The sequence below is a fragment of the Anser anser genome (genome assembly GCF_964211835.1).
Source record: "Anser anser genome assembly, chromosome: 16".
Lineage (NCBI taxonomy): Eukaryota > Metazoa > Chordata > Aves > Anseriformes > Anatidae > Anser > Anser anser.
The window spans coordinates 5,434,952-5,495,641 of record NC_139737.1 but is presented as its reverse complement, the minus strand read 5'-3'; the positions used below and the strand labels follow the sequence as shown (position 1 = coordinate 5,495,641).

Below are 60,690 nucleotides of genomic sequence, written 5' to 3'. Positions count from 1 at the left end.
AACACACACAAATTGGGATGCACACATCTGGATTTCCAGCAGCATTACCCACAACTATCCAGATTTTAGGACTGAATTCTTGTATTGCCAAAGCTGAAAACCTTAAAAATGGCTTTGGAGTAAAATTTCTGTAGGATTTACCACTAAAAACAGCTCTGTAAGCATCAAGAAAAATGCCTATGGTTTCAAATATTATTTTTTGATCTTCTTGACAAAAGAATTGGCATTATTCTGTGAAGCAAAAAAGATCACAATGTCTTCCACATCAAGTACAATCATAAGAAGGAAAAAAAAAAGAAAGAAAAAAGAAAAATGTCTTTATTATATAATCTACACATTAACAGGTGGAAAAACAGCAACATAGTTTAGCTTTCGACACAGAAATATCTTCTTTGGAGCCAAGCGAATTCACTCTGGTGTTTAGTCTGAACAGTTGCCAATATTCTGTCTGTAATGGGAATTCAGTGGAAACTTTGGGGGAGAAAGAATTAAAGATAAATGCCACTTTTAGTGCAGCAGATTTGTCTAAGTATATTCCATTGGGGTTAGCAAAGCTCAGTCATAGGGACAGGTTTCAGAGCAGCAGTAGCACTGTCTGAGGGACAAGTGTATTGGTTTGCATTTGGGAGAGTCCGCCTGAGTACGAGGGTGACCAGCGTAGTGTGTCCATCTACCAGATAGGAGAGAAATGACGGCTGGCGGTTACGTTTCTAGAGTTCAGGTTCTCATTTTTAGAGTTCATCCCATCACGCAGTCCTTGACTGATGCTGATGCTCATTTCTCTCTGTCTCTGGAAATGATTAGAGAATCCACCCACTATGGTTCTGAAAGGTTCTTACTTTGAGGAAACATTGGATTTCAATAAACGTTTCCTAGGACTAAAGAGAATTGCTCATAGGCAAGTTAAATGTGCGGGAAGAGTTTGTGAGAGAGGAGGATAGGTTTGCATTGGATCAATATACACATTTAAAAAACAGAAGGTGACAAAATTAATATTTTTTTCTAAAATTCCCAGATTTTTTTATTAATAAGAAAGCTCGAGATGTTCAAAGGAAGCAAGGAGCTAAGCTGCTGGTGTCACTGAATTTTAATGATATATGTACTCCTTGGGCTCTTTTAAAATCCCTGCTTTAATGTGTTCCTTCATGCTAGGCTAGAAAGCTTGATTCCAAGTAACAATTAAAAGCCTTCTAATCCCAAGAAAAATTAGATTCAACCAGAGTTCCCCTTTATAATGATTATACTACCTCTACTAAAATTGAAGCCTCCTTATAGAAATTACTTTCTATTTTTTATTGTTAAGGTTATGCACTCAACACACTGTCTCACTGAATCAAAAGCTGCTAATTGGGGTAAATATAATGTTAAACATGTTAACAATAAGGTTTTCTGTCTAATCAATCTCTCTGTTACTGCAGCAAATGTAATTATTTTAATGGAGTGCCAAGATAAGTAAGAAACTGAAAGTAATCTGAAAATTTCTCTAACTGCCTGTTAATGGTGGACTTTCCTTCATTTTCTCCTTTGAAAACATTCCAAGAGTGTTCAGAACTTGAGTGAAATATCTCCTTAAATATTACCTAAGAATGACTTTTGTGTTGGCTGGTTTGAATGAAAAGGATTTAAAAAATACTTCTAAAAATTGCTGTAGTCTTTCCTTTTGCAAAGATCTTGAAAAAATCTGGAACTTTCTTCTCCTTTGTTTGCATTGATAGATAAGTTATTGGGTTTCTGGAGACCGAACAGATCGATCTTTTTACCTTTGGTTTAAAACTTGAAAAAAAAAAAAAAAAAAGAAAAAAGAAAATAAGTAAAAATACATGAGGGGAAAAGTATAGAAGAAATCAGTTGGGGAGTAAAACAGTGATAAGACAAAATACTTCCGATACCAAAGTTATGTGGCCATTTCTTTTTTCTCTCCTCATGACCAATATTCCCCTCCGGTTGTGGTTTGCTGCTCACATACCCACAGAGAGGTGTTTGCAGGAGGAAAGTCAAGGGGGAGAGGTTTTCAACTCCAGATTTAAATTGCCTGGAAATGCTTTTTTAATAGCTCCATCTTGTTTGGAAAAGGGCCTCAGCGCGACTGCCATGTTGCCGTGACAAACAGCAAGAAATCCTCTCACACCGTTTGTGCTTCTAGATGTGGGCTGCGCTGCACTGCCCGCCGAGAGGCCTCGTGCCAACATCAGCTGGAAAACACATTAAGGATTTGCCGGCAGATCGCTGAAATCCATCAAAGACCAAAGTTACCAGGCAGTATCATCCCTGCCAGAGTCCTGTGCCACGGCAGCGCTCAGGAAGCTTGCAGTCACCACCTTCTTCTTCCTCGCCCGGGACACCAACGCACGGTAGGCCATTGCGAGACGTTGTTGCAGCCTGCAGCCTGGTTGGAGTGCTGCTCCTGCTGTTTGTCCCTCAGGAGACAGCTCCCTGCTGAGCCCCTGGTTGTAACGCTTTATATCGTAAAGCCTGCGTGCTTCCAGGGCTTAGCCCAGGCTTTGAGACGTATTGGCCATGACAAGAGCAGGCCTCAGCACAAAGCCTCCAGAACCTGCCCATTGAGGCAGGAGTGGGGGCCCTGCAAGGTAGTGACAGAGTGCCAGCAACTGGAAGAAAATAGGCCAGGACAGCTCTCCTGTATCCTCTTTGCTCTTATCTGTCACGCTGCTCAAATATGTTTTCAACATGCAGGCCTTAGAACAGCTGCGGCCTGCAGAGCCCAGCCATATGAATGGTTTCCAGAGCTTTGCCTCTCACAGCTTCTTCCCTGGAGTTTGTTTTTTTAAAGAGGAGGAATTTCTCTGTGGAGAGCAATTTCATTGCATTTCTTTGTTGAGAGTTTTTTCACCTGTGGTTTGCAGTAAATTGAGAGTCCAGGAAAAAAACACCATAAACTGGTGTTGAGGATATTCTCGATGTAGCATGAGCAGGGTAAGAACCAAGGCCGATAAGCCCCCAGTGAGGGAAGCTCTGCTGTATGTGCTTTTACATGGAACTAGTAAATAACAGAATGTTTAAATAAGTTGTTCAATATCACCTAAGGAAGAGAAAAATATAAGAAGTAGAAAAGAGGGAAGTGTAGGCACTCCAGCAGCTGGCTATAGGGCAAGAGGAACCCAGGCTTTGCCGTGATGTTGGGAAAATCCAGGCTTGAATCTCCTGCTGTTTCAGTGTAGCTCCGATATAGGCACCAAGCAGCCACCATCACACAGAAGCAGATACTCAGTAACGTGTCCTAAGTTACTGGCCGTCTCTGTTTCTTAGGGCTTTTCTTTCACAAAGCCAAGTGAAGCATAGTCTCAGCTGAGCCAGAACTCCTCTACTTCTCTGAATATATAGACAGAATATAGCATTTCATGCTATATGGAAAAATGAGTAGTGCCCACTGCATGTCTCAGTGGTGGGCTGGAGAATATCCCAGACACTAACGTGGGACTTTTAATCTTCATGCAATAAACATGTTTTTCCCTGAAGGTAGCTTAGTCTACCAAATGACCCTGGTTATTGAAATCATCCACTGGCTTCTTAATAAGCATTCTGTTCCAATTTATGTGTACAGAATAGAGAAGGATTGAGAAGGATTTCCAGTTGTTGTTGCTGTTGTTTTCCACACCAGAAGAATTTAAATAATCAATCAATATTTTAAAGTTAAAATTCAAAGAACTCTATTTGCGAATGTCCTTTAGCTGAAACAGCCTTTCAGCTGCTGCAAACAGTACAAATGGCTTGGATGAATAGCTCCCTGAGTCTTTGCAATGCCTCTCTTTTTATCTACCCCTTACAGAGATGCAATTTTAAAGAAGATTTTAAGCACTCCCCAAAGACCCAATACCTTTAAAGGGCACTGAAAATTGCTGCCTCTGTCAGGTTCAGGCCTATCTTGATAACAAAGCTCTGTTCCTGGTTTGCATCCGTAACTGCCTGTGCATCCATCCTCTCCTTTACCGTCTTGTCTATGTACATATAAGGATCCTTGGCACAGGAATGGCTTCTCGTTCTAAGTCCGTGAAATCCTTAGCATAGCAGAGACCCTTTTCTCCTATAATTCTTTATCATAAGAATACCAAAGAATAGCAAAGTAACTGCTGATGTCAGTGCTGAACTGGCTGAGCTTGGGCAGCTCCGTACCTGGTTACCCAGCCTGAGCACTCAGCTCTCCCTCTGGTTCCTCCATCCTGCCCTCACACACACCTACTCAAACACACACACACACACACGACATGATGAGAATATTTAACAGGAACTTTGAACTGTCCTTAATAGCGGTAATACTTGAAGGCTGAAGCAACAAAATGCTCTCTGTCTTCTGACATTACTGAAGAATAAGAAAACAGAAGGGATGCCAAAAAGAGTTAGTAATTCCAAAGGCATTGTTTCCAATTATCTCAAGCACTTACTTTTCCTCTTTGACATATTTAGCCAGGCCAGAATTTCAGGTAGGTGCCCTCCAGTGACAGCTACTATTATTTGCTGAATTTTATAATGTAAAAGTCATTCTTTTGCATTAGTGTGTAATGCATGTTTGTGTACACATTTATGGAAGCTGAAAATAAAAATGGATTCCAATGATGAAATCTTAACCCAAACTGCTGTAGTACTCTAATATTATCCAATTATAGAAAAAGCAATGTTAAATTTGAAAAGAGGAGGTACCAGTTATATGATGAATTATGGGGATCTAATTACAGGGCAAGATTCTTGTTAAAAATGGTATTACATAATGCATGAGTAAAAGTTCTTCGGATTTAACAAACTGGTCTTCCTGCATTTTTCAGTTCTTGTTATTGAGAAAGGTGATCTCTTTGCTTCTTGGACACAAGACCAGGGAGTTAGGAAATGGAAATAAAAAGGAGAGGACAAGCAAGTGGAATGGCAGGGGAGCCACTGTCTTATTATATAAACCACAGGAAAAAAAAAAAAAATTGCAACTGCACTAGCCCTGCTCTATTTGCAAGAACATGCTTTGTTCCTAGAAACTTTTCGTTCTTGTATCAGTTAATCCACTGAGCAAACCACCTACCAATAAACAGTACAGCTTTTGTGGCAAGAATATTCTGGCCAGAGTGTTATCTGTCCTGTAGAAACCTCTGAGCAGGCTGCTTTGCTTCTCCTCTGCTCCTGTCGATGGAGACAGGGGGTAACAGCATGTCGCTGCCAGTCCGCTTTGCTTAGGTGTGCCAACACCAACAGAATCAACATGAGCTAGAAATGTAACTTTTAACTATCTTACGCTGCACTTACTGCTTCTTCCAGAGCTTTCTTGGGCTAACAGCAAGCCTTAAAGGGATGTGCCAAAGTCAGTGCAAGCTGTAAGCTCCCCGTGCTGTGAAGAATCAAATCCTCTTTTTCAAATGCAGCCCTCACAGGTCTGCATGACAGAGATAGGAGAAGACAGTGCAGTGCAGTGTTTGTGTCCGCTATGACAGAAGTGTGATAAATGTGCTGTCAGAGTCCTACGGCTCTATCTGTTTGCTGTCTGGTGGTTGCATGATTCAAGATCAGTTTATGAGTTTCTTCTGGAACCAGATGGTTGCAAGGCAACAAAACAAATGCCAGCTACATATAAATGTCAAATGTTCAAACCATTACATGTCAACATACACAGGGTGTGTGTGCAGCCAGCAGTGCTGCAGAGCACAAAGCTAGAGAGAGGCAGTGGTCTCATTTAACCAAAGAAATGCAGAATTCGGGAAAACTCTGATTCCAGTGGAGATACTTGCAAAAATAAATCACCTCCCTATAACAAAAATATGACCAGGTCTCCATGTCATGAGATAGCCTGCAGTATATGGCATGAAAGTGAGTTCTGTCAGATTTAATTACTTTTTTCTTGCAGCTTTAAACAGAGCTGGCTTGAAAATGAAGACAGTTCCTTATTAAAACCTAAATATAAAAGATGAGATTACTAATCATGAGGAATTTACCAACAGAGACAGCATCTAATCCTGTGCAATATCCTGTGCAATAGTTTGGTATCTGTGATATCTGCAGCATTCCAGAGAATTATTTTTTGGCATTAATTAGTCTTCTTAATTAGCCTAGTCAGACAGAATCTAACTGCAAGGCCTTTGTGGCTTTGGAGAGCACACTTCATCACACTTCATGCTTTATTCCAGATCAAAACATTCTGCCTAGTAGTTGTGCCATTTAATGCTAAACCCTGATCCCACTGAAAAAAAAAATAAAAAAATCACATGGAGTTGAGCGAGGGCAGTTTCTGGACTTTGACTAGTTTCTGTATGTTCTGGTAGATATGAATGTGATTTTATAATGACTTATTCAAAATCTTTCTAAACAATTCAGTAATAAAAGGATTTCCTATCAGAAATGAGACACTTAAATGCCTTGTGATGAGTACAGCCTTTTATAACGAAGGCTGGATGTATTTTCTTTTGAGCTGCACTTCATTCATTTGCTAGAAATCCAGGAAACATTTGAATTGAGTTAGTACCAAACAGCGCAAAGGATGAAATGTGGTTATCATCATGTCATGCACAAGACAGAGACTCATGCAGAATCCACTCCCTCCAGAATGTTCCCATCAATATTATGGGTGTGAGAAGGAGCCTGCAGACATCTGGCCTTTATTAGCTGTGTTTTCAAGCCTGATGTACATGAGGAAGAAGTCTAAGAGACAGTCTGTTACAGTCAAGGATTTTCACCAAAAGTCCAGGCCTTGGATGAGTGATCCTAGGAAACTACCAGCTAATGAACAGAACTTGGCATTTTGCACCAATGATGCTGTTGAACTGATAAGTTATAAAATGTAGTTTAAAATCATCTTTCTTTTTAAAATTAAGATAGTTAAGATAAAATTAACATGTACCGTCCATTTCAAAGCTCTTATAATCATTTGTTTTTCTCTGCAAGACTTATCAAGAACAAATCTTTTGGTAAAATCTGTGTCATTCTAAAATTTTTTTCTCATGGGTGGTTGCAAAACTGCTGTCCTCCCAGCACACCAAGCTTTCTTGCCATCAGTTACAACTGCACAACAGTGTAATGGGATTATATAACATGAAAGTCCGCAGCATACCACTCTGGGCTCCTCTGTGAACCTCTTGAGGTGAAGTGCTGCCTCATATGTCTGTGTTCAATAGTCCACGTAGGGAGCTAGTGCCTTTACGTGGCTGCAGGACTCATCTGTTCCAAAAACTGCAACCAGGGTGGATTAAAATCCACGTTAGCCTTGACCTTACAAGACCCCTGCATGCTAAATTCCTCCTGACTTCAGCGTGCGGTTGGTGTAGGATGTTGGCAAGACAGAGGCTGGGGTTTCGCTGCAGGAAGCATTAAGGGACATCCCACTGTACGCCCCAAGAAGGCTTCCAGGGCCTTAATGAGAGCCTGGCACGGTCTGGGTCAGTGGTTAGAGAGGCTGTGGAGATTTATGTGGGGCCCTCAGAGAACAGGCAGTCACTCCATCACGGTTGTTCTCAGGGTTTCTTCTCTGCAGCAATTTGCACAGCATGCGGGGAAATGGCTACCAAATCCATCAGCCCCTTCTGCAAAACCCAGCTCCAGCCCCGGGCGGGGTGGCCGTGGCTCTGTAATTGCTGGCCTAAATGTGGTCCCGGCTCCACCCTGGACAACGCATGAGCTCGCAAAGTCCTGGGTCAGAAAATGACATTTTTTCTCAGAATTTTGGAAACTGCAGTTCTTACTAAAAAAAAAACAAACAAACCAAAAATCTTTTTTAACATTGCAAGTAACATAAATCAGAACAAATCCAACTGAGACTGTTAAAACAAAGCTGCTTTTTTCTTCCCAAGCTGAAACATTTTGATGTGACTGAAATGAAACAGTAAAAACAGAACAACCTTTATTGACTATTTTAAATGAAATTTCACTGTAATATCTGCAATTCTGCAAAAGGCTTCTGATTTGTTTTCCCTTGCTGTTCTCAGAGCCTCAATGCATTAATATTTATTACCTGTATTTTCACAACAGGTGGACTAGGTTGCTCCCTACTGTCACTGAGCTCATTATAACTTTGAGTTTCCTACCAGGGCTGTGCTCCCAGGCTGTTGGTGCCGGTTCCGTGGTTAGAACAGGGGAGGGAAGAGTCAGGCTTTGGTCTTCACTGTGGTTTGGGTTTGTCGTTTCCAGCTTCACATTCTTGGTTGCAGAATGGGTGACAGTGCAACTTCATCCATCCAGATGTGAAATTTTGAGACGCTCAGCACCACTCGTCCTGGTGCAATGGAAGGCTTTTCTTCAGAAGATGGAGCTCGCGGGCCCACGAAGAGCACCCAAGAGGTGTGTGCACTGACTTGCCCTTGCAGTGGTGCTGCAGCATCTCCCGAGGACCAGGGTGCAGACCATCATCTAAGCGTGGTGTCTTATGCCAGCCAGAGGCTCAGAGCCATTTCAGCACATTGAAAGCAAAAAGCTCCTGTGCTTACCAATAAGGGACCCGTCTTTCTGGAACTTTTCTTTCTGTTTCTTCTTCCTCCAAGGACAAGTGGCACTCAGAAATGACCAGTGGTTTCCATAGGTGAGAATTTTTACATTCAAAAAATGATGAGGAAACAAGGCTAATAATGTTTCAGTTCTCAGAAATCTGGGACTATGCTGAGAACAGATCTTCTCCCCTGAAAACAGTAATGCAAACGGAAGGATTCTCCACCGGAAACCGACATTAACAGGACTCCAGGGGGGACGGAGCTCTCCTCGTCCCCCTGCTTCTTCCACAAGGTCAGAGCAGGGGCACATGCAAGGAGGATGCCTGGAGGCAGTGGGAGGCTCTTTATCTCTCTCCTGTCTCCCACGACCACCGTGCTCCTGCTGATACATCCCCCTCGCTTTGTCCTTGTGCTCAGTGAAAGGCTTTCCATGTTGCCGGCGCAGTTAACTTTATCTCCGTTGCCGGTCCCCTTATTTCTCTTCCCACACAAAACAAGCAGCCTGACAGCAGACAGCTCATCGGGGGAACAGCCAGAAGCCGTGCGTGCCAGCGGCCTGTGGCGTGCAAGCAGCTGCCCCCAAACGGCACCAAAGCGCCTCCATTCACTGCAGGGAAGATTTCTGATGCCCCAGACTGATACCTGAGACAAGACAGCACTCATATGCTTCATTATCTGTCAGAGAGAGACGGAAAATGGGTGATAAGGAAAAGAGGTGGGGTTGGGAAGAGCTCTTTTGACATCAGTAGTGAAGAGGCGATGCAGAGGCTCCTGGGTGGCCTTGAGGAAGATGCCGGCCATGCCTCCTGGCTCTCCAGGGGGTGAGGCCTGTGTGCCTGAGACCAAGCTGCGCATTTGGGAAGGACCCAGGGCACCGCTGCATTCAGTACAGCTGGGACAAAAGGTCTGTTCACCAAAGTAGCTGAAGCTTCTTGTGGAGGCCCAGCCCGTTTCACTCTGCCAGGAAAAGACTGAAGAGAAACAACAGGGACTGGGATGGCGACTGTTGTCTTGGCCTGCAAGCTGAGGGTGCAGGCTCTGCTCCGTGTTGTAATACTGTAAAACCTTATCCATTAGTTTTGTCTCCTCAGGACTTAGCCACCATCTTTACTGAAGGAGGAGTAAAATCATCTTTCTGTCGTAACATGAGGTCGCCCTATGGACGAGCCTGGGAAGCTCTGCTTTATCCCATTCTCCTCAAGTCTGGCGGATTCACACCAGTGCCCCGTGGTCTGATGAAGTCAGCATTACAAGACAGCCACCGCTGTGAGTCACGGGCTTACCTACACGGTGCCAGGCCAGCGCCATGCCCAGGTGTCTCCACCACGGGTTCCCATGGGAGAGTCCCGTGGACGTGGTCGCTGAGCAGGGCCTGGCGCAGCAGACGCCTGCTGACAGTAATTGTGCTCCCCGGGGGGAACGGGGCTGACTCATGCTCAAAGTTTTTGTACAACGTTTGGGATGGGCAGAGTTTTGCTCTGAGTCACACTAAGCCTTACAACTGGGAAGATGCTACCACGGGCTTTGAGATGAACACTGCGGCGTGAAAGATTTCATGTGGTTTTCACAGAGCCTTTATGGAGATCATTTGCTCTCAGCACTACCAAAACTGCTCCTCTGCCACAGCCGTTCCCATGGCACACTCCGGGAGCTGAGTTTTGCACAGGAAATGCTGAAAACACTCACTTAGCAATTGCAAGTAAATATATAATTGGAGCTAAACGCTCAAAAGCCTGAGGAGCCAACATCACCGCCCTCCCAAGTTATACTTGCATGTAAAGGTCCCGAGGAGGCCCTTGCTGTCCTTGTTATGATCCCAGACGAAGACCAAACTGCTCTTTCTCTCTCCAAAGGCAGCAGCTGCTCTACTGATGCTAGCGGAGAAGCCGCTGTGGAGCTCGGCTGCTGAGGAGGACCCCAGCAGGCTGCCTCCGACTCCGGCCAAGAACAATATTACAGTACAATGTAGCGAGTTTGTTTTTCACAATGTTCTCCTAGCTTCCATGGGCTGGGCGCATGACTCAAAATTAATGGAATGCAATAACTAATTTCACTTGTCAAGCCAGCATTACCCTATCTCCTGCGCTGAAAGTGGTGTTGCATCACAGTGGGTCTCGGTTTAGGGCGGAATCCTGGAGGAAATCGTGCATGGGGAAGTCATGGACAGGCCAACGCTGGGAACAGATTCAGCATATCTAAGAGGGTTACTTTTACTGCTGATAGTCTCCTTTTAATTAAATGTCAGCCTGCCTAAGAAAATAGAAGTTGTTGGGGTCAAGCTTTCTGGATGGAAAACCAAATGACAGGGCCACATGTCATGTTTCACAGAGGGAAGAAGCAGTGCAAGGGAGTAGAGATTGGCTGGGTCTCCATGCCTTTTGGATCAATTCTTCAAGTGCAAATACCCAAAGGATTTGGTGCTGGGTGAGCACAGGGACAATGCAAACCAGGGGTCTGCTCCCCAGCACTAGGTTTCCTTGCACTCCCTCCTTGCAAATCCCAAGCTGACCCTCCACGTAGAGCACCTGGGCTCCATTGTGAGATGGAGATGGAGACCTGAGCTCTCAGAAAAGCAGAGACCTAAATTAATGCTTGGATCTCAGCAAAGATGCTGCAGATTTCCCATCCAGGGTGAAGCCAAGCAACTGTAGCACTGTGGAGAGTAGCACTAGGAAGTATATACAAGGAAGTATTGCTTCCCTCTGTGGGAGCACAGGTAGGGGCTGAAAGGGTCGGAGCTGCATGAGCCACCGTGGCAATTACTGGTGTTGCTGGATGAATGTATTCCTTAGTGCTGTGCTAAATTGTAATCTGTGGGGAAAGAAAAGGAAAGAGAGAGAGAAAGAAAGAGAGACAGAGAGAGAAAAAGAAAGAAAGAAAGAAAGAAAGAAAGAAAGAAAGAAAGAAAGAAAGAAAGAAAGAAAGAGAAAGAAAAAGAAAGAAAGAAAGAAAGAAAGAAAGAAAGAAAGAAAGAAAGAAAGAAAGAAAGAAAGAAAGAAAGAAAGAAAGGAAGAAAGGAAGAAAGGAAGAAAGGAAGAAAGGAAGAAAGAAAGAATGAACAGAAAACACTGAAGACATTAGATGCAGAGAAAGATTAATCATAGGAATGAATTTAGCGCAGTTTCTCAGACGGAGGACATGGCTTGGTTCAAGCTGTACCGAATCACAGGCTCAAGGGCTCTGGGAACCCACCTTCAGCACGGCGGTTCACAGCACATCTGTGATTTCTCTCTCCACAGCATGTGCACCACTGCCGGAGAGCAGGTGAGGCACTGGCTTGTGTCACTTGCACACTCGACTCCTACCTTCAGGACAGCTTCAGTCTTTTTCTTTTGGCCAAGTCAATCCTTCACTCCCAGGAAAGGAAATTATATTCCAGACAAACTTGGTTTTCCCTCCCTGTATTGCTGAAAATTATTTGCTTCAGGGGTGAAGAATCATGAAGCTCAGGCTTTGAAAATTTATTTTCTCTAAAGGAAACAGTCTTACACCAGTGAGTTTTCTGCATGAATAATTGCTTGTATCCCTCATTTGTTGCGCACCGAGTCAAACCTTTGGGCTCTGGCAACCCGGAGAGCCACCGAGAGCAGGAGACCAGGGTGATCTCTGGTGTCCTGGGAACCACAGGCAGCGCTGCCTCACTGCAAGAGCTCTAGCTCACATTTCATCATTTTTTAATGATTTCTGTTTTAATAAAAGATTTATACTTAGGAAGATCTGTTCCAAATCAACTTCAGCAAAGGGCAACTGCATTACTTGAAACTGATCCTTTTATTCTGAGTCACTCTGGGAAAAATAGAGTTGGTCATTGGTGTATTTGATCCAATGCAAATCTAACTCACTAATAAACTTGCGCAATCACTAGGTTTCTGCTCGGCTTCATGAGTTTCCTGTTGTTTAACCACCTATGCTTTACTGTGGCATATAATTCCTTCCAGGGAAATGCTGTGATCTCTTTTATTAAAATCTCTTAATATCTAGGGAATTTCACTCCTTTCAGATAATTTATCAAGCAAATGTGGATTTTTTAACGTCCTTTTAAAATTTTATGCTAATTTTGACCCTGATTTAAGATTATTGACATTGAGATTCACCCTCTGTGGACCTTAAAATTCCAGACTCATGAAAACCATTTGATCTCTAGGCACTGATTTCAGTCCTTGAAAAGCTAGCACACGCCATGGGGTCATATTTATTTTATGAGATGATTTTTTCCTAGTGAGATCAGTTAATGGAGCAGCCAGTGTTGCAAAACGTGGAATAAATTTCCAATAATATACTGCAACACCCAGAAAAGATCTCACCTGCCATTTAGTAGCCAGCAATAGGTGCATTTTAATAGCTTTGCATTTTACCTATCTCTGGTTTCATAACTCCCTTGCCCTCCTGTATCTCCTATATATATGTGTGTGTGTGTGTATGTATGGTTTCCTGCTTTCTTACTGAACGCAGGGGAATTAAAAATCAACTCTGCTTCCTTGAGTTGCTGAAAGATTGCTTTCAGGTGCTATAGGAGTTCTTCCCGGGGTTTACTATAAATCAAGACAGCATCCACGCAGGCCACTGCATACCCCAAATGTTTGCACAGCAGCAGCCTAGTTACTTGAAAGACACTAAGGAGCAACCACACAAACCTCAGCTTTATACTGAAAAAATCCAGTAAGCACTGAAAATTCTGCTGTGGTCTTGGAAGATCCTACTCTAGGTGTTGCCAATATCTGTCACAGAAATCCAGAAGGCTGCCTTTTTTTCCTTGGCTCTAACAGCTGCTGGTACCCAATGCATTTACACAGCTTGCTGGAATCATTTATTGGCCTTGGTGCTGCAACACTAAGCAATTTAGTGCCCATGCCCCACATGCGCATCAGATTGAGATCTCCTCCTGAAACTTTGCCCTCTGTCCCCAGAACTCCCTCGTTTCCAGCCTGGTTATCCAGTCTCTGAATACATCAGGGTTTCAGCAAAACAAGCATGGCAATTTAAGGGCTCCTTTAGATGCTGTCTGCAGAAAGATTGTTAAAAACTGTGCACTGGATCTATATGGCACTTAAATCACACCTTTCTCACTAATTTGACTTTCCAAAAAAATGGTAATTTCCCCCAAAAAAGTTTGGAAAAATGCTAGAATGCTCCCATGCAAATGTTGAAAGTGCGTGTTAAGGAGTGGGAAGGAGATGGAGGCAGTGTGGACATTCCCTCTCTCTAAATTTGGATGTCTAATTCAATTAAGATCTGGCCTGACTGTGTAACCTTCCGACGAGGTTACTCAGAGCTCTTAAATTAGGAGCCTGCTTCTTGCCACGAGCTGTGCAACAGCACAGGCTCATATGCCTGGAGTCAGACAGTGTTTTTACACCCTAGACACGTTAGTTCCTTTGACTTTCTTTTCGCTGTGGCATATTGAAATAAACCCTTCTTATTTTGTCTCAAAAAAGGCTTTATTGGCTTAGCCTTATGCCCCGCTTTAACCTCTCCTTCCCGTTTGTTATTTGTGAAGAGTCAGCCCTGATTAAAACCAGCCCCATCTTTTATAATTTGTGATTGCTGTTGCTTCCTCTCCACGGATTTCTTCCACAGGATTCAGAGTTTCCCCAGCCCAGCACATAGGAAGCCAGCATGCAAAGAGGGCCAGAGAATGAGATTTCCTCTGTAGCTTTTCTTTAGTTTTTCCTCTGACTGATTTCCAGGAGGGAGATTTTATGCTGCCTATTTTTTAATATTTAAAAAAAACACCTGGTTGCTCCGGCAGGGTGCTAGGCAGCCCAGCTATGTGCTCCTTAACTCACGGTGGTCTTGCACTGCTTTTAGGCGCGTTAGCAAAAGTGTCTTCGTCCTTCACTTTTCCTCACATTCCCACTCCAGTGTAAAGTGTTTGTGGATGAACGGATGTTCAGTTGATTCATTTTCTCTCTTATTTCAATAAGAGAAAGTATTTACAGATATTCCGAGCACTGTGACGCCAAAGATTAAAATGACCAAAACCAAAGTGCATTTCCAGCTGCTCAGCTTTTCACCAGTAATTCCAAAAAGCCAGCAAACCTCCCATTGGTTTTGCAGAGCCAAGAGTGCACTGGAGGTGTCCCAGACACCAGCCCAGGGCTGCCCTCCTCGTGGCCAGCAGTCTCTGGGAACCCACCTTAACCTCAGCACGGAAACCAAATTCAACCGTGCTGACCAACTCATTATTTCCAATTCACTTTACATTTTTCTGGTCACTTAAATGAGCATGTGAAAGGGCCATGGGTTTGTCAGATACAGAAATAATTAAAAGCCTGCCTCTTGACTCTACTGTGCATTGCACTGAAAAAAAAATCCTCTTTTCAGCCATGGCAATCTTCTGTGAGTTTAAAGAGGCAAGAGTCGTACACTGGGTATAGTGTACCAGCAAGAGTTTCCTGATGCTTTGAGCAATTCCTTTTAAAATTATGCATAGGAAACCCAGGCTGTAACCCTAAGTCATGCCAAAACAATCTCCCCCTTCTAGATTTATAAAGTTTGCCCAGCTTTCTACCACTGCCACCCAGGTGGTACTTCACCCTACTACAGAAAAACACCTATAATTTTATTTCTTTGAAAAACATGTGAAAGTTTTGGCTCAAAGGCTGGGTGGGAAAAAAGTACATTTCTTAGTGGTTTATTGCCCTTAGGAAAACATACTTCAGTTATGAAGTATTCCCCCCTGAAAACTTACTTGACATTTTGTCGAGAAAATAGTAACATTTCTAAAAAGTTAGCCAAACTACTTAATATCATAGCTGTAAAGCAAAGACCTATAGAAACGTTAGTGTGTGGAGGAGGATGGTGACCTTGATTGTTTTTATTCCACCTTTACGAGCATGCAGTTCTGCTCAGGGAGTGAGCCTGTGAAGGTTTACCCACCGCAGCAGCAGCTGCTCCCGTAAGAGCAGCCACACGGGCACTTCCTTGCGGCACCGCTGCTGTCTTGCCGAGGGGCTGTTTCCCAGTCTGTGAGGGCTGGATGGTAGGAGACGAAGGAAAGAGAAGTTCAGGCATCCTGGTGAAGCTTCCGAGGGCTGGGCTGGGTCCCTGGAGGTTAGTGAAGTCTCTCAAACCCCTTTCATTGGGCAGACCCAAGTGCAGAATGTATATGGGCCAGAATTTTATTCCTTATCCCTCTGCCTCTGGGTCTCAGAGCATGGACATGGACAGACCACAAGGTGCAGCCTTGTCTCAGCTGCCACCATTTCAGATTTGCTCTGTGCAGGCGCATCTCAGGTGCCCCAGCTCGTGCTCCCAGCTGCGGTACCGCCGCGCGCAGCCAGACTTGGCCCTCGCTCCCGTCTGCCAGGAGCAAGAGAGTTAAACGCTGCCTCCGAATAAAGCTGAACTTCAAGAAAGTTCAGACCCATGCTGGGATGTGAACTTTATGTCTCGGGCCCATTTCTAGTTTCGCTGTAAACAATTTCAGAATGTGATTAGATTTTAGAGGAAACTTGTAATAGAGCCGTAATAAGATATGATGTAATAGGTAATAATAATAATATATAGCAGCTGTTAAGTAAAGCTTTTTCTGCATTTATCCCAGAAGGATACAGGGAGTCAGCTGCAACTTCATATTTTGAAAGAGGGAATATTAAACACTAGGACTATGATGCAATGACGTTATTGCGAACGCTAACAGGAAAACCCAAAGTGTGAGAGTTAAGACCAGCAGAAGATGCACGCAAACAGCTGCTCTGACGTAAATTCCCTGAAGTTTGGTTCATTTTCCTTCATTTAACTAGGATTTAATGCACCAGAATGGCAGATATAGCTTTTGATATGTTCTGGGCTGCTGAGAACAGTGGGATTTCTGCTCTTGCTTTCCGTGAGGGCCCGAGTGAACCCGCAGCATGCGCCTAACGAGATTAACGGGAGGTGCCTGCCCGAAGCGGCGTCACTCTGCTTCCAGCCACACTCCATCCTCGGTTCATGCCTGTGAGAGAAAAGAAATATAAAGTCAACAGGAGTTAGGGCTGGAACGTCAACTTCAAAACGGAATTTCCTGGCGTTTTTAGGAGCGTGACATAACTTAAGTGTTAACTAATATTGCTCCGTGTATTTAATCTCCATGTGTTGAAGGAAAAAGATCTTTCATGGAAAGACTAGAACAGATAAACCTATATTTAGCCTTCTATAAACACCTCCTAGGGTTGCATTTCTTAAATGCAGAGGCCAAGGATTGCATAGAGAAAGTGTATGAGCACAGGCACAGTTATATTTGACTCCAAAAATGAGCATTTCTGTGTATGATGGACAGAACCCACTGTAAATTAGGCAATGTATTAAAGTAAAACTTTTCATTGTTGGCCATAATAAGAAACGATCCAACTGTGGAGAGAAGGAAATGCAGTTTTGGAGTTGTTAACCTGGCAAAAGTTTCCAGGGTGAAGTTACTGAGCAGCAACATCATGCAGCTGGAGGGGCTGATTCTGCTGTAGGCAGCTCTTCTCCACCTGCCCCAAACAGTGCCCAAACACCACCAGCCCTGAACTCTGCCAGCCCACTTCTGCCATCACCTTTACTTTCCCCATAACTCATTTAGCTCCTACAGCCCAAGACGGAGCTCTGGGTCCCATCCTTCCTGCTGGTGATAGGAGCAATGGGGGACCCCAGTTCAGCATCCGCAGCTGCAGTGAAATGTTGTGGTTTTTTTCTTCCAAACTCAAGGACACACTGGGATACTCGTGGTGTCAGTGTTAGAGAAGAGAAACAGAACGGAGTGTCCCGTTACACCAGCGTTCAGCTGTATTTGGGAACGACCATTACGTGAGAGGCACTGCCTACCGCCTGCTCTAAGTAATCCAGGCCTGATCCAAAGCCCCAAACCAGCTGCACTGCCAACAAAAGCATGTTAAATAACTTACCAGAAAGTACATTAAAACAGTCTCCTGTCCTTGGTGTTATTTTGGTATTTTGCTGCCTGTGCAATGTTACCACATTGTGCTCGCTGCTCGACTGTATTTTTAGCATAATAAAACTCGAAAAGCAGTCATCCTTTCACCTGGATCTGAGAACGTGATCAATTTTTAATGTTTGAAGATGTCCTGAATTCAAATTGGGATTTGACTTTTCTGTAGATTTTTCTCTAAAGATGAAGAGAATTTTCAATAAGATTTGCAGTCTTTTATGCTGTTTTCTAAGAGCTGAAGGTCTTTGTGTCACGTTACAGTGCCAACTTTAGGGAGAAAAAACAGGTATTGGTAAGTGTGCTGATGAATCCAGAAGAATTTGAGAGTGATTAACTTCAAACAGAGAAGCTAGGCTGTTTTAATGATGAGATTGTTATCTGAGTTGAATGCATTTAAATGTGTATTTTACAGTCCACTGGTTAAGTCATAAAAGTCCTATAAACCTGAAAAGAAAAACTGAAGGTTAATAGGTCAGAAATCAGCCACGGGATTTTATGGGCCAGGAAACAGTAGGGTTTTATTCTGTTCAAGGTACCTGCAAGGCAGAGGTCACAGTGCTCCGTGCGGAGTGGGGATGGCTTTTCAGCAGTCACCCTGTAGGAGGGAAGGAAATGTCACAAAATCACACAGATGCAGACAACGATGCCAAGCAAAGCTCTGGTGTCACTTCCCAGGGACATGACGCTTCGTTCACACTGGCCTGATGGCATTTTGTCCTTTGAAATCTCCACGGCAGCTGGAGCACCGGGGGCAGTACGGGGAAAACTCTGCTCCAGTGCCTCTGCATGTGCCTGAGCTTCATGGAGATTTTGCCAAGCGCTTTTCCCATCTGCAGCAGAGCAGCTACGTTTCCCCTTTTGTAGCAGAGAATGTTGTTCTTCTGCGATTGTTGTATTTATTTTACAAGTTGTTCTAGGAATGTTGTGTGGCACTCTCTTGGCCACTCTCGTCTATGATTTACAGAAGTTATAAACATTCCAAAGTATACATGTAAGTTAAATGATACATTAATATTATAAAGTTACAATTCTGGTATAAATGTGTCATCAGTTTGAAAATTCAGTTTTCCCTCTGCCCAGCTTTGTTATTAGGCTGACTGGAATCGGCTCAGTGCAAAGGCACCACAGACATGAATTCAGTGTGCATGTGTGTCCCCAAAGTAAAGTGCTGTGAAGACAAGAAGAGAAGGATATTCTGCCAAGCAAAAATAGGTCCAAATATTTAACCATTTGCATGCGTTTTATCATGTTCTTCAATAAATAGAGAGAGGGAAAAAAGACAGTTGAACCTCATGCCCATGACAGGAAGACAAATTAGACTCTCAGTAATGCCCGGCAGGATCCAGCTGTTCCCATGGGCTCCTGCCATTGAAGTCAGTTCTGCAGTGCCAGAAACCGCAGAGCTGGACTCGCTGCTTCGAAGGGTAGGTCTGCACGGGCAGCTCTTCCAGAGCCAGCCACACGCTGCCACGGCACCGTGCAGGTCAGATCCGAGCCAGCCCCACAAGCCAATGCCTAGACATTGCTGGCCTGAGTGCCAAGCGCCCCTGCCACACTTGTGTGGGCAGACTGCCCTGCCTCTCCCCTGTTGGACAGTGAATTTTAGTCCTGCTGCTTGCAGCACCAATGGCACTGTCTGTCTTTCCTTCCCCTCTTATGCTTTATGCCGTGAAAAGAAACATTTACATCTGGTAGGAAAGCAGGAACAAGCCAAATTCCCATAGGAACCTAAAGACATTCAGAGGCATCCAAGTGTTTTGTATTCACTAAATAGCTGCTGTAGCAGCAGTGAAATACAGCAAAATCTGATGATTAGCTCAAGATCACTCAGGGAATCAATACCACTGGGAGGAATGAAGCCTAAATCTTAAGATCTACACCCAGACTCTCACGCTAACATGCCGTAACTCAGCTGACTGGTATTCTCTAAAATATAATCTAGCTATGCAAAAAAGAGTAAGATTAATCACTTACATAATGAACACAATAGAATAAAATAAGATCAAAGAAATTAATCTCAATATATCAAAGGAAATTTTTGGCATTAAGAATTTACAGGATGAGTCTTGAAGTCCGGTGGAGATAGCTTCATTCTGAAGGACATGAAGTGACTGCGTTTGTCTCCATCCAGCTATGCTCATTAGCTTGAAGAACCCCTAGGAACATTTATTTTCAAAATAAAATATATTCATTAACTGATTGACAAAAGAAGGCCCTAAGATGACCTAACTCTGCACTCACATTGCAGCTCTGTTCCAGCCTGATGAAGGTGTCTAGCTGAGTTGCTTCATGGGCAAGGTGGAATGGCCCCAAATCCCTGGAAATGTCACTTCCATTGTCTTAGTGGTCTATTCTTCATCAGTCATTCTGTAAGAAACCTTTTAAGATGTTCTTTCTTTGTAAGAAATTTATGAGAAAACAACTTAGCATTCAGAAGGATAGCCTTTGAATAACATTCCTCCCTTCACCCAGTGAAGGGAGCCGGGGCAGCTATCAGATCAAAAAAGCCTACCACTGAGCAGCTTCAGTTTTCATTGTTGCAACATGAAAATATTTTATGATGTCTCATAAGTCATGTATGAGGCTCTGATAATGGTCACGTCAGCCCCCACATTTCACACTGTGTTTAAAAATATGGCTTGTTTATACACCACATGGGCTGCAGCCTGTGATCAGATTTACGTTTGAAAACACTCAGCACCAGCACGCAGTCTCAGAAACTGTCTTATGAAACGCACCCTAACACGATACAAAATTGTCTCCTCATTGTAATCAGTGTTTTAGAATTTCACATCTTTTTTGTCTCTGGATTTGGAGAAAAACTGAGCAAAATCTAGTGACATCTCAGGAAATACACTTAAGGTATTTTGCACATCCCTTTCATTTATCCTGTATCCTCCGCAGAGTGTGGGTAGCTAGATGGGGCAGAGCCACAGTGTGCCTGTGTTAAGGCTTACGGTATCCCCTTTATTTTATTGTGTGTATTTTGGGGGCATTTAATGTTTCACAGTCCCAGTCTGACAAACAATTGTGAGAGAATCTCTGCTCTCAGCAATAAAAAGTAGCCTCATAGCCCGTAGGGTTACACACACGCACAAAAGCCTTCAATATGCAACTGAGATGAACCTTAGAGTCTTAAGGCAAATGAAATGAACCTGAAGCATGCATTTAAAAATACAAACAGATAAAACAATGTAATGAGTTCTGAGCCAACTTCACAATTATGCTGCCTGAGTCACAAAATTAAATTGCTTGGAGTTGGCAGGAACACGTGAACTTTTATTTGGATCTATGTTCTCTATATTACATTGCTATATTAGCTCCTTACATACTAAAATAAAGCATGACTTAGCATTCGGCAGTAAATCCTTTCCTTTTTTATGTCCTGTGCTACAGTAGCATAGTTTAAGCTAAAATCATTTTTGACAATGGCAATAATTGCAAGATATTTCCTGACTGTAAAAATGAGGTGGTATTTCAGTTAACTGTTTCTTTTTTTAATGCAGAGCATTAGATCTCAACCAGAGGTATGAGGCAGTGGTTTAAAGGAGCCTGTTGAGGATTTTAAAGATTCAAGCAGTGTTTTCCTGCCATATTTATATAGCCACTGGGCAGCTGACAAGTAGCTTTGCAGAGCATAACGGTTGCACTGTACCATGCTAGGGTCCAGAGAGAGCCAGATGCTGCAACAGAAGGGACAGAGCCTTCGAGCAGGCCAGCACAACTTGTTTAAAGTGTGGAGGCTGGTGCCCTTGTCACCAAAGATGCACTCGGGTTTTGTGTATCTCCTCCTGTGTCCCTGGCAGGCCCATTCCCCAAAAAATCCTGGTCCATACTGTGCCCATGCCGCCTCCAAAGCTACCTTTATCTCCGCGCACACGGAGGCTCACTGCCCACCACGCAATATCTGTCCAGTCTTTGTAAACCCAGTTCCCAGCCAGAACAAATTCTGTGTGCCAGCGTGCGCTGGGGAGGGATGGCAGGGCTGAGCTGGGAGAGGCCACACGCGTTCATTCTGTTCGGGCACCCCATTTCACAGGGCCGAGGAGGCAACAGATAACTATTCAAAGCCCCTTGGAGTTTTTTTTCATTGGTTATAGCACTAGCCTAATGTGTATTTGCAGGCTTAAATTCACCCAACACCCTCTCAGTGCAGTCTGAGTTTCAGCGCAGAGATGTGGCCTGGTGCGGTGCTCCAGGCCGAGAGCCGCCATTTGGGCGTGTTCAGGCTGGAGGGCAGGCCGCTCTGCAGGCCTCAGCCTGGGTGCAGGCAACAACAAGGCTTTCGTGGAAAGCTTTTCCCAAAAAAATACCCTGTGCTGTATTTGGAAGCATATGGGGGGTTATCCACACAAGCCAAGTGTTATGCTTTCCGATTGTCTAATAAAATAGATTTACATAGGTGCGAGGAAGAAATAAGGCATTTTAAAAGACTGTTTCCCAGCCTCCATGAACTAAGACATCTTGATTTAAAACTGCTCAGTGCCCAGCAAGAGGAAATAGTTTAGACTGTATATGAAAAGAGAATAATGGCTCCATCAGGTAGTCTGTCAGCTTGTGAAAATAGGGCCAGGTTCGTGTATAGGAAAGCAGGGTGAATGATCTGCTCTCCCAGGAAAGCGCTTCAGTGAGGCGTTTAACGAAACTAGAACAGACTTACAGTTCTGTGGGACTTGTACAGCTATTCCTCTGGGTCTCTTTGAAAATCACAGTCTGAATAGACACGACGTGAAACATAAAGTCTGTACTTACAAGGGAAAAGTTGAGTCCCAAAGCATTTACAAGATCAGCCCAAGGCCTTTCAGAGGTACGAGCTGGACCTCTCTCTCTTAAAATCTGCCACCTTACCTACAGGAACATCTCCCCAGTCAGTAGGAGCACAGAAAATACACTGTCGGACAATAGTGCCACACCCTGTGCAAAACCTCACTGAACTGATTTTTTAGGGAGTCTTTTTCCTACTTTATTGCAGGCAAAGGTCCACATTTCCAAAAGACTTTGATGCAGAACAGTTTTACAAACCTCAAGGCCAAGGTCGATTGAGAATCAGGAATCATTCATGGGAAATTAGCAAATGTGACACACACCGAATGAAATCTGCGTTAAGAATTGCCTCCATCTGGCCAGTGCCTAACTTACGGGATAGCTTTATTGCACCTCCCAGGACCAGAGCATCATTTTCTGACAACTAGTTCAAGATCCAAACCAAGCAGAAACCCTTTCTGTGGGTCTGCTCTGAGGCTGCCCACTGCGCCAGGACCTGTAAAGGATATCAAGTCGAAAGCAAGCAGTGGGGATTTTTTGCTTTGTTGTGCGTGAGGAAGAAATCAGCCTTGAAGCAGCAAGAGCAGCCATGTGCAGAGGCGTTATTTCAGACTCCATAACTCTTCTGTCCAGATGCACATGTGCCTCCTATTAGCATCAGCTGCAGCTACACACGCCACAGTGGAGGAGCAGACCCCGAAGCAGATGCTGAGGCCTGACGCAGGTCCAGGCCCCGCCATACCCAGGTACACCCGAGGTGCCGTGCCAGGGCTCGGCTCCTCCCGCAGCCCTCACGGGCACTGCTCACTTCATTTTGAACAGCAATCCCTGCCAAAATGGATCAGAGCTTTCCTGGTGCCAGTGAGAAAGCCTGGATGAGTCCTTTCACACTGTGGAAAAGTCTCCTGGCTCCGGTGCCTCTCCAGCCCTCCGCGATGCCCCTTCCACAAGAAGGACATCCAGGTGCTGAGGGCAGGAGGACACTCCTTGTGCAGATATCAGGTGAGCAGGAGGACCAGCTGATGGAGGAGGGTGGCTGATCCCACAGTTTAATGAAATCTCTGCTGATATAGTGGGGTTTGGAACCATCTCCAAGTGACGGAGGTTTTCGGGGTTCACAAACCCCACTGCGGGTGCCAGTGGGGTCGCACACATGCTAGGTTATCAGGCAGAAGGCAGGAGCAGTCACCCCTAAAATGATAGGTATTTTTTGAAAGGAAACAAGAGGCTTGTGGCAAAAGTATTTGAAGAGCATGTTTAAGGGCATCTGCGCAGTGTGCAGGGCAGAACCTGGTCCAGATGCAGGGGAAGGGATGTTGGTGTTCATGCAGTGGGACGGTGAGAGATTCAACCTGGAAAGAGGTGTAAGGAGGGAGCGCTGCACGGGGAAGTGCTGCAGCCTGCATGCTCTGCTGGGATCGGCATATGGTTTCAATGTCAAAAGATGAAAGGCTACATGTCTGGGGAGGACCAATAAAAATGCAAAATGTGCTCTGTATGGAAATGTTCATCAGGAAACTAAAGAGAAAACAGACCTGCTGGCAACAGTAGCTGCATTAAAGTCAAATAGGGCTGGGGAATATATGGATGGGGAACTGGTTACAAAGCAAAGGAGATGACTGCTCCCCTCGTCTGGCCACACCAGGAATTCTGTAATCAGCGTTGTGCAATTTGCTGTATAAATTACAGTGGGGGAGAGATTCAAAAGGAAGAAAAGGTCTTGTGATAAGAGAAGTGCTGTTTTGGGAAGATCTACTTGGCTAAGTCGTTCTGAGCAAGACAAAAGGCAATCTTCTCCTAATGCAGATAAAAAACGCCTGAAGGATGCATCCAGGCGTGCTGGGGGAGAGGTGCTCTGCCTTCAGGACGGTACTGCTGCTTCCCTTTGGCATGGCTGCATTTGGCTGCTATCTGTGCCAGGGCAAATGGTGAGAAAACGTATTGCCATTGTTCTGTAAAGAGACAAGGCACAAACTTCCACAGAGTGAGATGTGGCTCCTACCAAGCACTCACTGCCAGAGGCACGGGGCTGGCTGTGTATGCATGGGTGTGCTGGCAGGGATGCCCTTACCTCTCCAGGCAAGAGCTCTGTACTTGGGAGGACAAAATTTAGCAGTAAACAACAGGAACTTCAGGTGGTGGCACCTGGCGGTGCTTAAAGGGTCAGTGCTCTTGCAGGTATCTTCAGATGCAATGAAGTTGGGTGAGGGTGGGTTTAGCAGCCTAACAAGTCTCCATTCTTCTCCGTACTCTCATCTGGTAATTGTAGGGGCTGCAGTCTCAGCAAGAACCATCTTCTGTGTTTTTTTCCTCACATAAGCAACAAATGGGGTCATGGAGGGGAAGTGCCAAAAGTAATCTTTCAATCTCTTGTTTTCTTAATGTGAAAAATGTATTACATTTTTCTAAAAGAAAAAAAAAAGACAAAGAAAAATGACTTTGTCTGGAACCAAAAATTAAAAACCCCAAAGCCTTTCTTATGAAGTGTGCTAGGAGTGACTTGGATAAACATATCTATTGACTTTAAAATATAATACCTTTGTTCAGAGGGAACAACTGACATGAAGAGTGTGAGCTCTTTTAAGCAAACCTCAATATCTCAGAAAGCTATTTTCATTGCCTTAACCTCGATTCACCCTTTTTCTCTACAGTATTTGTTTTCTTTGCATTATGTTCTTCTTCACATTAGTCATTCTGCCATAATTTCATAAAAGGATTTGCAAAAAAAGCAGGTTTTATTGTCTAAAGTCTTACTTTAACCTTTATGCCACTTATGTTTCCAATGATCTCTTTCTAACATTCTGCATTCTTTCTTGCTCCTTCTCATTTCATCTCTTCTTCTTAATGATTCCTCTACTCTCGTTGAATGTTTTTTTCTGTTAGTTTTCAATAGGTGAAACCTGAAGGATCTCTTAGCAAATGGATGTCAGCTTTTGCTCAATATGAGCCAAAACTCTTATTCTGGAAGGCTGAATTTGTGTCTTTTTTATTTGTAAAGCCTTGGTAATACAGTTTCTCACCATATCAAACAAAGATCTGCTTTAAAAAAACACATGGTATCAATGTTCCTACATCTGTTTTGTTCACAAACCCATTGGAGAAGGCTTTGTTCTTGTCAGGAGGCTGCTAACATGCAGGGCTGTTCCTCCCCCTCCAGCCTCAGCATGCTGGAGATTGCTACTTATGGTGTTTCACTTTGCTTCTCCACTGTCAGGAGATGTCTGGGATGTGGCCAATGGCCTCACCACTCTGCAGAAGAACGTGCTAAAATACATGATGGAGAGGAGCTCAAAGTGTATGGGGTTAGTCTGCAGCCCCAAGGATGCTATAAAGAGATTTTAGCAAAGCTCTGCAACCAGGGGAGGACATGGGATGCCGCAAAATGCATGGTAATGACCGAGATACAGGCAGGGAGGGATAACGACTCACACACATTGCTTTTAAACCAACATGATCCACAGAGCTGTGGAGCTCTGTCCTTGACGTCTCATACTAAGAAAACAAAGTCGTTGTGCATCCAGCCACAGTAAACGCGGTGTGGTCAAAACTGATCCAAGGATGGTTTTTCCACACGAAGCCTGAGTAAAAGTCAGAATTTAGCACCAGAGGAAGCCTTTGTGGTCAAGAATTAAGCTAAGTTCAGCAACCATATAGGATAATAAATTTGTCCAGAGTTATAATGGTTACTGTTAAATCCTAGAAGATTTTTTAAAACTAAAGCTTCAGCCTGAAACTGACCTTCAACCACTTCAGATTAACAAGTGTCTAGAGCAGGTGAACCTCCCACACCAGCATGTTAGGCATTTCAGACCAGCACAGGCTGGCGACTGCACAGGGATCAGGATAGATTTTATCAGTAATGAGCATCTTGAAATGGAGATGTCTGCATGAATGCTAAACTTCTTTAAAGAGCTTGGCCCAACCCAGAAAGAAAAAGAAAGGATTCTCCAAGGTACGGTTATTTCTTCAGGCAGTGTTGGATAGCGGCCAGCTTTATTCACAAAACTGCTGTTTTCCTCATTCTGTAATTGCAGTGGGCAGAAAGCCACCACACAGAAAAGAACTGGCACATCCTGAGCTCCATCCACCCGCCTCAGCAGCGTTCGTTAGGATGAGATGGCTGGCAGGTGCAGTCACTGTCTTCCCACAAAAAAATGCCGTGTGACCTCTCTTTGCTCTTTCAAGCTCAGTGCCCCCTCTCAGAGTCAAATTTTCCAGTGCTTTGAATGTCAGCCTCTAGTTCTTCAGGTGCCTTTTTGCACTGAAACTTGAAATTTTGCTCTGCTAGCATGCACAAATGGATTATTTATCCTTCCACTACCGAGTTTGATCCTGCCTTATGTCATGAGCGCCATCAAACCCATGAGACTTCTAGCCAAGTCACACGGAAGTCTTCAACGCCTTAAGGTTTTGTGTTGTTCAGAAAATGGCAGGTAATTTGAAGCAAAATGTTTTGTGGAAATGTATTGGCTTTACCAAATTTAACTCAAGGCAAGGCAGAAAGCAGCTGAGCAAGGAGGCAGAAAGGGACCGTACTCCTTTCTATTTCCCATGCCCTGCTCATCCAGGAGAGCACCTGATGTTCAGGGTCTTCACTTGCACTGTGGAAAGTTATTTTCAAGTCCTTTTTTTCTGAAATCGTGCAAAATCTTTCACCTGATACCTTAACTAATGTCTGAAGTAGTGAAAAATCACTGGTTTCTACCCCATAAGAGATGGATACTATAACCTGGCCCCTCAGACATTCATTCAGAATAAGAAAACTTTTCAAAGATTTTTTTCTGAAAATCAGTAGTTTTTAATTTCATTTTTTAAAGAACAAAGCAAATGTTGACACCTGCAGATTACACAACACTTAACTTGGTTTTTCATTTATCCCTGGCACTGGCCCCTGCGGAATGACAGGGGTGAAGCTTTGCTGACCCACCGTCGTATCCTCCAGCCTCTCCCACGGCCTGGCACCAGCTCTCCCCATCCATCAGTCCTGGCACATCTGAAACTCCCAAGGTCATTTGCAAAGATGAGCTAGAAGTTTGTGTTTAATAACAATCCATTTCTCATAGTTAATTAATAACAGTTTGTTCAGGTAATTGGGAGACCTGGGTGAGGAAGGAATACTGGACCTGTGTGCTGTCCTTCCTGACTGTCCTCTGTTCTTACTCCTTCATGTCCAAGTGTGCGCCACAGGTAACCAGAGGGAAAAACAGCATACAGAGTTGCAAAATCACATTCTTTACCCTAAAACGTGAAGGGGCACGTTTGCTCCAGCGCATGGGGTTTCATAGTGGAGCATAAGCAGGCTAGGGAAGTGAGCCTGTCTGCCCGTGGTTATCAGCATGTCTTCGTCTCCTTGTTGCTGTAACTGGTAATGCGAGCAGAGAGCTGCTTTGCCAGAAAGAGCACGGCCACTGCTACCTGCCTGCGAAGCAGCCAACAGAAAGCACTCGCAAGACCCAAATCTTTCCTCTCAGTTTGCCCAGGCAGTGTGGCTCATTTGTACGTGTTGAAGAACGTTTGACACCTTTTGGTTTCTTGAAGAGTGGATGTCAGAGCAATGGGTGAGGAAAGGTGAGGCAGGAAATCTGGCTCCCTTTAAAGGTGCTTTGATAATCCCCTGCACAAAAAGCAAAAGCCCTCAGGTTTCTCACATTGTAACACAGAGCATGTACTGCTCGAGACCTACATTTATAGCTCAGTTACTAGGAGTGAAATGTTTTACATGCCTCTGGAGACATGTGAAAGGAGAGCTGCCCCCAGTGTGCTACTAGAAGCCATGCCAGCAGTTCAAATAAATTTTTTCCAAGATTTTATGATCTGATGCTTGGATTACATTTGTTTAGCTGTAGAGGTGTGAGGTCTGAACAATTTGTCAAAGGAAAGAATAGCCCCAGCTCCAGACATGTGTGCATTTGGAGTTCAGCTTCAACCATGACACTGTGGAAATCCCTGAGGAGGGATGAAGTCATCGGACACCTTGCGGTGCAGAGAAGAGGGACACATACGGTGGCAAAGACCAGGGAGAGGTGGCTATGAGCCACCTTCCCCTCCTGGCTCCCCTTGTGTGAAGGTGAGCATGGCGCTCGCCCCGCCATGCAGGTGGGGTGCTGAAGCAGGGAAGCTGGGGACATTTCTAAGGCCACAAAGCAGAGCTGTCCTCTCCCTCTGCCCAGGGAGGCGGTGACAGTGGACAGAGGCAGAGGAGTGGCAGTGGCAGCCTGGGCGAGTCTATAGGAATCCCCTCTCAGAGCCCTGATGAAGGATTACATGCCAGGGCAGTTACCCTATGACCCCCACACTACATACCCTCCTTTTTCACTCCCCAGGGCCTCTTATCCCAATCTGTTTTTCCCATCTATCCTCCCCAACAACTTTTTTTTCTTCCCCATTTCTTCATCCCCCAATCCCACTTTCTCCCCCTCACCATCCTTCCCAGCACAGGTCCCTCTGCCCACCCACAACACTTCTCATCCTGCCCCAACCCTCCATCACCTCCCACCTCCCTCAGCCACTTGCGTCCGCTAACATCCTGTGTCTGCCCACTGAAGCAAACCGAATCCACTCCTACACACACACATTTCAGGGTTTGAGGAAACCTGGATGCGGGCTGCAGTTACCAAAAATCTAGTGGAGAGGGACATAGGGACAGAAAAAGAAGACAAATGTAAGAAAAAGGTGGACATATGGTAGCCCTAATAAAGGGTGATAAAGTCCTCTGAAGTTGTTGGAAAGACTCCCACTTAATTAACTGAGTTTTGGACAGGACTCCAAAGCAGATCACTTTCCAAAGCTGAGATAAGTTCCTGGCTCCTATTTCCAGCTCGTGTGCTCAGAGTGCTCGACAAGGCCCATCCTTCTGCTTTTATTTATGTTAGGGAGTCACTGGTTCATAATTCATCTGCGACTGAAGCTCACTTCCTGTGTCAGGATATAGATCATTTATATGGTGATAAGGGACCATATTAACATTATAACCTTGTGTTTGTAGATGCTCACATTTTCTCTCAAGATATTTATCACCAGTAAACACAGCAGAAAATCTGATTTCATTGACCTTTGCTTCTCAGATGATATTCTTTCACACTGGACATAAAACCCAGCATTTACTTAATATAGTGCTGTGTTGGGTCCAGTCAAGTCCAGAACATAACACTGAAGACAACAGGAACTGTAGGTACTCAGTATCTTCGAAAAAAACCCTGCTTTTACAGGCCTATTTATGTTTTTTAATTGTTACAAGTGCCAACAGTGTATTTTTACTTTATCATGAGGAATTTCCCTCACACACCATCCACCCCAAAACCCCAATTCTTTTGTTTTCATTTGAAGAACAACAAAACATATAACTACCAAGCACGTGACAAGACTTCATGATGGATTAACTGCATTTCACAGTTGAAAAGTAAGCCTGTAGATGAAAAGCAAATGTGAACAGGCATTCACTTGGTGAACTCAAAATTTCCACCCCATCTCTAATCACATTGCTATTCTGTGTGCCTTCTCTATAGAAAGGAGCAAATGTTCATCTTTTATCTATTGAAATGTATTTAAATGACTTGTTGTCTCTAAAAAGAAGACTTCATATACTGGGCAGGTAAATACCGAATCAATCTCTCAGGGAGGGCAGCTTTAATGAACTAATACAGTTACCAGCCACAAAGACTGGGCACGGATGACTCAGAGCATTTGGACTATTCTTGGTTCGTATTTTAGTACTCTTTCATTTCAAGGGAGCAGGTTTGACTCTACCTGGCTCTACAATGTTAAAGGGTGGAGAGGAAACACAAACTGCAGCTGGTGCCCTCATGGTGGGAGAACACCAGTGGGTCAGGGACCCAGTAGGCCTCACCCACAGTGCAGCGACTCCGGGCAGCCTCTCCTGAGCTGGGATGGCCGAGCTTGGCGAAGGGTCAAGGACCAGGGCGACGATCCCACCACAGCCCTTGGGTGACCATCGCTCTGGACCTATTTCCTTGGAAATGAATGATCAAGATTTGGGGTGCCCAGCTCTGAAAAACTGAGGGAATGTGACTTTCAGAAAGTGGTCAGCTCTCACCTCTAAAAATAGAGGCGCTGGAAACCACTGGTAACTTTTGACCATCTTGGCCAAAATCAACTATTTTTAGCTCATCTGTTCCCTCTGAGCTCAGTTCTCTCAAGAAGAATGTATATTTTGGGGGAAGGGGAGGAGGCAGAGGTTCTTGTCACAGAGTGAATTAGTCACAAGTAGTCTGAGTTGAAACACTTTCATATCAAAAGCACTAAAAATGACAGAACCACTTAATTTCTTTAAATGGGTGTGAGAGTGTTGCCAAGTTTTGTGAGCAATTAAACTTAATGCAGGATAAGATGGCAGGGATGAAGGATAATTATATGCTCTCAAAAGCTTGGTCTTTTTATAAATGAAATGGCCTTAGGGAGTTTTCCAGCAACATTTGGGCTCAGCCTTTTCATTCCAACAAAGCCAATTGCCAGTAGTGGCTTTGCAATGGGCATATGTGACACGATTTCTAATGAATTCCCTGTCAGACTCCTATTCAGTTGCCCACCAAACCTTACAATAGTTGGGCTTTTCTTTTGTTGTTTTGTGCAATTAACTCTTGCCTAATATGTTAGCATTCCCGCCTACTCGCACCCTTAGCAAGCAAAGAATTCAATATACCGGACACCAACAAATTCAGATGAACACTGGGAGCCCTCGAGGAGATGGTATAAGAAATGCACCAATAACACCAATGAGAGCGCCAATTGCAGTTTTTGCTAATGAGCCCAGACCTGTGAGATGTTTGTTAGTTCATAAGAGGTGCTCAGCGAGACCATTCACTTTGCTGAAAGTCAAGAGTCTCCGTTCATTCTTGCTGGAGGGATGCAGGCACAGATACCAATCTGCCCTTCACAAGGAGTTGTTGGGCACATAACAGTGGGAGTACGTTCAGACATCATCCCGTAGCAATATGAGAAAGAAATCTTTAACAGGATTAGAGGTTGGCAGCAGAGGGACTGTCCTTCAGACTTTGAGCACATTGACTCCTTTTCTTCTGAAGTTATTTTTGGGTGTAACATGAAGTTAGTTATTTATCAGTGTTAAGACAATTTTAACTGATATATTTGTGAAAACTTTTTCAGTTTTCAGAAATGTTGTAAACCCTTTACTAATGATTCTCCCAGATCAGTTATTTCAGAAATTGGAGGAGGTGTTATAATGTTCTTTATGTGATCCTCATTACTGTCCTGTACAAAAAGTCTCGCTTAGCCAGACATGTACCAGAAATGATATAACACGATTTAAACAATATAGTCAAAGTATCATGTGGTCAAGATGAACAAATTCATGAGCATACCAGCAATGGAAATTTTAGGAGGGGATGGGTTGCAATAAAGGTCATGAAATGTTAAAACATTGTAAGAATGGAGGATTAACAAACTCAAAATGGGTAAATCCTTTGCATCACTCATCTGATGTTTGCTATCTACTCTCACGGCTCCCAGCCTGACAGGTTGCAAGACACAACCTTAGGCCAGACAATAATGGTTGGTTCCAGCAGAAGGAGGGGAAATTTAGAAGCAACTTGTCCTACAATGTGAAAAAGTGATTTCTATGTTTCCTTTATCTATTTCCATTTTCATTTCTAATTTAATAAATCTATGTTGTGATATTTTGGCAACATTCTCTCCATGTAAAACATATTTTATTCATAACTAGCTACAAAAATATTTCTCCAGTACATTCCAACTCACTGCAAGGATGATTATCTTGCAGACATTTTTCTTTTTATGGTTTAATTATATTTATTTTTAGTTGAATTGCTGGTCTTATTCTTGGGAGCTTGTTGGATCCTGATGATGCTTGCATTTGCTGTTGGGAATATGGCACAAGCAGCAGCACTGAACTGGATGACATTTATAAAGGCTCTAATAGCTTCGCTGCTGGCGAAGAGCTCAGAATGTCATTCTCCCAACCCCACCTACAGATTTCAGGACCTAACAAGCTCCGGAACAAATGTTGCATCTCAGTTTTGTAAAAAAAATGATTTTATCTATTGCTGGAAACCCCTCCAGCACTTCAGAAGAAAAAAAGGAAAAAAAAAGTGGGAAATATGGTTATATCTGATACCTCTGTTTGTTCCTCTAGTGCTTGAACGTGTATCAGTATGACTAGTTCAGTGATATTGCCCAACAGCATAACCGTGCTCCATGCTCCTACATCACCACGTTGCTGGTATGGCCATGCCACCAGCAGCTAGGACTTCATTAGCTGTATAAGCCAGGTCAGGTTGCAGCCACGTGTCCGGGAAAACCAGGCTGCTCCAGAGTGATGCTCTGGTGGTTCAGTCCAGCCAGTGTCCTTCCCTCACGTGAGCAGCAAGTGGATCGTGACCCACTGCAGCTGGAAGAGCCATCTGTGTGCTGGATGGAGCCTTTGCGACTGTAATGTATGTGACAGGCAAAGAAGTTCATGGCAATCCTTTTTTTAAGGATTAAAAACACCTTTTTATTATTATTATTATTATTTTCCCTACAGGAAGCATTTGAGTTAAGGTTGGGTAATTGCAAAATTGCAATCACCTATTTGTTTTTTTTCCTCTAGTTTTCACTTTGGTCATTTCCTAACCTTGTTTCTTGAAGAAAGATGCTGAACGTTGTTAAGCAGCTTCTGTTTCTGTCCTTGAGATATGTATATTTCAGTAAATGGTACAGCGTATAGAGTTTGCTAATGGATCATTTAGGAAGGAATGAAGTATATGTTGATTGAATGTGTTCACAATTAAAACTGCTACGGTATTTTTTTAAGATTTTGATTAATAGTGCCACATTTGTGAAAACAATGACCAAAAAAAAATATCTATGTAAAGAAATTGGTTTCAAGGTAGCTAAACCTGAAATCAAAGCTGTCTCCTGGGTCCATGCTTAACACGCCATTAGCATGCTGCACATATGATTGTGTGTTTGCCCTTTGTTTATAATTCAAGAGTTTTTAATACCTTTGATGCTAATAACAGCAGCAACAATTGATGTTTTAATATTTGATAGGTTTCACATCCCTGAGCCTCACCATGCATCCAGTCTCTGTGGCTCGAAAGCTCCAGAGATAGATGCGGTTCTCACACGTGTAAATCAGCGTGCAGCAAAGTGTGTAAATCAGAAGGCTTTCTACTGATTGCCTGGAGGGGTCCTGCGCATTTATACTGGCATAACTCACACCAGAATCCTGTTCCCTGAACCTTGAAAACAAATACTTTGGTTTCAGGAAAGAAAATGGATCCACAACAAATGGGGTAGTATTGCTTAATGGTTTCCTGACAAATCCCTGTCTCTGCTCTGGAGCTGTGAAAACAAACGCAGAGACCGCTCTCATTTCAGTCTCGGGAGGAACCTGACAGGTGCAGTTAGCGAGCTGCTCGGGATGATAAAAGCCATGGGTTCAATACGCTATTAAAACAGGCATTACGCACGGCTCAGATGCTTAGCTCAGTTACGGGCTGTCTGTAAAACTGCCTAAAAAGGCGAGGTCCCGCACCGCTGGTGTGTGCTCCCACGGAAATGCTGGGAAGGGGAAAGGAAGGCAGGTTGTCCATGACACGACACGAGGTGTGAGCCCCTGAGGTCACAGCCAGGCAGAACGGGGGCCAGTCAGATCAGAAGGTGAGGTGAACTGTTCGCATAGGAAACTTGGACCTGGGGATTGGGTTTCCACGCGTTTTCTTCTTTGCAATTATTTTACAGTTTGCTGGGACTCTCAGCATGAGTTCAGCCATGGGTCAGTCACAGCCCAAGGTTTCTGCTCTCTTAACACCATATTCCTCAGTAATTCCTGCCCCACACAGAATCTTTGCCGTTTGAAGGACAGGATATTGGATAAAGTTTTATTGGTTCATTGAAAAATCTTACAGAACTGAACAGACTTGATCCAACAACCATGAAAATCGATGGATCTCCTCTTGGCTCCGTTAGAGTGACAGAGCTGGCAGGGCAGCCTCCCATCTCCTCCTCTTCAACCATCCAGTCCGGATTACACCACAGAGGTCCCTCCTCACCATTTGTCTGCCCTGCCCCTAGGGACAGCAGCCTGCAGCTGTGCTTCACACCCCTCGCCCCTGGGAAGCCTTTGCTATTGTCTGGCCTAAAACGCTCAAGCTGCAGTTTAAGCCCAATAAGATTCTTGCCCAATACACTCAGGCGCAGAGGAAGGCTTTATACTACAATACTTCATAAATCGATAGAAGGCAAGATGGAGCCATTCTGCTTCCATAGTTACTTATTTATTTTTAACCAGAAATTTGGAGGATTTATTAACTACCTCAGAGTGGCTCAAATGCATACACAAAAGAGCAATAGCTTTCTACAGAGTGCTTTAGGGGAAAGCAGTTTCATGCGGTATAAACTCATGACTTCAGTACACCCATTAGACCTGGGGTACTGCAGTCCCAGGGTGTTTTGCCATCGCGTACAGCAGAGCCTGGATTTCATTCAGTGACTGGCAGCTTTCATTTTCATCTCTTTGCTAGCATCCATCAGCTCATCCATCCTGAAAGCTTTTCAGTGTCTTCCAGGTAGATACACAGAACAACTGTGAAGCCTCCAACAGATCTTGCTGAGCTCTGGCCCCTTCACCTCCCTCAGGGGAAGAGAAAAATCTCCTCAAAGTAGGGCTGCATCATCTTTGATTGATTTGCCTGATCTTCACTTTAAGTAGAGAAGAAAGAGCTGAGGGTGTAATTCCCTGAGAATATGCAAACACAGGACCGAAGGAAGAAAGGCAAAATACAAAATCTGTAAGAGGTGGAGACTCAGCAGAGCACTGACAGCCTCAGCCCCTCCATCCATGACCCCAGGCGCTGACCAGAAGTCTATCAGTCACAAACGTTTATTCATGTCAAACAATTCGAGCTCCCAGCAGGAATGATAGGACCAGCACCAAGCAGAGGAGGTTTGAATCATCTGAGCTTATCACACAGAGGTTTCAGAAAGTTCACATTACAGAGCCCCAATGCATTTTACAGCTTACTTGAAGGGAAAGGGCTGAAACATCCAATATATCTCCCATAAGCTGACAACCTAGTAAACACTCCTTCAGGATAACCATGATCCTTAGAACAATGGAAACATTTTAGTTAGAAACTGTAGAAGTTACAAGGCAAAGATTTATGTGCTGTGGGGTAAATAAATATTCAGTTCCCATTAATGTTAATGGGAGTTAAGTGGCTAATTCCCCACACATTACGCTGAAGATTTACTTCTCTGTGTTTTATAGAATAAATGAATTTATGGTCTTCCTGGAGGTTAGACCTGAGAAAAACAAAGAGCTCAGAGTTTACTCCATTTTTATGAGGTCATTTTTTTAAGGGGGGTTTATTCCCCGAACAGAAGGAAAGGTTAGGAGAGCACCAAGTTAGAGCAATCCCCTCCACGGGAAGCCAGGGAGATTTGTGGCAGGCATTTAGTCCAAACTCACAGACAGGGAGACACAAAAAGATCCATATAAAATGTCTCAGTAACAGAAGCCGGAAATTCGTAACAATAATAAAGGCTGACATTTATACAGAGCCTTTCATCCACACATCTACAGGCTGGATTTTGCATTCAGAGGAACTCACAAAATTCTCTTGAAAACCATTTGTGATTTCACACTAAGAGGGCAAAATGCATCAAGCAGGGTAACTTCATTGTTACCAAAGCTCAGCTAACACCGGGACAGATGTTTAATGCCCCTGGAAGGTAGTTAAGCATGCTTCTGTTTAAAACTAGAGTACTCTTATTAACTTCAATAGATTTTCCATGGATTATAGTCACAAATGAGCCTATGTACTTTGGTAAAACTAATGCCTTCACCAGTACTTAACAGTCATGTCCTGCATCTCTATGCAAAAATCCCTCTGAATTTCCTTTACTTCTCATGCTCCTATCTCTAAGATAATCCCATAAATTTTTATTGTTAGTTAAAAAACATTTAAAGTCAGTTTTTTCAACAAGTTAGAAGTCAAAAGAGTCCTTTGCACAAGACACGAACAGTATGCTACAGTCTCTGTATTCAAAGACCAAATATTCATTCCAAACAACTGCATTTTTCCCTTCCTCTGCTAAGGGCACTACTTATTTAAACTGAAATTGCGATTAGAGATTAAGTATGAGACAACATTTCTTTCACTCCCACTCTATCTGAAAAGAACAGCTTCAAAGAAGGGGAGAGAAAAATTCATAGCAGTGTTTTCAATAGGGCACAGTGATCTGCTAAAGATAAGAAGCAGTCCTTTTTCCTTATTCAAATGTTAAGTTTTCTGAGGCAAATAATATTTTTCCCCTAGCTAGTCATTCATTCATCTACAGCTCCATGCAAGTAAGTCCGTTGCATGAGCAAGGTCGCTCTCACAGTTTCATTTTGATCAGACGTTGCTTTGTGCTGTGTATATTGGATTTTTTTTTCCTTTTGGCAACAAAACAGCCTCTTAAGACCTTTTACAGTAATTCTGTGCACTCGTCTTTCATTAGGACTACATTATCTCAGATCACTTCATGTTTATCAGAGCCAGCAGCTGAGGAGGTACTGCAGGATCAAGTGGAGCAGGCACCCACGCGCCAGCTCCACGCGGCACCGCGGTGCCAGGGCTGGGCCACGGCTTTTTTTCTGCATCCCTTCTCACCTCCGGCCTCAGTTCAATCCTCTCGATGCACCTGGTTATCTCCAGGCTTACCTGGAAATCGCAGTGAGGTAGCACACCCAGTGAAGCCGTGTTCCAGGCGTATCATTCTAGGCCTGTTACAAACACAGAGCACACATCCAGCCCCCGGAGAGCTCGCGCTGAGATGCTGGACAAGAGACAGAATGCAGGTAGAGACAGCCGGTGGGGGGGCACTGACGGGGCGCTATGGCTCGTTATGGTCACCAAATGGAGGCACCAGCTGTGGATTCACTCCTTTCACCCTCTCTCTTAGGCTACGAGTGCAGAGAAGAGGACAACAGCCAGCAGGGGAAGGCAGCACAGCACAGAGGGTCTGCCTGTCCCCGGCGGTGTTACAGCCATGCAGGGAGACCAGCCAGACAGGAGAGGAACCTAAATTACACCTCGTATGAAGTGGTGTGAGTATTCCCCGCAGTCACAACTGTTTGAGTTAGCACTGGGTTTCCCACAAGTAGAGCAGATCCTGGAGGGAATGAAGGCCACAGAGAGAAAGCAGGACTGGAATGTGATTCTCTTGCATATTTGAAATGTTATTTACTATCTAGTAAACCCATTTTATAGCAACCCTGCATTTTATTTTCGAACACTTCCATCGACACCCACTGTATATCAGTCATTATCTGATTATGGAAGCTTTCACAACAGTTTCCGGGCAGCTTTAAGAAGCTGCCAAAGAATTCAGTGTGGCAGAGGTTTGAGCTTTATTGCTGCTTTTCACAGAAAGGCTGAAGAACAAATAATGGAGAAGAAAAAAAAAAAAAAAAGATTTCAATGATCAGTGCTAATGCACTAAGCCCCAGACCACGAAAAAAAGACCTTTGGGGCATTATACAGTTCAGGTAACCTGCTCACAACCTTCTGCCAGTGGTTCATGAGATTCCATAGCCTCTCTGGCTTTTTTATTAGTTCGTGAAGAAGAGCAATAAATAAATGTCATGTCATTACTGGAAAAGCACCTACAGGATATAAAACAAATATTAATTGTGCTTATAGTAGTCCAGTCAGGTGGTAGGTGAGCATCCTAGAGAGATGATGGACAGGTAGAGAAAGTAATCTCTCCATTTAAAAGAGATAGCTCACTCAAGCCATTTGTTTTTGCTGGCTGCACGTGAATGGGATTGTGCCTGCACAGATTACTTTTACATTCTCTGCTTCTCCTTGGGGAGAATACCTTGTCTTTTTAGGCCATTTAGTTGTGTTGATAATTTTTATTCTTTACACTAGGCTGTTAGCCAAAGCAAATGTTTGTGTTGTTTTAAAAACTTGAAGTGTATCACTGTGGGAAACTTAAAATATACAGATAACTTCAGAAAGCATTTTTGAAAAAAATTGTGATAATACCCCATGTTATTTCACTTTTCTTCTATTAGTTTTACATGTAGCAGTGTTCAGTGCCTTCACAGGCTGTTTTTCTGTCCTCCTCCCTTCCCATTCCAGATATATGAAAATAGTGATATGATGTTAAGTGAACTGAACCGTCAACAATTCTGTAGCAACAAAAGTTACAGAAGAAAGCAAGAAGCTAAAAACAAACATTATATTTATCTTTGAAAGAATGTTTGAAATATGTAGCTGAAGTAAGAAAAACACTTTGATTTGCATGCATATTAAGTATTAGCACTAAGCAGGACTCAAAGTGGTAATAGAAGGACAGGCAAAGTTTAATTGAAAATGACAAAATTAAATAAGACACAGTCTCTGAGCTCACGTGGGGAGCATTTGTCTCAGTCAATGCTACCAGTGCTGCATACCAGCTCAGTGCTCACATCAAAGAGATTAGAAGTTTGGCCGGTGAAGCCTGCCTCAGACTCTAAGTAAAACAAAGTTAGAGGGCTGAAAATATTCAAGGACTGCTAGGCACAGACCAAGGAAGCCTGGGGGTAGGAGCAGGAGGGAGGAGGAAGGTGTGTGGCTGCAGGGCCGCCCGCCCCACCAGCAGCTCCCCTGGCCCCAGGGGTGAAAGCCGAGGAGGATGCGCACCGTGGGGGTCATCCCTGCTCACCCCGCACTGTGCTGGCAGAGGATCTGGCCAGCATCCACCACCAGCAGCCAGCAGGACCCTGCTCGCTGTCAAAAGAAAGATGAATTAAAGGTGAACCTGACCTGCAAAACCTAGGCTCGTGTATCTGAACCCAGGCTAACCCGGAGCTCAAGCATGTAGGTTTTGTTACAGCACTAGCAAGGAAATCAGGCAGGCACCAGCTCTCAGCCCAGCATCCTATATTTCTGCCTCATTTTTCATGCTGAAGGCATCGTCATGTGTTTAAGCATGCTGGAGGCTGTCCTGCCTAGAGCCCACCATGGATAATCTCTATATGTGTCCATTAATAGGGTGGCCGTCAAGTCCCCAAGCTACCAGTGGTCTTGGCATTTTCTGCACGGACCCAGATCTCTCTACCAGCTTGTTCTCCTGAGTCATCATAACCTCAGACCTGCCTTCCTTTTCCAAGACACACACACAGGCACAAGTCCCCACAGGTTTGTTGTTTTAGGAGCAGATGACATTAAAGCAGTACTGAGTTGTGTAATGTAGCTTTAATAAGCATGTGCTTTCTATTTGTCACTGCTTAAACTGTACTTTTATACACACAGTCTAGGAGTCTTGCTGAAATCTGCAAAACATTAACTGCAGAAAAGATGAAGGGAGTTCAAACACTCCCCAGGCTGGGGAAAGCGTCTGGCTGGGGAGACTGGGCTAGGAAGAAGTCATTTTGATGGAATTAAAGGAAATAGTAATCAGGGTTGTAGTGAGAACTCTCTTCCTCCAGTTAATGTATTTTCCTAAACAAAGAACAGGAAGTCATAACAGAAAGCGCCTCTGTGTTCCTCTGGCACACAGTGACCACGTCCTTAGGCAACCAGCTTAGCACAAATCTTTGACTGGGGGCAAATGGGAGATACCCCCCTTAGGGCGCACAGCCCCAGGCACGCGCCCTGTCATCCCTCCTTTTCCCACTCCAGGGATTTTTCTTCTTCCGTATGCCTCCTTAAATGGATGTCCCGTTGGCGGAGTAAGAAGAGAAATGGCAGTTTTTCCTCCTCCTCACCGATGCCTTCCCGGCAGCTCTCTGGCTGGCCGCAGAGGTTCTCAGGGTGCCTGCTCTGCAGCAGCAACCAGTCACTAACCAAGGTCACACACGCTGTCTAAGTGCCAGAAACCAGAAACTTTAAATAAAGTGCTGCTGAAGTAACTGTACAAACATCTTTCTCACAATAATCTGCTTGCTGTCTTTCACGTGTTTGCTAACGAGCTTTACCTCCTGTGGAAATTCAGCAGGCTCTAGCCGCACAGTTTTCCAGCATTTGAAAAATATATCAGTTTTGATGGAAAGGGAGCTGGTGTTTGTTTTTCTGTGGTGAATTTTGTTTTTATTGCTCTAACTGCAGCTTCAGAAAATGGAATAGCTGTCAAAACAAATCAGGAGGAGGAATGCTCCAAACTTACATTTTTGGCACCATTCCGCAACATCAAGCATCCATCGTCTCATTTTTTTAAATGCTGAACATGGCTGAAATGAACCTCAAGATCAAAAAATAGTAGGTGTCCCATTAATTATATTTTGGTGTAGTAGTAAGCCTCTAAAGTGGAACTGATGGCACACATTTTCCTGATGCCAAAGCCTGAGGGCTTCTCCACTTTGCTGTGGCTGCCCCAGCACCTCTGAACACATCCCATCCCCACAACTCAGTAACAGTGGAAGAGACCAGAGGAATTTTTTTGCAAACAAGTGCCACTGATCATATTAATCATGTCACTAGTGCCAGTACTAGTCACATTTGCCACTGGGAAGGGTAACACTAGTTCCCATGGGGCTACACAGGCAAAAAATACAAGCATTAGAAATATGTTTGCAGGGCCAGGTCCCAACAAAGGTGATTGAAGCAATTCAGTGCGGTGTACTGAAGGGCTGTGTGTTACGAGCTGGTAATAAAAGCAGAGGTGCTAATACACAGTGCAGTTTGTCTTTACAAATGAACCTCTGTCAGCTTCTAACTAAGCACAAGCAGGTGTATGTGTATAATTAGATGCTCTGGTACGTGTGTCCTAGGAAAAAGCCTCCTCAGCATAGCCCCGTGATTTGGGTGGAGGACTGCACGTCTGAAGGCTAGAGCCTGCATCAGACCTGCTGTCTGTGGTAATACCAAATATTTTCGGCAAAGTAAATTTTCAGCTAATTAGGAGAAAAATGTTCAAAACGGAAAGTTACAAACTGAATAGCATTAGAGTGATGTTTGGGTTCAGACAATAATAATATTAAAAAATGATCATATTTATGAAAATGCTTATGATGAAAGTAATTTCCAAACAGGGTCTGCTAATAAGAGTAACAGCAATCAGCAATTAACTACTAGTTGTACAGAGAGATGTATGCTTTGTCTTATGTGCCACCTGGCAGTACATACAGATGTTAATGTGCAAATACAGAGTCCCGGGCTGAACAGGTGGCTTCAGAGAAATGTGGATATAAAGTTTTCTAAACAAAAAATAAATAATAGAAAGCCAGACAGGTTACCGCATTTAATATTTTCCATATGCAACTGCAGAATCACAAAATCCAGAGATTAATAAAGGGGAAATTATTCCATGTCAACACTAGTGAAAGTTTTAGAGGCCAAAATACTCTTGAGTCTGAGTTCAGCCATGAGAATATTCCCGCATGATTCTCTGGTAATAAAATAATGGGAAGAATAATGCATTGCTCTACACGGTACTGCATGGGAAGTGGCAAATAAGGACAGTGGTTGCATCTGTAGAGAAATAAACCCCAGGCTGGGCTCAAAGCCAGCTCTGCAGTTCACCTACACTTCTTTGCTGCTGTAGCAACCTGAATCAGCTCTGGGTTGAGCCATCTGGCTCTTCTCGAAGGGGAGAACTTCGTGTGCTCTCTGCACTTTTCAGCAGTCCCACAGCGTACGTGCGGTCCAGAGCTCCACGTCTATCCATGCCTAGCTCTGTGCTTCCCTCTGCCCTGTCTGCCCGTGGGATGATGCCACGCAGTCAGCGTTGGCCAGGCAGGACTGCCTGAAATCTTTTCTAGCGGGCCACAACATCAACGGCATGCCAGGGCAGATGGGATTTCTGCGCATTCCAGGCTGAACCCAAACTGCATGCAAGAGCAGTAATGAATGCAGGGTTCTGGGATTGAGAAGACATCCCAGACTTCAAGACTAGCCCAGGATGACCAGCTAAATGTTGTGGTAGCCACAGAGACCACCTCTATCCAGATCTATAGGGCAGATCATGGACTCCAGGTCCTGTCATTCAGCAGCACGAAGGAAGGGAGCAGTTGGCATAAGGGGCTGCACATCACAATTCTCAAACACCATGCATGCAAAAAGCTCAGCTGGGACATGCTGAAGGAGAAGGGCACTGCTGGTCATGCCTCACTTCTGCCTGAGTGGCCACCCCCCCCCCAGGTTGCTCAGTCACACTACAAGTCAAATAGCCATAATGAAAAAGCAAGGGTAGCTATTTACTGCTTCCCCTCCTCTCCATGCTGTGCTGTGCATATGTTTGGACTGTTAGAATATACACAATATAAGGAGGAGAAGTATCTTTATTTAGTTTGTGGCATCATTTTTCTTTCAAGTTCCATTAATTAGGTTTTGTGTGCCTTTAGATAGTGTTTCATTGTAATTTTAAAATGTTAACATGCATGATTTTGTATATCCGTATATATGCATGGATCTGATATGATTAATTCCTATCTTAGCCCTGTGGATATCATAAAATTAGATTTTAAAAAGCCATTATTAAATTTCTAGCATTTGAAATAGTCCTCAGAGAGTCACCCTGTGAATGTGACCAGCTTCAAACCCTGTTTCCCTTTATAAGGAGTGCTGTAAGATCTTTTGTTTTATTCATGAAATGTCACGTTGTCTAATATCACAGCACTACATCACATAACACATCCAGTTCTGTAGTAGTAAATCCCCTTATGTTTCTACATTGTACTCCAATTTGCGATATTAATGCTGTAAGTAACATGTAGTGACAACTGAAACTTCCAAAAGAACATACAATTTCCATTCCAGACACCCGCTATCATTTCCAGTAATGGGTATCCAGTCTGAATGTATGTTTCTAGCAGACTATAACAGTACGACTGTTAAAGTACCAGTGGTTCTTGTGAAACCACAAACACGCAGGTAATCTTCTGTGAATAGTAAAACATTCCCAAGAACTTTGACTTTTCCACTTCAGATCTTAATTTCTTGTTATTCCCTAAAAAGGTGTAACAATAACAACAATAATAATCATAACGATACAAGAATAAGTCAATGGCAGAGTAACTGTCAAGTGTCCTCCAGCAATACATCACCGCACAAGTACATTTCTGTATGCGGCAGACCTATTCATCCTGCCAATAATGTCTTCAAAGGCCCAAGAATTTGATGACTAAACCATGGATATCATCAGCAGACTACTCTGGGTTTAGTTCTCAAAGATCTCAGAGGTTCTCACTTGTCTCTGTGCCACCAGGTCTACAGAAGCTTTGCCACATTTCTGCCATGGGACACTTCCACCACACACTCAGAGGAAATCAAGTCCACACCTTCAGGGTTTCCAACCAGCCTTATCAGAGCCTCCTGTTTACCTCACCAAAAATAGCCTAGACATCTGCATACACGCTGTTCCTGCTCTGCCTGCAGCTGTATTAATGCCTGAAAACATAAGAAAAGAAAAATGAGGGGTAGCTTTTGAAAACTTGATCGTTGAAATTTAGAAAAAATGTTTAGATGAAAACAGCACCATCCCCTCCTCCTTACACACCTCAACCACAAGTTTAGATTTGTTCAAGTTGTGGCTTTTCCTGAGGCCTCACTCTTTAGGAAGTTTTATCCTTTCCGTACTAACTGTTTATCCCAGAGGTAAATCCTCCCAGCTGCCCACGAGCAGAGAAGAGATTCCCAGCGCACTGCTGTCCCAGGGAGCACCGCAAGCCTTAGGGCATACTGAAGAGGAAGGTACCCACTGCATGTCAGGACCACATTTCTTTCAGGCACCAGTGATTCGAGCGTTTAATTATTTTTTAGATGCGTCAAGGCAGGTGACACCATTGCAGGCAAGGCTCACAGCTCTCTGCTGGCACTGCAGCAGTGGTACAACCGTGCTGCAGGCTCAGCTTCCATTTCCCTGAAGCTGAACAAAAGTTGGGCTGAAAGAGTTTCCAACATGATTTAGGGCAGCCCTGGGGCTGCTGCAGCACAGCCCAGCTGCAGCCAGCTGCTGGCCCAGCAGAGGGGTTGGCTACATGGGACGTGCTGGTGCCCATGTGTGACGGCAGGGATGGGGGACAGGCAGCAGAAAGCCAGCCAGGGCAGCTCTGCTCTGCCCCACAGCTCCTGTGCAGGACAATCCTCAATTACTCTGCCTTGGTTGCTTTCTGCTGCCTCAGCAGAGAAAGAAAACTACTACCTGGACCAAAGTCCAAGGATTTAGCCCATAAATCTCAGGGCTTTGATTAATTCCTTTCCCTTTTTCCTTTTTTTTTTTTTTCCTTCACAGATGTTAACATTTTCCAAGCAGTTATGTGCTACCTTGGTGAAGTGCAAAGAAAATAGAAACTATGTCTGAAATTATACAAAGGATAAAGTAGAATAGCATGCATTAGTTTAATACAGCAATCAAGATTAGATAAGGGGCATATGCCCAGTGCTGGACCTGAGAAATGAGCAGGAATGCAGATGACATTTTTAGCATGTGTTTCTGATATAAAGTCTCTCACTCGGAGGGGAAATATGTTGTGTGCTAATACTGATATTTTCTTCCCTGATCCATCAGGTGAAAATATAATGGAAGAGGCAGGATAATACCATTTCCCTTACAGTACAATTTTCTTCCTGCTAGAATTAGATTTATTGTGTCTTCTCAGTCAAAACTGATAGCATCCAGCTCATTCCCATTTACCTCTCGTTGCTCCTGTCATCTGACATCTTTGTATAAACAGGCAACGATTTAAGAAAAGCGTGCAGAAGAAATGAAAACATTTTGCCTGGTAGAGGATGGTAAGCTTTGAAGCCAGTCATGGTGTATAAAGATATATGAAAATGCAGCAAACGCCTGAACCTTTCTTTTTAAAACGTAACAGTTCAGGAACATAATTGCTTTCATCACCCATCATCATGATAATGGTGATGATGGGATGACATATTAGCCATGCTTAAGTTATTTACTCAGAAAAGTAAGCTTTAATATGGAGTTGCTAAATACAGCTTGGGGACTCAGTAAATAGAGGTTTTTCCCATCACAGTTTGTTAGCTGAGATGCGGCAGTACAAACGTACCTAACAATTCAGAAAAATCTGGGGCCTTGCTGAGGCCTAGAATCCCAGCCTCGATTGCTTTCGAACAAGCCGCTTTCACTGGACATGTTATGAGCTTGCCAGTCAAACTAAGCACATCGGTAACGTCCTGAGAAGACGACAGATGTGTGAAAAGGTTCATTCCCACTCCTGAAGGGCTATCCAGAATTGGTGGAGGGCTTTTTAGCACACTGTGGGAGCCCCAAACCGATGCTGTGGATCCAGCAGTCAGGGATGGCTCTGTCCCTCTGACTCACCCTCGAGAGGAACCCGTCCCTCTGGGGGAGTCTGGCAAGATGAGCTGTCTATTTTAGGGACTCGAGTTAAAGCTAAACAGGAGAGAATACTCCCACACATGCAGCAATTTCTTGTGCAAACAGTGGCGGAACAACTGGACAATTTCTGAAATTATTTCTGCATAGTTTCCAGTGACACCATATCCAGCCTCAGTTGTTTTGCAAATTCAAATGAGATGTGCAGATAAACACACACACATAGACATCTACCCCAGCTGTGTGGCAGTGAACTCTGGCAACCCTCTGGCACTGATCTTAGCCCACTCCTCTCTTTAAATTCTCAATTTCACATCTGTATTATTTTTTCTGCAACAAAAAGAAAAAAGAGAAAAGAGACAGACTGCCATGGCACACAAGGTTTTTTAACCTTGCCTATGCGATGCTCACCTGGTGCTGTTTTTGACATCAAAATCCCAGGACGGCAATATTTGGCCTCTTCTCCCTTCTCACCAAAGGGAGTCACAACACAGTTTTTATAAGGCTGAATACTCCCACACAGTGAAAAAAAACATCGTGCTGTTCTTGTGTGTGTAGGCCTTATGAAAGAAATTCTTTTGTCAAAGAAACACCACAAATTATAGCCTAAGGCATAAAAGAGATCTAGATCCCAACTCAGATTTAGATATGAAAACACTGTGATCAAAGATTTTGGAACTAAAGATGATTATACCCTACTGCAATGATCACCGCTTCTTTAAATACAAATCAAGTTGGTTAGAAACTTTTCACTGAAAAATTTTCCAAAGCAAAACTGGAAGTTGGATCAAATACAGATTTAGGAAAGTAGTTTTTTTTTTTTTTGATTATTAAAAATAAATTAGAAATTTTCAGACAGTTTGGGGTTTTGTATTAATTATATTTTCAGTTGAACCAGAAGTAACATTGACATTTTCTTAGCTTTAGATATACCCACCAAAAAAAAAAAAAGTGAAAAAAATGTAAGTGAAAGAATTTAAGCAGTTAAAAAAATTTTAGAAGAAAAAAAAAAAACATAGCCAAAAAAAAGATAAAATGTGGAATTGGAGAAAACTAAGTTTCAAAATTCATGAAAATAGGATTGGCTCTTACTTATAAAAGCACAAATTTCAAATAGACACCAGCCTAGCTTTTAAAAGTATAATGACCTACAGTCATTGCTAACACTGCCAGGTGACACACTGGAGTACTGAGGTGTTAATGTCTCAATACATGAGTTAAGTTAATGATTCCTATCACAAACACTGCACATATCTAAAAAACTATGTGGATGAACATCAAAACCGCTTATTTTTTTAAACACAAAGCTACTGGGAAACTATTTTTGGATTTTCAATGTTTTTGTGGTATTAATCCCCTCTCTGCTTCTTCCGTTATTACCAAATTATGTAAATAAGCCTACAGATAGAAAAAAAAAATGTCACAGAGTCAGCTGGTAGCTAATATAAATAATTTATTTCAATTCTGAAATTAATCAATATATGACCTAATTTTTCTAGCTGTATTTTCTTCCATGGTTAGAAAATAGACAGAATTCCAATGTTCATTTCAGAATCCTTTTAGAAATTGAACAGTAGAGATCACATTTTCCAAACTGCCTAGTCTGTCTCCTCTAATTAATGATGTGGTGCACTGAGATAGATTGCTGCCCACTTTGCAAAGTGTTGCTTGAAGTTTGACTTGTATGACTGCCATTGACTTCCACAGCTGTTGCCATGAAAACTCCAAACCATCATTAAAAAAATAGATGTCTGTACAATAGAATAAAGGCAGAAGTTGCAAATAACATGCTGAGAAATCAAAGATCACTCCTCCAGCCTGAGCTCCGTCCAAGAGAAATGGCAGTTACGTGTTCTTGTGCCATTTAATCCTCAGCCCGGAGCTCAGCAGCAGAATTAGCAACGGCAACTTTTGAATCTATTTAGCAGAACTGAGGCCAATGAGTCATTCTGCAGGAGAAGTCAAAACCCGATCAGCTGAGAAGAGCTGCTGATCACAATCCCTTCTGTGGACTTCCACTGGCCAAGATCCACCGGCTCGTCCGGGAGTGCCCCATGGGGTGGCCAGTGGCCCACAGGAGCTGGCAGCATCTACAAGAGCAGCATGTGACTGCAAATTCTTTTGCTCACGGATCTATTTGTAAATGAGTTTTGTTTAAAAACGTCCAGCTGCAGAAACTTGGCAAGAGGGCTGCTCCCCAACACAAGCACTAACTCAGTTGTCACTCTGGATACGGAGCTTTTACACAATGTGACATTCCCACTGATGGATGATGTACCCAAACACGATGTCTATGTAATAAATGCATAGGAGTGAGTAAGCACATTTCATTCCCAAACAAAAATTGTGCCTAGGAGGACGAGAAATCAACAAACACGTTAGGGAAGTGAAAGGTCCCCAGAGGGAACTTTTCTCATTAACCCTTTAGGTACTGATAAACTGAAAAGAACAGTCACTTAGTCAATGTATGGAGAGCTGAAGGTCTCCATTGCCTTCTTTCTTCCCATCCATACCAGCATCTAACACCTTTGTAAGCAGGGATCAAGACCTGAAAGATTCTGGCCTGTTGGTTACATCTTCTGTTTCTGCCACTGAACCACAGCACACAGCAGGGGTATAGCAGTATTACAGCTCTGTTGGCACGTGCACAATTTTATTCAGCTGGTGTCTATTACTCTTGTGGAAAAGACCCACAAAAGGCAACTATATGCTCTGCTAGGCAAAACCTTGCTCTTCACATGCACTATGTAATCCACGTGATTGTGTCTTCAGACCCAAACACCCTCAGGGCCTAGGCGTGGAGAATTATCTCTGTTTCTGCCATCTTTACTTCATAACTCTCTACCTTTATCATATTGTATCTCCCTGCAGATCACGAAAAGAAGCCTGCCTTTCCTAAATTCCCAGTAACTGCAGATGTCTTATCCTTTTATTTCCCTAGTTTCTGCATGCATTTCAATGTCTTCTTAGGGAGGGATAAGTCCTCTCCTCTCTCTCCACCTTCCTCTTCCTCATCCAGCTGAGAGAGGCAGGAGGGAGCAGTGAACCAACAGGGGAGTGAGCACAGAGCTACTCATGGCACAGAAGCAGTGCTTTCTGTGGTGTGTAAAGCCCCAGAAAGCTCTCTCGAGCCATCGGGTGGTCCAGGATCCAAAATCTGAGACACACTGAAAGGGAGAAACAGGCTTTCTCTGTTCTAGTCCAACACCATTTGGTGTTTTCTCTTACAGGCTGTTCTCTCCACCTCACTGCACAGAGAAAACACCCCAGAGTATCCTGTTCAGAGCCACTTCCTTACCCTACATCCCAGTGGATGCAGCTTCTGAAAGGAAGCAGAGTCGGCAAGGATGGAGTGCTTTTGGGAATCATTCCCAGCATATGGAGACTGCATTCTGCAGCAAGTGAGGGCAGTTCCCTCAGCAAGTGGAAAATGGGCTTCACCTCCCTGTGGTCTCACTGTGGTTTGCTTCCCTTGCGATATTATTTTTGAATAGCAGGCAGGAGCTCTGTGTTTCTTGTTCTGTTTAGTAAATCCAATAACTAAACCTGGTCCACTTCTGGGTGGTCCTCACAAAATACCAGAAAACCACGCCAAGGCCATGTGATATAATAATCATAAGAAATGCAGGGATTGCTTTGACAGATACCTCAAAATCAGTTTTTCAAGAAATGGGATGTTTCAACCAATGTGTCCATTCCATTTGTCATTGCTGTTGTTTTTCCCCTATTCCTTTTTCTCGTTCAGTGTCTTTGTTCTTCATTCTGGTAAACCAGAATTAACAGCCAGGAAAATGAAGATCACTGATGCGTCGATGCTTGACTTGCTCTTAGGCTGGGAGACGTTACACCACGCAGAATACCTTCCTGGTTAAAGAACTCAGATCCGAATCGCTAAGCAGACTGGCTGGTTTCATGACCAAGAATAAGAAAGAGAGATGCAAAAAGCCAGCCATTAAAGCCCAAACGTAAGCAGGTTTCCTTTTATTTTCCTGAATACTTTGTGGGTACAGTTAGTGCTCAAGGACTAATCCCAGGGCCTGCTCCTTGCCAGGCAGTGCCGCCCTGCCAGCAGACTTCCCCTGCAGAGCAGCCGCGGGGCCCCGTGCTCGCTGCTTGCCAGCGTGCTCCTGCCGTGGCTTCCAGTAGCCACATTCCAGCCCCAGCCCTCCTCCCCACAGCCAGCCACCTCCAGCAGCTCCCCTGCCCTCCTGCCTTTCAAAGGTACCAGCCCTCGGGGCTGAGCTGGTGGGGCGAAGGGGACTAAGGGGAGGGAAATAAATAAAAGTCCTGTGTGAAATGAGCAGATGCTGCTCACAAATTAACTCACCCTGCTGATAGGTCCCTTGCAGAAGCAGGGGCATCAGCCAGTTCATCCCTGCACATTGGGGTTACCCCTGAGCCTGCTGCAGCCAGAAGGAAAACAAACATTATATCTCACCACCAGCACAGCCCTTCCCAGCCATTAATGAGGTTATACTTAATGAACGCTTTTCCATTCACAACTTTTCACAATGTTATTGTATATATACACAGGCAGTTCTGGAGAGGATGGGAACCCAGTCTCTTCAGAAGGAGAAGACAGGCTGGCCAGAGACACTGTAGTAAATTCCTGTTCTGATAGCAGTCAAATTAATAACCGTTTAGAGCAGAAAAGCTCTTCTTTCTTAAGGGTCTGATCCAAACCTCTTTACGTCAGATTTTTCTTTTCTCCAGTCGCCTGTGCCTAACTGGGAATTTCTGGTCTTATTTGTCACTACCCTGCTTTAATTAATTGCCATAGGATTAAAAATACTGGTTTAATTCATGCTGACATTAATATTAATCATTCTTGTCTCTTTTCATAAACACAGGCCCTAATTCAAATATCACAATTTTGCACAGCAAACACAGCCAATAATGTGATAAAGGAGAATTTCATGATCAGAAATTGGCTGATACAGAAACATAACAAGGCAAGCCGACCAAAGCAGAACAGTGTGATTGATTTTTCCCTTCCTTTACTCCCAACTGCTGTGATTCATGTGAAATTTGTCTTGAGACAATAGGATTCAATGAAGGGACCCTCCAGTGCCAGGAGGGAGTCAGCATCAAAGGGGATACACGTCCTCCCTTTCCTCCTGGCATGGACATACATCTGTTTATTGCACGCTCTGGATGCCGTGTCGTTTCCTTACAACTCACTGGCTAGGCTGCACTTGCAGAGATGCTCAGGATTAAACAAGAACACCCCAACCCTCCTGAAACCTCCATCCCGGTGTGACCTGGCACGTCGCGATCCTGCTAGCTTCCCGTTGCCATGTCACTTTCTCACAGAGCTGCCTCTGCTCTCCCAGCACGTAAATAACATGAAAAAGACTGCTCTCTTTGTGTTCAGTTAATGAGGGGAACTGCCTTTGTGGTTAACGGACCAGGTGGGGACTCAAGATCTGAGTTCAGTTCCCTGCACTGCCACGGGCTTCCTGTGTGAACTTCGCTTCCCACACAGCCTTTCAGCATTCACCCAGACAGAAAGGAGAAAAACAGGGCAAGCGTGATTTCAAACAGCAAGCCCACAGTGCCAGAAGCACCAGTCACCAAAGGACCTGACCGCCGAGCTGGGAGGTGAGAACACCGGTGACACTGACACACTGCTGCCTGCACGTGGCGTTGTGCCACTGGGGTCACAACCTGACCAGAGAACGGTGTTGTGCCATCCCTCCTTCCCTCCGACAGGAAAACTCCACCACAATATTCCTGACTGCGATGATTTACTGTCTGCTCCCTTGTGTTGCATTGGACCGAGCCAGCCGGGGTGCAGGGAAGCTGAGGACAAGCTGTGATGGAGGGGGCATCAGCACGAAGACAGAGAGAAGCTTGTGTAACTGCAAAGGCAAAAGGTCAAATCTTTTATTAAAAAAGTCTGTAAACAATTAAAGTAGGTCACGAACACGGGAGGTATGAGTGCAGCCATTAATATTTAGGGGAGTGGAGGAAGGAAGACAGAGAGATGAAAGCTGAACACCTTTTTGAACCTCAGCCAAAGCTATATCAACCATATAACTAGGAGAACATATCCTGCTCGGTGAGACACGTATTCACCCTGTTTCATTACATTCTGTTCTGTCCTCAGTCATGATGGATCCTGCTGAGACTCGTGTTTAACAGTTCCTTCCTGGAGTGGCTCAAGCAACAACAAGAAAAAAAAATATTGTGAAAGTCACACCCCACTGAAATTGCATCCTAAAGGGACCTGGTGAGTGCAGTAATTACCAGAATGACTCTGAACACCAGGGCCACGCTTGGCTCGGAGATGGCCGTACATGTTAAAATTAAAAAGGACTCTAAGCAGACACAAGAAAAGTGGAAATTAGGGACCAAAGTGTAGGCACAAGAGCGATTCATCATTCCTGATAAGGAGCCATTAGGCTGGATTTTGAAGGGACGAGAACCCAGGGAAGCCTGCCTTTCTAAGCTTACAAATGCTGTGTAATCCCCAACTGTTTCAGATAATGGAAAACTGCATTAACCTTGTAATGTTTCCCCGGTGGCTCTATCACATTGACCCTCTTACAAGCCTCTCTGCTACTCATTTACACCCTCTGGGACTCCAGATCCTGATTTCCACCCTCTGGGGCCAACGTGGAATGCCTTGGTACACGAGATCAGAATCCAGCCCCTTGTTATTTCAGCCGGAACAAGATTTCTGCCTTGTTTTAGCCATTGGGATAGCCTTGACGTGCTTTGACTTGCCTGCACCAAAAATGTAAACAGCAGCACTAAGTACAACAATTAACACTGTGTCTCCGCAGATGTTTGTTTCCCTTGAAGGGGCTTGGAATTTGAGTGGGGAAAAGCAGGGTAGGCAGCAAAGAGAGGCTAATGCAGTCCGGGGCAAACTTCCCAACTGCAGTTTTATAAACAGCTCAAGCTGCTCCCCTTTCTATCAGTGATGTCACTCCTAACCCTACAGCGGACCGCGGCGGTGCTATCCATCAACTGCCAGCTGCTATTCTTTCTCCTCTGCATAGCAGGAGGCACATGGTCTGTGAAGGCGGCGGGAGTCTTGAAGCACTTCAGCCTCATGTGAATGGAAGCCAATAAGCTTCAGATTCCCTGGATTTTTCATACAAATTATCTCACCCAAGTCTCCAGATAATGCGGTCCAACAGTTATAGGTTATAATTTCCAAACAGCGAGATAACCTTCATCGTCAAGTAAAGGCAAAAATGCCATTAGCAGATAGAGAGGTGATTTAACTCAATCTAGCCATTTGCTCACAAGTCTGAATTTATGTCATCAGCTGTGATGAAATGAGTGTTTTCTTAGATAGATATGGACAACTAACACAGTACAGACCTCGGCAAGCTTCAAAGGACTCTGAGTTTTAAATTCTTTGGCTAAAGTCAAACATTTGTCTTTCTTATCACTTTCACTCAAAGGATGTGTTTTTGCAATATTGCATCAGGTTCATTTGCCAATAGAAGAGGCCAAAAGGTGAGGTCCAAGAGATGAACACTGCTTCATTTACATGACAGTAACCCATCAGCTGCCATGGAATTACCCTGGGTTTCCAGTGAAAGACTTGACAGCAGGACCATAACACCCTGCTAGTACATTTCTTGTATCACCATTGCAAGCACTCCGTAAATCTGGCACTTTCCAGCTGAGGCATTTCAGAGGAGAGCTCAAGGTTGAGGTAATCAAAGAGGTTACTGAACAATGAACGGCAGTAGGACACTACTTTGCTTCCCCTATCCAAAAATGTGTTAAGTTAGAGTCATTCTAAATACAGGGTTATTCTGTATCTATTTTGTCTGCGAATTATACACCTTTGGAGCAGGAAAGCTGTAGGTTTTGGGAACAGGACATATTCTTTAACAGGTCACCTGCCTTTTTTTCATTCTGTTCTCAAATGACAGCTCTTTCGGTGCCCTTGTATCTTCCTTTAAACTGTTTTGAGCCAACCCTGCATGATTCCTGTCAGTGCTGCTCTCATTCCTCAACAGGCCATGAAAATCAAAGAAAATTTCATTTGCTTTGCAAGCAGATGCCTTTTGAAAAATCCTCTGTCTGTTTAGCAGCATGGCAGATTCATTCCTCTTGAAGTCAAAAGGTTTTAAGCTTAGAGAGGTCACACAGTCAGAAGTCGGCCAACTGAACACGCACTGAAGAACCTCTGCATAAGTCTGATGTAATTCTACAGGACAGAGAAGTACCTTCAGAATCACGCAGAATATTATGGCCTCTCTCATTATTCAAAGATAGCGATTTCACTGATGTATGCTGCTAAGATTATACAGAGCTAGATCAGTTTTGCTTTCCTGCAGCCTCCCCTGGGGCTCACAGCAAAATCAAACGAAGCGAGCGAAGAATGATCATGAGCACCGAGCTGCTTCAGGTATAGGAGAGGCTGAAGGTGACTGACTGTTTTATGCAATACATGACTACAGATCCTGAGCTGGTCATTTGCCACTTTTCTACCAAGATAAACAAAACATGCTCCTACTCTGTAAATGTAATTTTCCACAATGCCGTAAACTCTGCAGGTGACAGGCCAGGCAAGGGAACAGAGCCAGCTCTGTGCACACACACTGATGTGATTTTAATATACTGTTGTGACAGATGAGGATATTTTTCAAAGCTATCTGTGTACTGAAGCATTTGAAATGTTTCTTGCCTGAGGCTACCTGCCGATACGATAACTACTCCTATTCTCTGCAGCTGCAAACACCTTCAGAATGAAGGCAAAGTTCAAGCTGAGTCTGATGTTCAAACTCCAGCTCCACCTCTAAGGCATGCAATGAATTCAATCGACCTGCTCATGCATCTTGTTGGACAAAGATGAGCTGGTTTTTGTGTACACAGTTTCTGGACAGTTGAGTCAAGCTTTTTGTTACACCTAGCCAAAGACTCACCTAAGCCCAGAGGTTTCACTAGGTTGCCAAGACTAGGTTGTGCCAGTGTCTGGACAGTCTGGATATTAAAGACAGCAAGTAGAGTCATCGCAAGTAGCCAGCTTTGCCTCACCAGCTCATGTGACTTGAGACCTGACTTAAGAGGTGTGGGTCTGCTGAGAATACCCAAGCATGGATGTCCAGAAGGTTTCAGCCCAGAAGAAGCTGAAGAAAAGCACCTCTAGTACAGTGCATTTAGCCATCACTAACACTTACCAAGGACATCATTTGAAAAAAAAATAAGAGTAGCTGTAATCCACTCTCTGTACTCTCTGTCTTCAAAGAGCTTCCAAAGGCAGCTTGAATCCTTCACCCCTTTGTTAGCATGCTCTGAGTGACATTAGACGCCATTTTTGGCACTGGCTGTTATCATCACATCCCGGTAACTGCAGCCCACAGCTAGCCACATGTTGGAAGCAGCGGTGGAAGGCAGCTGTAACGCGATCTGACACACACCAGGGGAGTTTGCACAGCCCCAGTTGCAACTCCACTGCGCAGCGGATATCAGCCCTACACGCTAACTATAGACTTGCTGAAACATTATCATACATGAAGGACTAATTAGGTGTGCTGGGCCATTAGCCATCTCTGAACATTGACTGATGAAAAACATAATTGATGGCAGCTTTCATAAACAGAATCCAGAATGTAGAATTAAATTAAAAGGAAAACAGCTGTTGCTAATGGAAGTAAGGACCATTTCTTGATTAAAATATCTGTCTGTCTTTCCGTGGGAGTTTTTCCAGAATGGTGGGATGGAAGAGTGTAAGGAGATCAGGGAGCAGAGAATCTGCAAAGCTTCCTGCTGAAGAAAACACAGCTTCTCTGGCTAATGAGTCACAGTGTTTTCTTTTTGGAGATTTGAGTATGGAAAGGAGCTATACAATTGCCCTGTTCATCTTACTGTCAGCTTGAATGGCACTATAAACCTTGGAGATTGACCTTGACATAAAAGAATCCAGTTCAGCTTGAACATAGGGTAATATTTCATATTATGTGAACCCACAGATCTAGGAGGGTCTCTGTTTCAAAAAGCACTCAGTAGGGTCCTAAGTACTAGCACAGAGCTCTGAACCCAGAACACAACACCTGCACAAATCTCACTTAAGCACATATATTGATTCAGACACCAAACTGCAGTAATGGATGCACAGCTGAGAACATCCATCAGATGGAGACTTCCACCCAGAGAGAGGCACTACAGACTCAGTAAAAGTTTTCTGGCATAAGTGAAAGAGGATGAAGGATGTAAAATGTCAGAATCAAGATTTCTCAAGTCAGGAGTCCTTTCCTTCATGCTGTGATGACTCTGATCCTACCTGACAAGCAGCACTACAGGAGGAACTGACAGAGCAGATGAGTTAATATCCAGATTTTCATAGGCGCTGAGCAACATCTACTTCCTACCCTCTCTTGGTTGATGGAAGCCACACACCTGTGGGGTGAAAGTCTCCTTTCAGAGCCTCTGAGGTCAGTTACTTTTACATTTACTTCACATAGCATAAAAAGTTTCAACACACTTCCAACTGCCATGGGGAGGGATGTGCCGGTAGCTGTGGCCTCCTCCCAGTTCTACCCTGTATGTTTCAGCGTGTTCTCTCCAAGCCTCATGCAAACCTTAGAGTATCTTTGTATGAAGTCTTAAATCATGGGTTTGATTCCCTGGAGGGCCCTGAGCACTACATGTTACTGATTAATACCGGTACTTAGCTGTTGAGCCGCAGTCTGTAGATTTTCACTGCTGTTCTGTACCTGGGGCAGGAGAGCCCCTGCTCTGACGCATCCACTCCACCGGTGTTGCATGTGCCTTGCTCAAGCTGATAGATCTTTTCCATCACTCTGATGCCTGAGAGCTAAGCTCTGGAAATCCTGTGCCCTATGTAGCCTGCTGACAAGGAAATACACGCTCCATACCACCTGTGCCTTGAGGAATGAAGGCGTATGAAAGGCTGCGTTCAGGCTGCATTATCAGATTCAAAGTGGAAACTAAAGAGAGAGGAAGGTCTGAAAGATGAGCCAGCCGGGAATGCCTGTTGCTTTCACCTTTGATCCACGTGGTGCTTTGATGTGGTATTTCAACCCTTCAGACAAGGTAACTTATCCCAGTCTGCAGCTCATGGCACCACCAATGGATTAAAATGAGGCGGCATGCCGTGCTCCTTGGCTCTCGCTGAGGCACTGCCAGTTAGCAGCATAATTTACTCCCAGCTCCCGTCCCATCCTCATTTTCTCTGCCTGCAGAGTCAAGAAGGAAATTCCCTCAAATAAATACAAAAGTACTTCATGTTCATTTAATGGCATTTCAGGGAAAGGAAGCATGAAACCACACAAGTTATTCATCTCCATAAAACGGTTTTATCAGGGGCCTAGAGCACAATTCCTTAGCCCAAGGAGGTCTGATCTTCCTTGTGAGATGCAAGTGCATGAGATTATGTGCAGAACGGGTGCTGCTTAAGAACTCAGATAGATAGAGAGCAGGCATTTGGGAATCATCAGCATAAAATATTTCTTTTTAATGATGTGCACACTGTTGCTCCTTTGAGGGACAACAATACGTGCGCTGAATGCTGCAGCACATTCTTCAAGTGATCCAGAGGCCTTGATCTAAATGTGAGGTGCAGACTTGAAACATTATTTGTATCACTGACTCAGCCAAAAGTCTGCCTCACCCCCCTCTTGGGATCTTTCAACCTCCCTGTGCCATGGTTTTCCCACTTGCAAAATGGAAACAAAGCTCACGTCCATGGGTTCATCATCTGGGCAATGAGCTGGGTTGGAAATCCTGGCTCCAGATTCCATGGGGGTTGCCCCTCTCTGCAGTCAACAGCAGCATGAAGTTTATTTTCTCCCATAACATCATCCCTGCTTCTTCTTTCACTCTTTTTGGCCACTTACAACCAGTCTATCATTGACAATGTGGTAGCGTTGAGAAGTTCAGGAAAAGTTTCATTTCATAACTTCAAAGCACAGCCTTCTCAATGGGCTCCCACTGGCATATGCTGATTGGGAAGCAACACGGGGACGCAGCATTTTCCCCCTTTCTCTTGGGGACCCCCTTTCTCTCAGGGACCCAGGTTATACAGTGTAGGGGTGGGAAAGGTACTGTGAGACTTCACCACGGCAGCCTGAGCTGGTGGCACCGGGGCTGGTCACTGCTCCTCCCGTGGAAGCTGCTGTCACAGCCCAGCAGCTGTCGCAGAAATCACAGCTGGCAGCCACTGTGGCCGTGTTCATCGCAGTAAATTAAATCACCAACATAAGGTACTACAGCCAACTGGGAATTACAGAGGTCGAGGAACTGGCAGACATTTGTGCCTCCCTCCCCTTAAACACAGAGGTTTACAGCTTTGCCACCCTGGGGAGATTTGGCACAGTTTGTCCATCAGCATCCCAAACAGCTCCCTCAAGGTCACAGAGGAAACGTGTGCCGGAGCAGATCGTCGTGCAGGCTGACAGGTTGGCCCAGGCAAATGCTCCCCCATGAGACCGACTTCTCCTTCCAAGAAGGGGCTGGCCATATACGTGAACCCCGAGCCCTTCGGGTACCCCTGCCAGGTAGGTGCCCATCAACCTCGCGAGTGGCTGCCACCTGCGTTACGGGAGGATTATTTTGTAGCTGCCTTTGTAAACCCCATTGAAAAATATGTACCAAAGAATAGAAAGAAAGGTATTAGTTTAAATAAGTACCTCTTCAAGTGCACTTGAAAGAAGCCCTGGAAAAGGAGCAGATCTGGAGCTATTCCTACTTTCTGCCTCCTGTGTGGGCTTTAATTGCACATTGTTCATTAATCCTTTGCTCTTCAGAGCAAACAGATATGTTTCAAGACAATTCTGCTACACAAACAACCAGAAACCCTTCTAGATGCACGTGTGTATACATACACACCCCAGGGAACATCACAGACTTGTCAGAAATTCTCATTTCCCTGTTCAAGGCTTGTGCTAGAACTGACAGAAATTAATATTAATTGTGTGCCTTTGTTGGGCTTTTTTTTGAAATTGCTTTTACAAAATCCACATGGGAACCTGAAGAAAATTGCCTAGCTCCTGGATAAATCAGGAACAGAGACACCCTCATGAGTGGCACTTGAAGGGGGACGGGTGTTTGCATGACTGCTCTGAGCTGCATGGGGCACCAAACCAATGGCACGGTTCCCTCGGGAGGGATACTGCCCCATTCACTCAGCAGCCGTTTCAGTGTGCGGCTACCCTCGCGTGCTTGCTCCGCTGTCAGACCACGTGCAGGTTGGGTATGTAATTATGGGTCTAAAATCGTTAGCTCTCTCTGCACTGATTTGGTCTCGTAGTCACTCTATACACAGTATCATTCTGGAGCTGGGGCCATGAAAACAGAAAGAAGCTAAGAGTAGAGCTGCAGGAGAGGGAGAATCCTCTACATCCTGGGCTTTGACCTCCGTAACACAGCTGCTGTCTTGCTTAAAAGGAGAGAAATTATCTGGAACCAGAAATGAGACAAAGGTGGAGAAGCAAAGGCAGGCAGGGGAGTACAGAAAGATGTTTGCAGGCCTCTGTAGTGCTTGGACCACACGTTTAGAAGAATCAAACACCATCTCTGTCCTTGATTCAATAGGAAAGAAGGCAGGCGGCTGGTCCTGCGGGGAGCAGGAAGGGGTACGAGGCACTCTGTGCAGCAGGGAGGCATTTTGAGCTGGATCTGGAGCCAAGACTGACTACTGGCCAAAGTCATCGCTGATACAACGCTGCCAAAAGCAGCTCAGCATTCTTCACCTCCCTTGAGCTTCACCAGGGACACAGTTGGCCATGCTGTGCTTAGCCCAGGTTCTCCAGCTGTGACAGGGCCTGACTGCAGCAGACGGAGCAGCTTTGCGGGCACTTGCCAACCTGACACGTCTGAGTTCGTGAACTGCAGATGGTTCTGGCCCGTGTGCTTCATTTTCCCATTTCCCTCGACATCCCCAAGCAAAGCAAGTCAAGCGTGCCTTACCACAGAGCCTGGGAGACCGCGGGCAGGAAGGGATCAAATTTTCCAGCTTTGCCTCGAGTGTGTCACCACATCAGCAGACAACTCCTGTGCCTAATGCCAGTGTATTGTGTGTCACCTCATATTTCACACGATACAACGCAGTCCAGTGATGCAAGTCCCCTCTCCTGCTGGCTGACTGGTATTTATGGAGATAGCAATTACCAGGAAGTCAGGATTTAGGGCACGCAAGGGCTGGTGGTGGCGCAGAGCCCTTGCTACTGGTGGGTGGGATTCCTTTACCTCTCCCTGAACCCCTGCCAGGCCACTCAGCACATCTCCAGCCACAAGAAGTTTGCAGCTGCTTTGGTTTCGAAGCACCAGAGGAGGGGGAAAGGCAGGGGAGGCTCTATCAGCTCTTCCCAGGGAATGTGGTTCAGTTCCTCGCACCTCATCTTTGGTCAGGAAACCGAGATGGGGATAGGCAAAGCTGCTGAGCCTACTTAGACTGAATACCTCAAGAAAACACACGGAGCCAAAGTATGTACCGTTAACCTCTCCCAGCCCACCATCGTCCACAGCTAGGCTGCAGTGAAAGTAGGCCAGCACTTGGACCATTACCTAGGTCCTGCTACCGAACACCGCTCAGTCTGTAACATACACAGTGGTGGGGAAAGGCTGTGATGGTAGCTGGGAAACTGAAGCACCAAGAATAACCCAGATTCAGGCACCCTAAATCCCACCACAGTCTTCATGCTCAGCGTTTCCTGCTGCTGAATGCTTCCAATGACCTCTTCTACTGATTTTCAGGGGGACGCAGTAACAAGAAGATAGAGCAGGCATCCCCAAAAAGGGGGTAGCAGTGTCAGGTTAACCAGCCAGCTGAGATGCAACAAGGACAGCAGTGGACAGAGGTGGGGCTGTATAGCCTGGAGATCACAGAGTCTCCTAACCCGGCCTACACATGGCAGCACCAAGGAGGGAGATCAAAAAAATCCCCCACCCACACCAACCACCGCTGTCATCCCTCACGGCGTGCTGGATGATCTTCACTCAGCAGCGAGGGCGAGCGAGGAGCTCAGGGCGCAGCCGATGAGGGGGATGCTCATGACTGCTGCAGACCAGCTGGAGCCCACAAGCAACAGCTGAAGGGTCCTGGCCTAAAGCCAGGCGCTGGGAATCGCTGGACAGAAGGACATCAGTGGGAGGTAAGTGAGCTGAGTCTGGGCTGCGTGAGTCATCCAAGGTCGGACATCCACGTTTTCGGAGGGATCAAGCAAGGATAGCTTGGGGAAAAACTGACTGTCAAAGCAGCATCACACTCCCCTGCCTCAGTTTCTTCATGTATAAACTGGGGACAGTAAGGCTTGCTTCCCCGTGAGGCCTTGCTCCATGGAGTGGAAATTCACAGATGCTGGGGTGAAAGCATTTCTAGAGACACACTGATTCGTTTTTCTGAGCAACAGGAAGAAAAGAAAA

The 60,690-nt window shown here is 44.4% G+C and overlaps 2 long non-coding RNA genes across 3 annotated transcripts; one reads left to right on the top strand and one right to left on the bottom strand.

The window, feature by feature from the left end:
• The first annotated feature begins 2,215 nt into the window (after window positions 1-2,215).
• On the top strand, window positions 2,216-58,845 carry LOC310882694. Of its 2 annotated transcripts, XR_014573083.1 has the most exons (4): window positions 2,216-2,351; window positions 37,012-37,156; window positions 49,082-49,301; window positions 50,187-58,845. It is a non-coding gene; the product is annotated as an uncharacterized lncRNA (long non-coding RNA). The 2 variants fall into 2 exon arrangements; XR_014573084.1 differs by lacking the exon at window positions 2,216-2,351 and having other exon boundaries at window positions 36,890-37,156.
• LOC310882693 lies at window positions 2,345-49,088 on the bottom strand. The gene is made up of 4 exons (XR_014573082.1): window positions 45,748-49,088; window positions 17,856-17,914; window positions 17,276-17,763; window positions 2,345-16,344 (listed from the first exon to the last, which is right to left on the bottom strand). It is a non-coding gene; the product is annotated as an uncharacterized lncRNA (long non-coding RNA).
• Window positions 58,846-60,690: the final 1,845 nt, after the last annotated feature.